Raw genomic sequence first — 71,852 nt, 5'->3', positions numbered from 1 at the left:
CAATTATGCAGAAATTTTAAAATATAGGTGGAATTCCCCTTTAAATGACAGTATTTATGGTAACACTATCTGATAACAATCACAAATGAATGAAGTGGAATATAATGTAGTAAAGAAGTCCTGCTGGCTCTCTAAATGTTAAAATAATGATGGAAGACTTTACGAAGCTGTTAAATCAATACTATTTACACAATGTAGCTTTAGTCAAAAACTGCATAGACTTAAAAGGAACACAACACAATTTAATGTAAGTGTATTAAAAAAATACACATATGAAATATATATATATACTTTTCTTGAGATTAGTGAAAATTAACATAGATCAAATTGTGAAATCAGTTTTTTGCCACTTTAGATCAACATCACTTTAGTTAAGGTTGAATTAACCCTTTGTTCACAGTATTAAACTAAAACTAATCAAAGCCTCTGCGATGGACTGGCGACCTGTCCAGGGTGCCCGATGACCGCTGGGATAGGTTCCAGCACCCCCCCACGACCCTGAGGGAGAAGTGGCTTAGAAAATGGATGGATAATCAAAGTCCACATTTACACTGCTCCAGAATAAAAATCACCCTGTGAAAGAAAAGTTTTTTGACAAAATGTATGAAAATGAAAGCGTAACATGCTGACATGTTAGACTGCAGAATAAAAGTCTTTCTTGTTAAAGGTTGCTGTGGTAACAGCACTATTATAACTACCCAGTGATGGACAAAGTACACAAATCATGTAGTTGAGTTAAAGTAGAGACACCCAAGGTAAAATATTACTCCAGTAAAAGTAGAAGATCCTCCCTTTAGACCTCCACTTGAGCCTTCAGCTGTACTTAAGTATCAAAAGTAAAAGTACTAAAAGAGTAATTAACTTAATGCAACTTAGTTCCAAGTTTAAGTTGAATAAAAACTGGCTTTAAACTCAGGATCACAGATGAGCTCCTTTACTATGTTGATCTGTAGGCGTCTGTTCATAAACATAAACCAGCCCAAACTCATTTACTATAAAATGAAATGGTGTTTGTAGAAATTCAGAAAAAAGCCGCGTCAGTCTCGACTGCATATGTGGACATATTTCTATATTGAGCTCTATTTACACAAAGTTAGGTTAGTTCATCATTTATGTTGAACAGACTCTCCCAAAGTTTTACGCTGCTGCGCTGACGTTGAACCGCGTGCTGCACTGGGTCGGTATGACCAACAGGTCAAAACCAGCTCTAAACAAAGTGACCGCTGGGCCCTGATTGGTGCTCTGGCTTTGCGCTTCTTTCGTTTTGACATGTGACGTTTTTATACACACAGAAACCAAAAGGAACGACAGATTTCTCAAAATGTAGGAGGAAAAAGTCAGGTATCCATCCATCCATCCATCCATCCATTAATCCATTATCTTCCGCTTCTCCGGGGTTCGGGTCACGGGGCAGCATCCTAAGCAATGAGGCCCAGACCTCCTTTTCCCCAGCCACTTCAAATAGCTCCCTGGGGGGATTCCGAGGCACTCCCAGGCCAGCTAAGTAAGTAAAGTAAGTAAACATTTATTTATATACCACTTTTCTAAGCACAGCTACAAAGTGCTTCACAAACAACAAGTACTAAAAATAGAATGATAAAACAAAACAGATACATATAACTATAAAAACAGTACAGCTACATTCATAAACAACATAAAACTGACATAAAACCATAAAAACAATGCAGCACTATCCAATAAATAACAAAAGCATCACCTGTGACCAAAAGCTAATGAATAGAGATGCGTTTTGAGTCTTCCTTTAAAAATGTCTTTTGATTCAGCTAGTCTAACATCCAAAGGCAGAGCATTCCACAACTTGGGGGCACACACAGAAAAAGCACAATCTCCCTTACGTTTCCGTGTTGTCCTAGGGACCACTAAGAGCCCCTGACTAGATGACCTTAGTGATCTGGTACTAGGATACGGTGATAATAATTCTGAAATATATTTTGGCACATCACCGTGCACCGCCTGGTATGTTAAAACCAAAATTTTGAACTGAATTCTAAAAACAACAGGCAACCAATGCAGAGATGCCAGTACAGGGGTAATATGCTCCCTTCTTTTAGTCCCGGTAAGTACCCGGGCAGCTGCATTCTGAACCAGCTGCAGCCGTGCCATTGCCCCTTGACTAAGACATGTAAATAGTGCATTGCAATAATCAAGTCGTGATGATACAAAAGCATGAATGATCTTCTCTGTGTCCTGGAAGGAGAGCATTTTCTTGATTTTGGCAATATTTCTCAATTGAAAACAACAGTGCAACATAGTTAGGCCAGCGTGTCCTGGGTCTTCCCCGGGGTCTCCTCCTGGGTGGAGGCGTACAGGAGGCATCCTAACCAGATGCCCGAACCACCTCAGCTGGCTCCTCTTGACATGGAGAAGCAGCGGCTCTACTCTGAGTCCCTCCCGGATGACCGAACTTCTCATCCTATCTCTAAGGGAGATATTAGACTCTGAAATGTGGTGGAGTGAAAGGAAAAAGTCCAGAATGGAGAAACTTCAGTACAGATACACCAAAAAATACTTAAGTACAGAAACCAATTACATTTACTCAGTTACTCAGTTACTGTCCACCACTGTAACTGTCTGTGTTCTTGATTAAATATACAGTTGTGTAAGTTGGGCCTACTGAGTATCACTTCCTGAGGAATCAGAGAACTGAGTAACTAAGCTGTGGAGTAGACATCCTGATGAGGAGAGTCTGATGGTATAAGCATGATGTTCTTTCCTTTTTTTACTTTTTTTTGCTACCACCAAAAAAAATCTTTCTTTTTCTTCTGCTGATATTGACCCATTTTGATATCTAGTACTGGATCAGTGCCATCTCGTCTGCTAATTCAGTTTAATAAGGGATGAAACACTGAGGAATGTGATCAGAAAGAACAAAAATGCTGTAAGACTTTTAGACCTTGAGTAAAAACCCCAAGTTACAACTACAGTAAAAACTAAGGCAGCTGCTCAGTGTGGTCAGTAAGGTGTGAACCGCTCTGAAGAGTGTTTACTTCCTGTTACACTGAGCATGCTCACTGCACTCTTAATGTAACCAGCAAAATGAAGACCCAACCAATCAGCCAGTAACACTGATGCTGTTCTTCAACGACATTGATTTGATCACACCTTTCAGTTTCATGACATTTCACAGCGTAAACTGTACTTTAAATGCTCCTTGCTGCTTTCTACACATCAGTCTGGTGTGGGTTTCTAATGTATCGGACATAAAAGCACAACAAACATCCTAAAAGGCTTCATTTGATGCTGATAGTGCTGATTGCTTAGAAGAGCATCTCCTTAACTGAAGACACGAAGAGGCTGAAGACGAGGAGGATCTTCATTCTGAGTTCAGGTTCACAGACTGATACCAGCTCTACTCCACTCTACTCATCATAGATCAGATATTCATGAGAGATAGGTGTCCTTGCATGAATCATGTCTGACTCTGACTCTGCCTTGTCTTCAAGTGCATCTTAAAGAGATCATGCCCACTTCCCTTACTGACCACGGCAAAGAGAAAGCTGCAGACCTCTCAGTAAGAGGATGTGTGACATATGCACATTTTGCCATCTGGTGGCTGAAGGAGGAAGTGTACAACAGAATGAATAAGTGATTTTCTCTGTAGTCTGTATTTAATGATAAAACTGTGATAAACCGTCTACAGAAGGCTGTGAATATAATGTTTTGCACTGAACTGGAAAGGCAACCACAATATGATCTGAAGTGCTCAATACTGCCATCAAAAACACTGTAAATACAACACGTACAAGAGGAAATGAGAAAACACACAGCAATAACATGATATCTAACACAGGGTGCAACTTTTATTGACTCTTTTTAAGAAATATTGTACAATAAGCTTTTATGGATTTGGTTCAGCACTACAGTCACATACTAAAACTATAAACAGCTTTACAGAATATATTACAGCAATGAACATTGAAGATCACAAATTAGAAAACAAGTTGTAATACAATATATATTTAACCAGACCAGACAAAACACTGAAAATGACCTGCAGGCTCTCAATAGGCTAAATATAGATAATCTAATAAAAAAAGTCACATTTTAAGAAACAATTGAATGTCTTGAACAGAATATAAAACACAGACACATAGTTTTACACTTATTATCAATCCAAACAAAGTAGAGAGGTTACATCTCACCTGTGGACATTAAATCATTTTTCAGAGTCCAATATCAACTTAATGTAAATCAAATTTCAGATTGACCATATTTCCCATAACAATGAGTGCATATATTCACACAGCTCCAGAGTTAAAGATCTGGGTATGAACAGGAACATTTACAGTTTTATTAGTAGAAAAATGGTAAAAATAACAACTTGCTACTCTAGTCACTTCCACCAACATGTTGGACAGAATCGAAGTCATGAACTTCTGCTCTTCTGAGCTGCTTCTTCTGCGTCTGATAGAGCCGCCGATCCCCATCAGAGCTGATATTCAGAATAAAACTGGCCAATCAGCAGCCACAGATATGAATAACATATAGAACCATAATCGTCAGTGTTTGTGTTTGGATGTGTGAAAATATAAATCTCATTAAAAGCTGAATTAGCTGAATCAGGGCTCCTGGATTTCAGCCTGTGCACTAAATCACTCCTGGACATGTGGAGTAGACGTCCTTATCAAAAGAGCTAGATGGTTACTGAGTGTGAGAATAAACAGGGTCTGAAAACCCATAGGGGCTTACGGGTTACAGGTCATTGTCATATATGTGTTGAGAAGAATCGGAGGGGTTTGTAGGTGAACTGAGAGAAGAGTAGACTGTGGAAACTCTAGCCTCTGAGTCAGGAAGATTTCCTGTCTCTTCCATATTAGAATAGACAGCAACGGGATCCTGAAAGCAGAGATAATAAATATATAAACTGTTAGAACAATTATGACTAACATTTTACAGCAGTGGTTCTCAAACCCTGGTCCCCCAGAGATCAATGACTGGTTTAAGAGCTACTGCTTTTTCCTTAACCATCTGAGGTGCACAAACTCAGCTATGTGTCAAATTTGATATTTGCATATCAGTTTCTTTGTTTTTTTTTGATAATACAGCAGAGAAATACAGTTTAAACATTTCCTGAATCTGTAGAGTCGCCCTTTCCATTCCATCTTATCGCAAGAACGTATGTGACTGACATCCGGAGTTATGAGCCTATGAAGAGGGACTGAGATACCCATCATCTTCCTCTCACCAAATTTGTGTGAAATTGATCAGTGGACACTCAGAAAATCACTAAGGACTGACCATCACGCCGGAAACCCTTCACTCTTCATTCAGTCCACATCAAAGACACGTGTGAAATGGTGTGCAGAGAGTTTACAGCTGTTGAAGTTGCTGCAATGATTTTGGAAAGTAGTGATGAAGATAACAGAGCATTTTGATGTGAAACATATGAGGATCATATGAAGAGCCTTTAAAGGAGAATTTATGAACATATGCAAATTCAAGAGAATGACCTAAGAGGATTGATTAATTCTTAACTTTTTATTAACTAAGTGGCACACATTACCATCATACTTCTTAAATAATTTTTTGCTGCAATGAACTACTTTATTGATGTAGTGGCCACCTTGAACCACTGCTGTAAACGCATCTCTAAAGTTTCCAGCAGTAATTTTCTGCTAAATAAAGCTTAACTAGTTAATATGTTCTGACTAAATCTATTTAATTTACTTTATTATATTTAATACTTATTATAGTGATTACATACCAGTTTATTCCCAAATTAATAATTGAAAAAATAAACAGGTAACATTCAACCTAACCCATGTCTTTAAGCTATTTAAGATAATCAAGAAAATACCTCTTTTTTGGAGGAAGTTGCAGCCCATGAGAGTTTTTTTTTTCCTTTTATAAATAAGTATTAAAGGCATGATTGTTGCTCAGTCTGGTTTTCTGAAACAACATGGCGAGAGGTTTGATTACCTCAGATTGCAGAAGTCTTTCTTTTGATTAGATACAGCGTTTAAAATTACCATGATATATTAATGGACAGAAAACAGCTGGTTTAGACAAACATGTTCTTAACTGATTTACCTCTTACTTGACAAACCAGAGTGTAAATGAGGAGCTGTCTGAACATAATGTGCAATATGGTGTCCCACAAGGCTCTGTTTTAGGGCCCTTTGCTTACAGCCCCTAGGACACATAATCTAGACATAATCAGACATAATGGAGGATTCTGTTAATGACATAAGAGTCTAGATAATCAGGAACCTCCGCCTGCTAAATTCTTATACAACCAAATATGCTGTAGGGTCCTAAGTCTGCTCAAAATAAGGTTGAAGATTTCATACATTGACCTCCTGCTATGACATATAAAATAATGAAAGTTGTGTTTCTACTTAAAAAATATCACTTCACAATTTTTTTTTTTTGTGAAAATGATGCAGGCTTATGTTTCAGTTATTGAGGAATCATTAAATATTTCCCTGGTGGATATGTTTTCTAATAACGGTCTGCTTTGAAACAGTGATGACTCACCATGTAGTTGTTTGAGGTACCTCCGAGGGGTCGGGTTAAGGTTGAGGCTGGATCTGAGGAGAAAGAATTCCATTATATCAAATCAGTCAAAAATTAAGAATAGAAAAAATATATATTTTCAATATTTAAGATCTGTAAGATAATTTGAAACAGACTGTGGGATTGACCTGAGTATGAATAGAGACTACTCTTACTCCAGCTCTCCTGACACATTTTCATTTATAGCCAGCATAGGGCAGCATCTGGCCATCATTGTAAGTCCACTGAGGCTTTTTTTTTCTTTAAGTTTGTATTGATGAAATTCTCTTCACTAAAATAATGTCTTACAAACATAAGACCAAGAACATAATCGGCGATGATGAATCAGTCCAACATCACAGTACAGGCCCTGCCTTCATGAAGCACTGTATCTTATTGTAACAGGCATCAAAAGAAGCCCATGGGTCTGATCTGAGAACAGATTTTAATGAACAAAGGGCAAAAACAGGTGTTGAACACTAAACTACCAGGGGAGATCACCATCAGTCACAGACCTCCTGCAACTGGTGATTACCCCTCACACTCAAACAACCCCACATCCTGAGGCAGCAACACACCTGAAACATATCGCTGTTGTCGGAAGAAAACCTCATATCTCCAAAATAGTAACTTTACAGGAGAAGGAAAAAACCTACTTTACTTTTAATGGAAGTCAATGGAAACAGGCATCTTTCCAAGCAATTTTGGGCCATTACTTTTGGTCCATTCATCATAAAATTTACAGACAATGTAAAGACCAACTTGCATTTTCAAATTATATTTAAAACTGAAAAATGTAAAAAATGGAGATACAAGTTTTTCTTCCGACAGCAGCAATATATACACACCTTTATTGAAAGAAGAACATTAACAACACAAAACAGTACATTTTTAACTGGGGTGTGCACCTCCCAAGAGCCTTTTCTCTGCATGCTTGCTCCTGGTTGGCTGCTCACCCTGTGGCTATTGTCACACTGCCCTCTTCTTAAGGTGTCCCAACACAGTCTGACCAAAGTCCCTGGGGTAGCAGCAGGGGCTTCACAATGTCCATTGTCTTATTCCACATAAATGCCATGAGCCATGGGCTTCTCTTCCACGTATGCAGCCAGTCCTCTCTTGGGGTCGTGTCCTTGCCACAGCAGTTTTAACACACTTACTTGCTCTGACCTTAGTAAACTGCCGAACTAAAGCTCTCTGGGTGTTCTGTCCATTGAGGCACCAAAGTAGAGGGGCAAGAGAGCTCTCTGTCCTCAGGTCCGCTGCTCCGGGGCAGCAGCTGTGCTTTTCTTGGCTCAGATGCCCGAGGCTGGCAGAGAGCCTTTTTCTTTCCCCCCAGGTCCACCTGGCTACCTTCCAGCCCATGACAGCAGCCAGGCTTCCCAGCCAGATTCCATTTCTCTGGTGGCTTAGGTTTGTGGCATTGCTTGGTGCTCTAGCTGGGTTCTGCTGCCACACACCGTCTTCTCTTTATGGGGCTACAGCAGGGCTATGCTGCTGCTTGCTGGTTCCTAACTGGCAGACTCCACCAGTCTAAGCCATTTTGCTATCGGCTTCTTTCTTGTCAGGCTCTCTTCTTCTTCTTCTTCTTCTTCTTCTTCTTTGTTGCTATTTCTTTTTGAGTTCAAGTTAGTGCAGTTCCTCTTCTGGACACTGGAGGGCGGCATCTCACTTCTGATCACCAATGTAACAGTAATCCAAAGAAGATTCAACTGAAGCCACGGTTCTAATCTGAGAACAGTTTTTTAATGAGCAACAGGTATAAACAGGCACATACTTCACACAGAACTCCCAGGGGAGGTCAACAGCAGTTACAGACATCCTTCTACCGGTGATCCTCCCCATCACACACATACAACCCCACACCACGACACCATAACACACCTGAAACAACACAAAATAGTACCTTCCAAACTGGGGAGCAGACCTCCCATGAGCCTCTTCTCTACATGTCAGCTCCTGGTTGGCTGTGTGCCCCATGGCCTTTGCCAAAATATTATAATAACTTTGTTCATTGTAGTATCATGTGTGTGCATGTGTTTGTATGTGTTAATACCTTGTGGTCTTTTTCGTACAGCGAGAATGAAGAACATGAGTCCAATCAGAAACACCACCAGAATCACAGACACAACAGTGATCACAGAGGAAATTGTTGATGCTGGTGATGGAGGAACAGAGTCATAATTAAAAGAAAAACAAATAATAACCTAATAATTTAACATAGATCAAGCTAACAATATAGGATTATCTGCATATGGTGTGTACTTTGTATTTTTTTACATTGTGTGTTAGACCATAAAGCTGAGGAGGTTTTAATGTCAGTAAACTAATGTGTTGATGACTGAGCTAGAATATCTGCGTTTAAAATGAAATGATTATCTGTGTGTTGTACCTTCTGATGAATGTGCCTCCACTGATGAGTTGCCAGTGGATATCGATGTTGGAGATGCGGTTGTTTTTGTGCTTTGTGGGATTGTGCTTGATGGTGAAGAAGATGATGCTATTGTTGATGGAGGTTCTTGTTCTGGTAATGGAAATCATGGCATTTTCATTTGTATTTAAAGGAACAATAAGATATTTTAGGTATTAGTTGACCCAAAACTGCAGTATCAGAATTTGCAAAAAAAAAAAAAAAAGATTTTAATGTGTAGGTGTTTGAGCAGATGGCCAGTAGATGGAGCTAAACCTAAGCAAGCAACATGATGCTTGGGACAAGCAGTAAGCATGCAGACTGCACCCAATCAAAGTAAAGTTTGTTTTTAGCCTAGACTTAAACACTGAGGCTGTGTCTGAGTCCTGAACACTGACTGGGAGCAAAGGCTTCTACAAAGCCTGCCAGATGGGAGGAGGGTAAAAAGTCCATGGTAAGGATGAGAAACATCCTTGTTGATGTCCCTCACCCTGCCCAGGCAGCGCTTATGGTAAGTGTTCTTAATGGAGGGTAATTGGGCACCTGTGATGCATTGGGCAGATTTCACCACCTGCGGGAATGCTTTGCGGTCAGATGAGGAGCAGCTTCCGAACCACACTGAGATGCAGTTTGTGAGTTTGCTCTCAATGGTACAGCAATAAAAGTCCCGGGACACAGGTGAGCTTTCTTGAGGCCCCGTAGGAAGTAAAGATGCTTTTACACCTTTTTGACCATGATAGAGGAGTTTACAGACCAGGTGAGATCATCTGAGATGTGGATACGAAGAAACGAAGCCAGTCATACGCTCTACCTCAGCTCCAGATCTTCACAGATCTTCTTGTGGGTTTCACATGTTTGACGACCGGGGTGTACTTGGGGAGCAGGACCAAAGAAAGATAGTCAGGCTGTCCCAGGTGAGGGAGGGATGTGGAGCAGAGCAGTGAGTAATAACATTGACAGAGTCCATGCACCATGCTTTGTTTACATAAAAGCTGCAGCTGACCTGTCAGCTCGGAAGAGATTGCCCCACTGAGTGTTCCATCATGCTGTTAGAAACATCGCTGCTTAGCCATATTTCCAAAAAACTGCAGTCCATAAGCCTTCTTGTGTGAAGGTCCAGATCTTTAATTCATCCAGCTTGCTTGGCAGAGATATTGGTGAGGAAGATGCTCGTAGCAGCTCGACGCCTGTGCCAGTCAGTATGAATGGCTCGTTTGGTCTCTGTTTCCTGGTCAACTCTGGGGGCAGCTGATTGAAGTCGAATGGAAAGTCCAAAATGATTTGTGCAGTGAAGATCAACATCAAACAGTGTCTGTCTTTTGTATTTGGAGTTTGCACGAGTGAGTCGAGTGAAGACGCAGGAGATTGTAAGGTAACTAAACACTATATCACTAAGTGAGACACTGAGTCTTGTGATGTGCATGCACTGCCATCTCACTTCCTCAATTAAGCACTGCTAATATTCAGATGAGATACATCACATGGATCACAGCAGGGATGCATCAACATTTCAGCCATTCAGACATTAGAGCAACATTGCCCTACTTAAGGTTAAATCAACTGTTCAGTCATAGTTTAAAGCCCTGAAATGGGCAGGGCCCACCAGCAGGCCCAAAGTGTTATTACACACCTCTATTACCCAAGAATACCCGTTTGCACTGAACTCCCTGTAATTACTGAATAATAAGCCTTAGTATGTAATAAGCCTGGAATTTTAAGGAATGAAAAGAAACCACCAGCATTGTGATATTTTACAGCTCCAAAATGATTTACACATGAAGTTATTCAGCCAGTATGGTTTGTTTGTGACAGAGACCACTAATTTTACCAAAATACAATATTTAAAAGAGCAATAGTATAAATATAAGTACTAATAGGCATCGTTCGAGTAATTTCCAGTACAGATCTTCCTCTGTTAAACTCTTCTTATATTCATATGAGATGTTTCACACGGATCAAAGCAAGGATGCATTGACATTTTAGCCGCTAGAACATTAAATCTGCAAGCAATGTTGTATCGGTTCCCTTTGAAGTACAGACTGCCCTTGGCTGGACTCCAGGCTCTCACTGACAGGACCTTAATAAAGCTGCACAAATAATAGTTCAAAATGAGATCTACTGACCAGTAACTCTGAGGTTGATCTGTGTGATATAGGCCTTGTATCCATGGTCAGATGTCCAGTCTGATTCAGCTCCACACCAGTATTCACCAGAGTCTCCCTCAGTCAGACAGTTGATGACCACAGTGAAGATCTGCTTTCCATCATCATGTAGATACAGTTTCCCCTCATTTCTCCATCTTCTGCTCTCATTAACAGATGTTTCATAACTACAGTTAACAATGCCCACTCTCCTACAGAGAAACTTGGGGTCACTGCTGTGGGATTGTGGGTATTTACAGCTGATGTTCACATTTCCTCCTACATGGCCAGTCACACTGATGCTCTTCTCATAGGACAGATCTGTGAATCATAAACAATCAGATAAAACCATTTACTATAATCTCCAGAGCACAGTGCGGTCCTGTCAAATGATGACAAGTCTGTAATTGAAGGGAAAAAGTACACATTTTGCTGGATTAATTAAGTGTTTGAACTGAAAAAGCAGTGAAGTCAATCAGAAATCAGTCATTGAGAATCTTGTTGTAATTTGGTTTCTCTTTAATAAAGAAATCTTGGTCAGACATGAGAAATTACACCCAGTTTCATGGCTGAGCAGGACCAGACAGGAAACCTAAAGACAGAAACCCCACGATAACACTCATATAATAAGTAAGCATGTTCTTATTGGTACTGTCCAGAAAATCCTATTTACATTACAGCTCCTGACGTTTGGACATTCACCGTCACTATAACAGATGTTAATGATGCAGGACATTGAACAGGTTTAGTGGTAGGAGAGACTTACCTTCCTCTACCTTCAGTTCCACTGGTGTGTAGACATCAATGCCAGATTTCCAAACTCCACACTTGTACATTCCAGAATCCTCTACAGTGAGCTCCCTGATCATCACCCAGAACTGTGAAGCTCTGGTGTTGTCAAACAGTGAGAATCTTCCACTGTTTATCCACTCATTTTTAGCGTCTGTCCAAATTGGCTTTGTCATGCAGGGCCATGGACCCGTACAGAGGTACTTTGGGTTTGATGTGTATCCTGTGTTGTATGTACACTTGACGAGGACTCCTCCTCCTGAATATCCCATCACTCTCTCTGATTCTCCTCCACCTACTAAAAGAGGACAAATGTCCATCTGAGTAAAGGCTTCATTTGACGCTGCTGATAGTGCTGATTATTTAGAAGAGCATCTCCTTACCTGAAATCAGGAAGAGGGTGAAGATGAGGAGGGTCTTCATTCTGAGTTCAGATATTGGAGCTCCTGAATAGTGCAGTCTGTCTCTGACTCTGTGTGGCTGTACTGAAGCTGCAGCCTGGTGCTAACCAGAAGTGGATGACATGCTCACTTCCCCTTGTTGACCTGAGCGAAAATAAGCTATGAACGTCTCAGCAAAACGAGGTGTGAAAGATATATAAAAATAGAGATATAAGCTGTAGAATGAACAGTGGGCTAAACTAGTCTTGTAGAAGCTTCCTGGCATTTAATAATTTGTTTATGTATTTATTGTTCGTTTGACCTCTTAAATTGTATAAAACACTTGATATGCCACTTCATCTAATTCTAGTCTATTGCTCTGCTGTCTCTGTGAGTATTAGCTGTGTTGGTGAGTGACTAAGTGGTACGTTTATTACTTTCAGTGTACCAGTGTCTGGGCCTTTACCACTTACTACCTTCAGTCTACCAGTGTCTGGGCCTTTACCACTTACTACTTTCAGTCTACCAGAGTCTGGGCCTTACCACTTACTACTTTCAGTCTACCAGAGTCTGGGCCTTACCACTTACTACTTTCAGTCTACCAGAGTCTGGGCCTTACCACTTACTACTTTCAGTCTACCAGAGTCTTAGTCCACAACTAACACATCAGATCCAGTCTAACAAAACCTGAACGCACAGCTAGCCAGATTCACTCTACCAGAGTCTAAACTTTCAAGTACTTGAGAGTGTGTAATATGTAGAGGTTTTTCCTCCAAGAGCAGCTCCATAGACTTTCACAATTCACCAAGATCCCTGTTTCTGTAGCTATATCTCATCAGTTGCATTTGCATTGAATATAGCAAAGAGTGTTTTTGAATGCATTTACTCAGTTACACACATTGGCTCTAGATGGCAGTAGAGGCCTTCTGACAAAGAGCAGTGCAGAATCAATGACAAGAATATGAATATTCAAAGTGGGGTCATACATATTCGTTCACTAACAGCTAATTTGAAGTTCTTGCAAACAAAGTAACTTAGCTGGAGAGATTCATAAACACCAGTGAAGTTCAAATGTGTGGTACACAGCAGTGACGTATGCAGAAATAGTTTTAGCTGAAAAAGTGGGCAAACTTAAATAGATAATTATCTAGTTATAGACTATGGCTGACAGCAGTGGAGTCATCACTCTATATATTAACATTTTTGCCCTATAGTCACATAGAACAGCAAGACTGTATACAACCCACGTGTCAAACACAGGGCCCACGGGCCAAGTCCGGCCTATAACACAATCCTATTCAGTCCACAAACAGTTCCCAGCATGCCCTGCAACATAACTTGTGCTCCCACTCCCTCCACAACAACGATCTATGGGACTGCACCACAAAAACAAAACAGATGCCAGGAATCTATTTCAAGTGCAGTTTTACAAAGACCTAGGGCATATTGGAGACATTTAAAGAGGTTTATCAGTTTAGCAGCTAATGTACTTTATTGTTGTATACAAAACTATTTATTTTTATTTTAAATTATATTTTAATCATTTAAGTGTTCAGTGTTTATTATTTGCTTGTGTAGTTTTGACATTTTGAGCATTTGACATTAATCAAAGCATTTAGCAAAGACGGCTCCACTGATACGTGATGTTGGACTCTTGCTAAAATGATCAGCTGATTTGACCTGAATGTTCAGATGTGAGTGCAGTGTGAGTGAGTCAATCACATACATTAGTGAGAAGATAGATTTCACTCGGCCTCAGCAGACCAATAGTGATGGACCACTACTGCCATCTATTGGCTGAAAATGAACATTCACCATGGACAGCTAGAGTAAGAACAGACTGCAGACACATCCATATGTCAATCTCACATCCTACTCATGTTACAATCTTATAAACATTAAATATCGAAAAATACATTTTAGAATACTTAATGTATGACTGATTTCATGTTTTTGGTGTTTCTCCTCACGTCCGGCTTCAACCCAAAGCCAACTAATTAATGAATCATCATAACTGAAATATTAGCATACTTCATTTGCACAAAAACATGACAGGACAAAAACAAACAACTACAAAACAAACATTAATTTCGTATTGTACGTGTTGCACTAGATGTAGTGAGTTATTAAATTATTATTACTATTATTATTATTATTATTAATAGTAGTAGTAGTAGTAGTATTGCTAGGTGGTGGTAGTAGTTGTAGTAATAGTAGTAGTAGTAGTAGTGCCCTCTTTTACCCTGTTCTTCAGTGGTCAGGACCTCCACAGGGCCACCACAAAGCAGGTACTATTTGGGTGGTGGATCATTCTCAGCACTGCAGTGACACTGACATGGTGGTGGTGGTGTTAGTGTGTGTTGTGCTGGTCTGAGTGGATCAGACACAGCAGTGCTGCTGGTGTTTTAAACACCTCACTGTCACTAACAGCATCCTATGACCACTGACGAGGGACTAGAGGATGAGCAACACAAACTGTGCAGCAGCAGATGAGCTATCGTCTCTGACTTTACATCTACAAGGTGGACTCACAAGGTAGTAGTGTCTAATAGACTGGTGAACACAAAAGTGTAATGTATTATTTAATGTAAGTAGAACCAACATAAGCTACTAAGTTAGCACACTTTAAGAACAACTCGACCACTTAAGGCTCTTATTTTAACAATCACATCAGAGAGAAAAGACAATTAAGTTGTCAGTTGCAGTTATTTATCTGACAGTTAATCGTCAGCAAACATTTTATGAAAACCCTACCACTAACCAATCAGATTCAATCTGCCACAGTCTGGGCCTTACCATTTACCAACAATATTTAGTCTACCAAAGCCTGACTTCATTGGCTAACCAATCAGATCCAGTCTAACAAAACCTGAGACCAATCTGATTCAGTCTACAGGAGTCTGGACTTTACCACTTACTACTTTCAGTCTACCAGTGTCTGGGCCTTACCACTTACTACTTTCAGTCTACCAGTGTCTGGGCCTTACCACTTACTACTTTCAGTCTACCAGAGTCTGGGCCTTACCACTTACTACCTTCAGTGTACCAGAGTCTGGGCCTTACCACTTACTACCTTCAGTCTACCAGAGTCTGGGCCTTACCACTTACTACCTTCAGTCTACCAAAGTCTGGGCCTTACCACTTACTACCTTCAGTCTACTAGAGTCTGGGCCTTACTGCTTACTATCTTCAGTCTAACAGAGTCTGGGCCTTACAACTTACTACATTCAGTCTACCAAAGTCTGGGCCTTACCACTTACTACTTTCAGTCTACCAGAGTCTGGGCCTTACCACTTACTACTTTCAGTCTACCAGTGTCTGGGCCTTACCACTTACTACTTTCAGTCTACCAGAGTCTGGGCCTTACCACTTACTACCTTCAGTGTACCAGAGTCTGGGCCTTACCACTTACTACCTTCAGTCTACCAGAGTCTGGGCCTTACCACTTACTACCTTCAGTCTACCAAAGTCTGGGCCTTACCACTTACTACCTTCAGTCTACTAGAGTCTGGGCCTTACTGCTTACTATCTTCAGTCTAACAGAGTCTGGGCCTTACAACTTACTACATTCAGTCTACCAAAGTCTGGGCCTTACCACTTACTACTTTCAGTCTACCAGTGTCTGGGCCTTACCACTTACTACTTTCAGTGTACCAGAGTCTGGGCCTTACCACTTACTACCTTCAGTCTACTAGAGTCTGGGCCTTACTGCTTACTATCTTCAGTCTAACAGAGTCTGGGCCTTACAACTTACTACATTCAGTCTACCAAAGTCTGGGCCTTACCACTTACTACTTTCAGTCTACCAGAGTCTGGGCCTTACCACTTACTACCTTCAGTCTACCAGAGTCTGGGACTTACCACTTACTACTTTCAGTGTACCAGAGTCTGGGCCTTACCACTTACTACCTTCAGTCTACCAGAGTCTGGGCCTTATCACTTACTACCTTCAGTCTACCAGAACCTGGTCCTTTCCACTTACTACCTTCAGTCTACCAGTGTCTGGGCCTTACCACTTACTATCTTCAGTCTACCAGAGTCTGGGCCTTACCACTTACTACATTCAGTCTACCAAAGTCTGGGCCTTACCACTTACTACCTTCAGTCTACCAGAGTCTGGGACTTACCACTTACTACCTTCAGTGTACCAGTGCCTGGGCCTTACCACTTACTACTTTCAGTGTACCAGAGTCTGGGCCGTACCACTTACTACCTTCAGTCTACAAGAGTCTGGGCCTTACCACTTACTACTTTCAGTCTACCAGAACCTGGGCCTTACCACTTACTACCTTCAGTCTACCAGAACCTGGTCCTTTCCACTTACTACCTTCAGTCTACCAGAGTCTGGGCCTTACCACTTACTACCTTCAGTCTACCAGAACCTGGTCCTTTCCACTTACTACCTTCAGTCTACCAGAGTCTGGGCCTTACCACTTACTACCTTCAGTCTACCAGAACCTGGGCCTTACCACTTACTACTTTCAGTCTACCAGAACCTGGTCCTTTCCACTTACTACCTTCAGTCTACCAGAATCTGGGCCTTACCACTTACTACCTTCAGTCTACCAGAGTCTAAATCCACATCTAGCACATTCTATCCAAACATGCACATCTCCTCTGTACTTCGGCCCATGCTTAGCATTATTGATAAGATTTAGTGTTAGTGTTTCAAAATATATGACCTTGTCAGATGATATTTAAGTGTGCATTAATAAAGTCAGTGAATCTGTGCTTCGTAAGTGCTACTGCTGATTGTTAAAAAAGAATGTGTTAAAAAGCTGATCTAGCTTGTCTTGTTCTGTTTTCTCTCTCTTTTTTTTGGGAAGGCCCATGACTGGAAAAAAAAATGAATTTCCCTTTTTTTTAATAGAAGAGTTTAATGTAGTACAAAAACTACATATTGTTCATTCGAGAGTCCAAAGGAGATATGGAAACTAAGCCTGTTTTAATCCAAACAGCACACACACACATACACACACACACACATGCACACACACACACACACACACACATGCATATATACATATGTGTTTGTGTGTGTGTGTGTGTGTGTGTGTGTATGTGTGTGTGTGGTGTGGGTGTATGTGCTTTGTTTGTTTGTATTAAAATTCCACAATTTTCATTTCAGAGAAATGTTCCTTAATATAATTAATTGCGAAGAATTTGGATCTTCCACCATCTACAGTATGAAATATTATTAAAGGATTCAGAGAATCTGGAGAAATCCCTGTATGCGAGGGACAAGCCCAATGGTCAATATTGGATGCTTGAGATCTTCCAGCCCTCTGGAGCCACTGCATTAAAAACAGGCATGTTTCTGTACTGAAAATCACTGCATGGGCTCAGGAACATCTCCAGAGGTCCTTGCCTGTGAATACAGTTTGCCATGCAATCCACAAATGCAAGTTAAAGTTGTATCATGCAGAAAAGGAGCCACATGTTATCATGATTCAGAAACACCACCGTCTTTTCTGGGCCAAAGATCATTTAAAACGCTCTGAGGCAAAATGGAAAACTGTTCTGTGGTGAAATGAATCAAAATTTTAAAATATTTCAGAAACCATGGATGCATGTCTTGCTGACGCAAGACAAGAGGGACCATCCAGTTTGTTATCAGCGCACAGTTTATATATTATATATATATATACACACACACACACACACTCTCACCGGCCACTTTATTAGGTACGCTTGTTCAGTTGCTTGTTAACACAAATAGCTAATCAGCCAATCACATGGCTGCAACTCAATGCATTTAGGCATGTAGAGGTGGTCAAGACAACTTGCTGAAGTGCAGACCGAGCATCAGAACGGGGAAGAAAGGGGATTTCAGGGGCTTTGAACGTGGCGTGGTTGTTGGTGCCAGACGGGCTGGTCTGAGTATTTCAGAAACTGCTGATCTGCTGGGATTTTCACACACAACCATCTCTAGGGTTTACAGAGAACGGTCCGAAAAAGAGGAAATATCCAGTGAGCGGTCAGTTGTGTGGACGAAAACGCCTTGTTGATGTGTGAGGTCAGAGGAGTAGCAAGGTGTACCGAATAAAGTATTTATGTACATGATGACAAAACTTGATCAAATGCTGCTTTACAATTTTCAAAAGAAATTTGCTGCAGAAAACAAAGGCTTCAAATTGTTATGAAGCAACTTCATGTTTTTATTCATTGGCCTTTAGCTTGTTGCATTGTGTACCCAGGTGATCAGTCATGGGTAGGTCTGGTTAAGCCTCGGTCTACCCATTTGATCAATGGACCGCATAATCAAAGGAGAAAAATATTTTTATTAAGCTGCATTCTTAATACTATAAAATTTGATTTATTTTTCCCAGCATTACTCCGGAATGTGCAAATTATAGTCCAATCAACCAGTCTCATTCTCCACTTTACTTTTGAAACCCCACAATCACTGCTTAATAACTGTTACTATCCGGCAGTGCCTTAAGCCTTCAGTTGTTCATCAATATGTGTTTCAATTTGAAGCATCAGATGTGGTCAGAAGATGTCTTTGGGGATGTGTAAAACTGAGATCCTGTCCCCAGTCAGTGATGAACAGTGTCTATTAAGAGGTATGACTTCAATTTTGGCTGTAAATGTCAAAACGTGGTCAAAAGATGAGAAAAAACCAACCTCAACAATAACACCATCTTCTGCTAAGATTTCAGTAGTCTGTTGCGATAAGGGAACAGCAATTTACGTGAAAACTTTCTGAGCAGGATGAAGTTTGAATTGTTGAATTGAAGCTTGCTATTTGAATTTTCTCTTTTACATTAAATGGTGCATCCATTACATGCTGGTGCCTTTGGTCATCAGAATTCAGTTGCTGCAGCAGAATGGAGAATTTGCTGGCATTCATATACAACTGCAGCATTGTTTAATGTGGGAACAGAAAATTTGAAAAGGGCAGTTCTATATTAAATACAGGAATTTGTAGCTTTCCATGTTCCATGTTGTAGCATTCCATGTTTTACTGGAAGCTTGTGACCTTATAGGGGTTTATAGCAATAGCCACGTTTATGCACAGCCTGATCATCTGTTAATAACCAGACTTATGGCTCAATCAGAATAGTATACACTTCAATTGGAATAGACTAGTCCATTTGAGGTCATTCCAAATGCAATTTCCATCCAACTGAACGAGGTGGGTAACATAAACTGAATGTGAAATATTTCAAATATAACAATATTATTTCCAGTTGTTTCTGATATTTGAGTGGTTAGAGGTGGGGACAAGACTCTAGTAGACTGAACTGTGTTGGATAACAGTATGACTCAGGCTTTAGTAGACTGATTTAATTAGATAATAGTCAGGGCTGCCAGGATCATTACATTTTAATAGTCATAGAAAAAAAAAATACAAGTAACAATTTAATCATATCTTCTTGCTCCAAGGTTTGGGTACCACTGCCCTGCACTGTTGTATGCATGAAAAGTCACTTGTCACACAAATAGCTCAGTTTTTGAAACAATCAGAGCTATTTTTATTTTATTTATTTTACATTTGTCTGTCTCTAGCTTTTTTGTGTGTTTCCTCCCTTGACCACATGGGGCGCACTCCTAAAGGGAGTATAAATATAAAGGGTCACTAAACCACCATGTCAAGGGATGTTCAGTGCTCTCTCTCCTCTGATATGACCTGGAAGCTGTCCAGATCAAGCCGGCACTCTTCACTTCAGTCTGCTTCGCTTCGCCTTCATTGTTAAAACTGTGACTGTATATTAGACTTGTAGGGGACTAGTGCTGTTTTGTTTTGGTTTATTGTTTATCCAGGTTTATTATAGGGAGCTGTTTCTTGTATTTTTAGGTTAATTAGTTTTTAGTAATCATTAGTAGTTTTGTTTGTTATTTTGGCAAACGCTTGTCCCTGAAGCCATCACCCCTGTTTGGTTTAGCCTCTTTAAGTCAACAGCACTGGAGGCGGTCGTTGTTAACCTTCAAACCTTCAAACCTCGACCGATCCGGTATGGCAATCATATTTGTGATCCGCATGATAGTTTTGCCACAAGTTTTACGCCGGATGCCCTTCCTGACGCAACCCTCACCATTTATCCTGGCTTGGGACCGGCACCAGAAGTACACAAAGTACTCCCCCAATGGCTGGTTTGGTTTAGCCTCTTTAAGTGACACTTTTTAATTCCACTAACGGGGAAATTTCACCTCCGCACTAATCTGTGAAGTGAAACACCGCGTTCACTCACTAGGAGCACACACACACTAGGGACAGTGAGCACACTTGCCTGGAGCAGTGGGCAGCCCTATCCACAGTGCCTGGGGAGCAATTGGGGGTTAGGTGTCTTGCTCAAGGACACCTCAGTCATGAACTGTCGGTGCTGGGGATCAAACTAGCAACCTTCCAGTCACAGGGCCAGTTCCCTAACCTCCAGCCCACACCTGCCCCAAGTTGGCCTCTTGCCAACTTGCACAATTTAAGGAAGTCTAATAAACCTGTAGTTGTCTGGTTTCAACAAGTAGACAAACATTACTTGTGCTGTCCTCTAAACATTTTTGAGCACCTTGTTAGAAGGTTTTTGTTTTACGAGTCTCACAATGTGTCTGTATGGATGCATGTATTGCTTTCTTTATTAACATTTATTTGCTTTACCACACCAAATTCTCATTCTGATTACTCAGCAGATATGAATTAAATAAATCACTTTTTGAGACAGGATACATGTGCAAGGAAAAAGGTCTTTAATATAGACAAAGGGAAATACAAGTCCAATAACACAACCCAAACAATAGTCAGAAATGTTCAAGAAGTCAGTAATACAGGCAGACAGGCTATCAAAGACAATAATGTAGACAGGTGTAGAACATGAGCAGTAGGCAGGCGAGGCAGAGCACTGGAGCTTGGGGGAAAGGCAATGGTAGGTGTCAATAATTGACATTTAATGACTGTGGAAAGTTGTTGAAGTCAGCCTAAAACAGTGAGAGATTTCTTGATAAAACTGAAAGAAGTCGTATAACTGAGAATAAAGCACACTAAAATAGGGTGAGCATGCACTGCTGTGAGTCACTCTGTAAAGCCTAAAATAATCATTCAATCAAAAAAATCAGAGGCACCGGGATGGATTTGGTGGACCATGTCATATGTCATGACTTATTAATGTCACACAAACAAGCTCAGAAAGATAGTTTGACTTGATGTTTAGGTCTTAAATGCAAAATCAACATTATACTCATAGAAATATGATGACGATAGTAGATAATTCACTCAAATACTGGAAAACTCGTCCTTCACCACGTTTTGACTGCGTTCTTTTACGAATACTATTTCAATGCACTCGCAAAAGCTGCTTGTGGGGGTCCAAAGCACAACCCATGTTGATAATTATTCTTCCACATGTTGCATGCGATTACATATTTCCATCACAGAAGTCTCCAAATCTCCAAATTCTATATAGGATTGCTTTAAATAATTGCCACCATCTCAAATAATTGCGATCATTTAAAATAAGTGCAATAATTATGTAATAATTATGAAAGGCCTAGTTAGTAGTAGGGATCAGACTATAGTAAACTGAATCTGATTGGTTAGTTGTTCAGGATTTGGTAGATTTTATTGGTTGTTGTTTGGGTTGAGTCTTTTAAACAGAATCAGATTGGTTTGGTAGTTGTTGGGGTTTAGTTTCTGGTAGACTGAATCTGATTGGGTGGTGTTGGGGTTTAGTGTCTGGTGGAATGGATTGGATTGGTTGTTATGGGGTTTAGGCTTCGGTAGATTGAATCTGATTGGGTGGTGTTGGGGTTTAGACTCTGGTAGACTAAATCTGATTGGGTGGTGTTGGGGTTTAGACTCTGGTAGACTGAATCTGATTGGGTGTTGTTGGGGTTTAGACTCTGGTAGACTGAATCTGATTGGGTGTTTTTGGGGTTTAGACTCTGGTAGACTGAATCTGATTGGGTGGTGTTGGGGTTTAGAGTCAGGTAGACTGAATCTGATGGGTTGGGTTTGGGATTTAGGCCCTGGTGAACTGCATATTGTTTGCTGGTGGTTTCTCTTGGTTTAAGCTTAAACCAAGCTGGATCATGTTCAGAATTTCCATTAGTCTGAAACAAGCAAAAAAAGTCAAATGAATGTAATAAATATATCAAATAGGATCATAGCTGTTATGTAGGTTTGTACCCACCTCTCTGGAAGGTCTTGTCACTATTCCTGAACCTGTTGGCAAACAAGCAGGGGAAGAGAAAATAAACATAGTGCTGTTGAAGTACATGGGCAGTGACACTTTTTTGTTTTGGCTTCACACTGCACAGGTTTGAATGACCTTATTATCAACCCCTCTAAACTAGTGTACAGTGTTCTTATGCACAAATAATTGAGACATGAATGTGCTTTATCCACAGTCTCAAGATTATGGCTTCTGTAATTTGTGCTAACCACCAGATGTCACTATGCTCTCCAAAGCTTTGAATTCTTTTGTAGCCCAATCAGATACAAGCCTGGAACACTTCACAAGGCTTTGTCAGCCTCACTGTCATTAAAACAAGGCGTAGGATTGCAGGATATATCTGAACAAGTCTTTGGAATGAGTATGATCATATATTCCATTCAAATAGGTGCAGATGCAAGCCAGAGACTCAGTATTGAGGAGATCACAATCTCTGTAGGCATGGCTGCAGATGTAATGAGCAAACTGTGTATTAACTAGAATAATCATGCAATTTATTTTTCCAACCCAACAAGAATCCACACTGAGTGTGAGCAAAGGCAGATGTGACATCATGTGGTTTACCTTTGACTTTTATTTTGCAGTAAATTGCTGTAATCACAGCAGCAGTTATCAAGACTAAACCAGCACCGATAGCGGCGTACACAGCCAGGCCTGCAACACACACATGAATAACCACAGATCAAAATATCTTCATAGTGTTGGTGTAAATGTTGTTATGGAGTGCAGTGGATCAGAGGGAGAATCACCTATTGAAGATGCAGGAGATGTTGATGGACCCAGATGATGTGGCCATGTGGGTTGACCAGCTTGGCTTCCTGCATATAAATGTTAGCCAATAAATTTGAATGAAGATGCAATTCTGTCCCCATCCTGACCATCCCTGTCATCTATGACACCATTCCCACATGATTCACCTCATTCCCACCTTGTCTGCAATACTGTGCCTACATCATCCCACAAATCCCCAACCTTATTCCCTCTACTTCCCCTGTACATTGAAATATGTCAAATTGTACCACACACTCACCTAAACTGATAGTTTCAGCTAGTTTAAAACAGTCCAAAATGAGTATGATCTCATTATACCTCTTTCACATGTTTTCACTCTCAATGTGGTTTATCTTTCCTTCAAATCATCCCATATTATCATCTATGTTCCCATATATATGACTCATCTTTGAGCAAACAGGCTCATCCTGCTGTCAAGTTCAGCTTATGGTTGAGGTTTACTGCACAGACAAATGTAAACGTGACCTTTTTAAAGTTGCTTTTGAGGAGAAAACAACATTTAGTCTCAGCTATAAGTTGTCGCTCATCTAACCACATTTGAAGCTTAACATTCAAAATGTTGGCAGAAGAACTAAAACCTTAACGTAATTCCTGTTTATATTCCCATTTCCATGAACTCTCTAGTCCAGAGTACAATTACGAGGACAAAGCCCGCTTCACACATACACAGCATCTTGTTTTCTGGATTTTGGTGCCCATGTCGGAGCTTCACACAGCGTACATGCGTAGCACGGCGGTGCATCCCAGAGGCAGTATTTGAATATAATTGAATTAGAAAAGATGAGAAACTAATTTTTCTGCATGTTGCATAAACTAAGCAAAATAGACTGTGAAAAACAGAAAAATATGTATAAAACCTTAACAAAAACGCATTCTTTAACTTACAAATAAAGTAGAAGTTAAACATTTTGTACTGCATATACAGTATATAGATTTCCTAGTAGGGCTACTGAGCAGCAATCAGCCAGTTACAATCAAAAGAAGTGAAAAATGTGTTGTGCTCTTTTAGGAATTATACAACCCCATTCCACAAAGGTTGGGATTATTCTCCGAATCTTCTAATGCTATTATGTACTGTAGATGATGAAAAGCAAAAGTTCTTTGCTACTGTATGTTGAGAAGTGTTATTCTTGAACTGTTGCAATATTTGATGGTGCAGTCTTTCACAGAGTGGTGAACTCCTCCTCACCTTTACTTCTGAAAGACTCAGCATCTCTGAGGTGCTCATTTTATATCCAATCCTGTTAGTGACCATGTTGCCAATTAACCACCAGGTGTTTCTTTAGCATTACACAACTTTAGCACGCTTTTGTTGCCCCCATCCCAACTTTTTTGGAATGTATTGTTGGCATCAAATTCAAAATGGGTATATATTTTTCAAAAAACAAGAAAATCCCCCAGTTTCAACATTTGATTTGTTGTCGTTGTACTATTTCCAATGCGCTATTCCGTTTAAATGATTTGCAGATCATTGCGTTTTGTTTTTCTAATGTGTTCTCTGTACATGTGAAATCATCTATGGACGGTTGGAGCTTTCAGTGGGCCTTTCAGCCTTCCTAGCTCACATCCTTGGGCTAAAGACTGACTTGTTGTCAATGTTTGGAAAGTGCCATCTGCTGTGAGCTCTGCCTTCATGAGACCTTGGATTGGTTTATAACAAAGCCTGTGGTCCCCACATTGATACCATGGCTGTCTCTACGCATTCTTGCTTCTTCCATAAGAAAGAAGCACACAGATAACACCATGGCATCACACAGCATGAGTGAGTGCCATTTCAGGGTGGATATTTTTACAATATTGGATCAGAGTTTGGTATTCTTTCCAAAAATTTGGCTGATATTGGCCCAATATGAAATAATATCTCTGCTTCATAAGTGACTTTAGTATTATTTTCTGAACAATATCTATAAGCGATTAAACATTTATTTGTGAGAGTTTGTCCATTCACTCTTGTTGCAGCTGATGCTAATGATGCTAAAAGTTTAGCATAATAAACAGGTGCAGTGGTGAGAGGTACTCACCTCCGTTTACATTCAGCTCCACTGGTGTGTAGACGTCAAAGTCCAAAAATATATCAATTCCACAGTGGTACGTTCCGGAGTCTTCCACAGTGAGCTCAGTGATATTCACCATGAACGCTGCAGCTCTGGTGTCGTCAAACATTGAGAATCTTCCTCTGTTTATCCACTCATTTTTAACTCCTGTCCTGATTAGGTCAGTACAGTTTGACCATGGACCCTTACAGAGATATTTTGGGCTTACTGTGAAGTTTGTCTTATATGCGCAGTTGATGAGGACTCCTCCTCCTGAATATCCTGTCACTGTCTCTGATTCTCCTCCACCTACTAAAAGAGGACAAATGTCCATCTGAGTAAAGGCTTCATTTGACGCTGCTGATAGTGCAGATTATATAGAAGAGCATCTCCTTACCTGAAATCAGGAAGAGGGTGAAGATGAGGAGGGTCTTCATTCTGAGTTCAGGCTTGCAGATCAAAACCAATTTACCAGAAATGTCTTGTATATCAGAGATACTGAAACTTACACCCCACCTCCTTTTAACGTCTTTCAGAAACTTTGCCATGCCCACTTCCCTTTTTGACCCTGAGGGTGAGCTGCGAACTTCTCGGAAAGAAGTTGTGAAATGTGTGAAATATGAACAAGGTTTAATAGTAAATAGAAAGTGGATAAACTGTGTGGTTGAATAGTATTGCCTTTTTGGTTATTTATTAATGTATGTATTTACAGACTTTAACCAGTTGCAGTGTGCATTGTAGAACATGGTTTTGGCGGGCCACTATTACAATATTTTATTGGCAACACTTTATTTGAAGTGGTTCTTTGATGATTGGTAATCCTTTAACAGATTATCATCTACACATCAACAACATATCAGTGAAGTTGCAGTAGTGAAGCATCTGAATACACTGAAGTACATATCTTGTAGATGTTCTGTTGATACATTACTTACATTAAGTAGATGTTTTGTTAATTTGTTACCTCCTTTAAACAAAGCCTAACCTGACCAACCTTACCCAACACCCAAGCTTCACCCTGGGCCTAATCCTAACCATAAGGTTAACCTCAACCCAAAGCCTAATCCTAACCTTAACCTCAACCCAAAACATACAGCTAACCTTGGCCCTAATCCTAGCCCTAACTTTAACCTCAACCCAAATCCTAACACTAACATTGGCCCTAATCCTAGCCCTAACCTCAACCTCAACCCAAAACCTAATTCTAACCCACATCCTGACCCTAACCTTAACCCAAAACCTAATCCTAACCCTAACCATAACCTCAACCCAAAACCTGACACTAAGCTTGGCCCTAATCCTAAACCTAAACTCAACACAAAACCTAATCCCAACCTTAACCTTAACCTCAACCTAAAATTAATATTGGTCCTAATCCTAACCTTAGTCTCATCCTAAAACCTTATCCCAACCCTAACCTTAACCTCAATCTCAACCAAAAACTAACCTCGGCCCTAATCCTAACCCTAATATTAACCAAATCCCCAAACCTAATCCCAACCCTAACCTTAACCTCAATCCAAAACCTAATATTAACCTTGGCCCTATTCTTAATCCTAATATTAAACCTCATCCCAAAACCTAATCCCAACCCTAACCAATAACCTCAACCCAAAACCTAAAAATAACCTTGCCCCTAATCCTAACCCTAATCTTAACCTCAATCCAAAACCTAATCCTAACCCTAAACTTAACTCAAAGCCTAACCTAACTCTCATCTGTTTTTAACATGTTACCGAGAGTCTGTTGAGTGTCTGTTTAAATTGGACCACTCAAAATAAAGTGCCGCTATTTTGCACGACTGTTTTATTTACTTTACTTTCCAGCACTGTATTTATAGTTCTATTAGAGACTGACGTGTATGTATGTGATGATGTTATACTGTAGATCCTGTACTGATCTGTACCAGAAGACCTCTGCTGCCATCTAGAGTACAAGATGACTTGTAGGACTGAACACTCCATATAATCATACATTTCCACTCTCACAAGCTGCTCAGTATCATATGTTCTTTTGTAAGCTAAATAAATTCTGTTGCATATTTATCACATTGCATGAGCTTTTTTAAGAAGAGTGCAATTACAATAAAAATCAAAAAGGATCTAACTGCAATACAACGCAGCAAGGAAGATTGCAGGTGATGTACATGTTATTTATAGGAAATATAGACAGTGAACACAACACATTCAGACCCCTTAACTTTTTTGCACACTTTGTGTTGTGATTTTAATTCTGATAAAGTAAAACTGTTCGCAATCGAACAGATTGCAAAGAAATCAGAAGTACTCAGACAGTTGCTGAGACACTAAACATTTCCACAGGTGGATACTCTTTGCTTTAATTATCCTTGACATGTGTGTAAAACTCAGCTGGAGTCCACCTGTTGCAATTTGAATTGGTCAGACTTAGTTTGTCAAAGGACATACTTGGGCCTATAAGTTTAAAATGCATTGTCAGGACAAAAACCAAGCCATAAGTCCGTGTAACTGTCTGTGGATCTCCGCAATCAAATGGTGGCAAGGCGTAGATCCCAGCAAGAATCTTTGCATGTTCCCAGAACCACATTGACCTCAGTAATTTAAAGGAAGCTTAACACAACACACAACCTTGAACCTTCCTAGTTGGCCCTTCAGCCAACCTGGGCAACCAGGCAAGAATGGCCTTGGTCAAGGATACAAGATAGAACCTAGTGGTCTTGCACATAGATGGGATAACCTGGCTAAACAGAAGCCACTGTTGCGAAAAAGGAATTTGTTAAACAGCATTTAATGGACATGAGGAAAAAGATTGTCTGGTCTAATAAGACGGCAGTTGAACTCTTTGGGCAGAACAGCAAGCACTATGTTAATACCGTGCCTACAGTGAAATATGGTGGTGGCAGCATCATGCTGTGGGGATGTTACTCAGTGGCAGGACCAAGGAGATGGATGAATAAAACCGAATACAGGAACGTCCTTAAAGAAAACCTCCTCCAGAGTGCATGCAAAATCAGACTGGGGTGACGGTTTATCTTTCAACATGATGGTGACCTGAAGCATGCAACCAAGTTTTTTTTAAAAGAAAATAAAAAATAGAAATTATTCACTAAAAATAGCCGAAAAATGAGGATGTATACATCCACTTAGAAAATCAACACACTGCAAAACACAGAAGTATGTATCAACATTTTAATCGCTGTACCAAGCTAAGCAAAGAGTTTGTGTCTTGTATATAGTTATGAAATTAGCCATTGCTTGCTGCATGAGGGAAGCATCAACTGAGTTAAGTTAGTTATCACCTACCATATAAATCAATACAAATTAAAGCAATACCGGGTTTCCAGAATAACGTATTCTTTGCCTAAAAGGGAACATTAAACAAAATCTGCTATTAATGGAAATAGATGAGAATAAAAGTGTAGCATGCTAATCTAGCTACTTCCTTTAATACTTGACTATAGCGTAGTTACAGGAGTTGTTGATGGTTGCCGTGGTAACAGCATCAGTAGAACTATTTGCTTTCTGGCTGAAATTCACTTTTGCATATGTTGGACCTTCAGCCGATTTTTCGGCTGAAGGCTGAGTGACATTACTTGAATCAAGGAGAAGTGTGGCTAACTCAGGTGTGGAGTAGATGACCTGATCAGGAGAGTTTGGTGGTGACTGAGCAGGAGAATAAACAGAATTTGAAAAATCACAGTGTGAAATGAACTGGACATTATCATAAACAGCATGCGAAGGTTCTGAGGGGTTTGTGGATAACTGGACATTATCATAAACAGTCTGAGAAGGTTCTGAGACGTTTGTAGGTAAATCAGCAGTAGTGTAGACTGTGGAAACTCCAACATCAGAACAGTTTCTGGTGTCTTTGATCTGGTCATAGTCAGCAGTGGGAACCTGAGAACAGAGATTAAACATACATGTTGTTAAAACTCCACTAGTGTTATGGGACGGCAGGGTGGCGGACCCAAGTGCAGAGAAGAAAACCTGTGAGAAAAGGGTCTTAATTTAATGAGGTGATGGACTGTGAACATGGTGATTGTGCATGTTGCAGTTCAGGCTCAGAGTCTAATGGACTGATTGGTCATCTGAGGAGTTATCACTGCACCACTGGGAAGCACAGGTGCAAATGGGAAAACACCTCAATGATTGAGAAATAAAAAAAAAAACAGCGGGAAAAAGGCAAACAAAGGGGACACTCAAAGCAGTTTTGCTCAAACAAAAGCTGACATAGAAAAACAGAAATAAAAAGTTAGAAAACAAAAGACAGGCCAGGCCTTTACAAGTAGCTCTCAGTGTGGACCTTCTAGGGGCTGCTTTACAAGGTGGTTCCTTAAATAACAAGTCTTTATTAACTAATCAATAAGACATCAAGTTTCACCAGCTTTTCAGTAATTACTCTCACCATAATCAACCAGTATTTTCATTCAGTCGGTGAGTTTCAACTAACTGAAGACCCACTTTTAAATGGTTATCTCCCCTTGGATGGTGTATAATGATTACATACACTGTTAGAAATAAGGATTCTGTGCAGGTACATTTTTTATGCGTTAAGGTACAAAGAATGGAAATGTACCATCAAAGGTTTAACAGTGGTTTTAAGGTCCAACTGCGAACCTTAAATAAGTTTTTCTTAGTGGAAATGTTTACAAACAGAGCAATAAAAAAGTCTGGGGATGGGACAGTGTGGAGTCAATATTATGCTACAATTATGTCCTCTGACCAAAGGTACTGAGATGTACCCTTGAGGGTACTATCCCAGTGACAAGAGCGTTACTGCCCCAGTGACACTTTACTAGTTTTTTCTGAGAGTGTACGTAGACATTTGTATCAAATGTGTACCCATAGCTCAGAGTCCTCATTTTTCCATTGAAAATGCTCAGTACATCTGAAAAAACCCTTTGTGTGATGCTACACAGCTTAGTTTTGTAATTCTTGATTAGGCTTGGACCTATCATGGTTCAATATGCTAAAATATGCTAATGAGGGGATTGCAGTATGATGGCAGGAAACATGTTTGCTGCAAATCTTACTTATTCGAAGTGTTTGTTAGCTAAAATTAAGATGCGTCAATTTTTTGTTCCACAGCTATTTAATAAACTGTCTGATACCTGGGAATCTCTTTTTATGGGAGGAGCCTGTAGCTTAGCTAATCATATTCCACTACTTTGTTAGCGCCAAAGGAGGCAAAGGGGGCAAATAAAAATGTTACTCATGCATATTAATGAATTGTTGAGGGTTAAGGTTTAGCTTGGCTCTTAGGCAATTTCTGGCAGTTTCCCAAACATAAGAGTAATACATCCATCCATCCATCCATCCATCCATCCATTATCTTCCGCTTCTCCGGGGTTCGGGTCGCGGGGGCAGCATCCTAAGCAATGAGGCCCAAACCTCCCTTTCCCCAGCCACTTCCACTAGCTCTCCAAGGGGGATTCCTAGGCGCTCCCAGGCCAGCTGGGCGATATAGTCATGCCAGCGTGTCCTGGGTCTTCCCCGGGGTCTCCTCCCAGGTGGACTTGCCTGTGACACCTCCCGAGGGAGGCGTCCAGGAGGCATCCTAACTAGATGCCCAAACCACCTCACCTGGCTCCTCTCGACGTGAAGAAGCAGCGGCTCTACTCCGAGTCCCTCCCGGATGACCGAACTTCTCACCCTATCTCTAAGGGAGAGTCCAGACACCCTGCGGAGGAAACTCATTTCGGCTGCTTGTATTCGCGATCTTATTCTTTCGGTCATTACCCAAAGCTCATGACCATAGGTGAGGGTGGGAACATAGATCGTCCAGTAAATCGAGAGCCTTGCCTTATGGCTCAGCTCTTTCTTTACCACAACAGACCGGTAAAGAGCCCGCATCACTGCTGACCCAGCACCAATCCGCCTGTCAATCTCCCGCTCCCTTGTTCCATAACTCGTGAACAAGACCCCGAGATACTTGAACTCCTCCACTTGAGGCAAGAGCCTATCCCTGACCCAGAGAGGGCTCTCCACCCTTTTCCGCCAGAGAACCATGGTCTCGGATTTGGAGGTACTGATTCTCATCCTGGCCGCTTCACACTCGGCTGCAAACCGATCCAGCGAAAGCTGCTCCTCCTGGATCCGAAGTTAAACTATAAGCCGGACTCTCTTCTCCAGTACCCTGCATAGACCTTACCAGGGAGGCTGAGGAGTGTGATTCCCCTGTAGTTGGAACACACCCTCCGGTCCCCTTTTTTAAAAAGAGGCACCACCACCCCAGTCTGCCAATCCAGTGGCACCGCCCCCGATGTCCACGCAATGTTGAAAAGGCGTCAGTAATGGACAAGCCTATTCCCATGTCCCCAGACTCTGCCTCCTCACCGGAGAACGTGTTGGTGGGATTGAGAAGGTCCTCAAAGTATTCCTTCCACCGCCCAATGACGTCTTCAGTCGAAGTCAGCAGCACACCATCTTCACTATATACAGTGCTAGTGGCACACTGCTTTCCCCTTCTGAGTCGCCTGACGGTTTGCCAGAATCTTTTCGGAGCCGACTTAATGTCACTTTCCAAGGCCTCAGCAAACTCCTCCCATACACGGGTTTTTGCCTTGGCGATGACTGAAGCCGCAGATCGCTTGGCCAACCCGGTAGGACTCCTTCTTCAGCTTGACGGCATCTCTCACCTGGGGTGTCCACCACCAGGTTCGAGGATTACCGCCCCGACAGGCACCAACTACCTTACGGCCACAGCTACGGTCAGCCGCTTCAACAATGGAGGAACGGAACATGGCCCATTCTGAGTCAATGTCCCCCACCTCCCCCGATATCTGGTCAAAGTTCTGACGGAGGTGTCAGTTGAAGATCAGTCTGACAGGTTCTTACTATACGTTTGGGCTTGCCTGGTCTGACCGGCATCTTCCCCCACCACCTGATCCAACTCACCACCAGGTGGTGATCAGTTGACAGCTCAGCTCCTCTCTTTACCCGAGTGTCCAAAACACATGGCCAGAAAAGAATACAGTCCAGCCCCTCTCAAGGAGATTGGACCCAGAGCCCAAGCTGTGTGTTGAGGTGAGCCCGACTATATCTAGCCAGTATCTCTCAACCTCACGCACCAACTCAGGCTCCTTCCCCGCCACTGAGGTAACGTTCCAAGTTCCAAAAGCCAGTTTCAGCAACCGAGGATCAGAACGCCAAGGCCCACGCCTTCGGACACTGCCCGATCCACAACGCACCGAACCCCTACTACTGCCCCTCCCATTGGTGGTGGGTCGATGGGAGGGAGAGTAATACATATAATCATTTATTATTCAATAGAGTTTATAGACAGGGTAGGTTTTTATTAAGGTTTAGGGTTAGTACTGTTAAAGCATTCGTATCAATAATTTCTTTCTTCTAACTTCTGTTTTTCATGTAATCACTAGTAGTTACTACTTGTAAAGAATAATATGATACATTGATACTAGTAGGTGAGTATAGAAAGTTTCAGTTAAAGAAACATAAAAATATAGTTAACACAGAGGGTGAGTATTGCTTAAAGAACCATACTGTACTACTGCTACTTCTACTACTAATACTACTACTAGTATTAGTAGTACTACTGCTACTATTGCTAATATTACTGCTACTACTACTTTTACTATTATTACTATTACTACTACTACTACTAATGTTAATAGTACTACTACAATACTACTACTATTTCTACAACTTCTACTACTACTAATGCTAATAGTACTACTACCAAATAATACTACTACTATTTCTACAATAACTACTACTACTGCTGCTGCTACTACTACTACTACTAATAATAATAATAATAATAATAATAATGATAAGTAATGGAGTTGGTCACTTGTGTTTAAAGTGAACAAAACAATTTGATCATGTCTGGTACAAAATATAAAATATGAATATAATGCTTTTTTTACTATTTCTTGTGCAATTCAGGTAGGCCAATATTTCACTTGATTCATTATTAAATATTTTATTTGGACCTGTTCTAATGAGAACCTGCTCAAAAATATGATTTTGCCTCACCTTATGGTTGTTTGAGAAATCTCTGAGGGGCTGGCTTTGGGTTGAGGCTGGATCTGAGGAGAAATAATTCCATAATATTAAATCAGTGATACATTACAAAATAAAAATGTGTTTTTTCACTATTAAATAATATATAAATATTACTTGAAAGATAAACAAGAAGTCTGACTGATTTGACAAAGTGTCTGTTGTAACTCCAGCTTGCCTGATTCCTGCTCATTTATATCCAGCAGAGGGCAGCACCGCTCCATCCCTGTTAGCCTACTGAGGCCTAGTGAACTCTTTCATCTCACTTATGAATGTGTGCACTCACTTACTGGAAATTTAACTTGGCTGAACATTCTGACACAAGGAACTGTCTTAAAACAATAATATGAATAATGCTGTAAATGCTTTGGTGAATTCAGTCCCCTGAATAAATGCACCTGTGTGTATTTGAGTGTGTATTCGTGTGTGCATAAGGTGAACAGAGGTAAGAATATGCATGTCTATTATTCCTTTATAATCTGTGAAATAGTTTAATATTGATTACTGCAGTTTTTCACTGTTGATCTGCTTCTGCTCAAGATGTTTGAATGTGTCTGTTCACACTGGCACAGGATAATAAAAGCATTCTTAATCACTATTTTTCACTTTAATTACCTTTAAAATCATTGGTGAAGTCTTAGATTTTGACAGTTCATTGTGGGCCAAATTCTTATTTCTTATTTTTGGTCATTATTTCCCCCCTTGTCCTTTTTTATGGACTGAAATATTGTGTGTCTTTGGTATTGGTGTATATGCCTGTGTATATGTGGGTGACTGTGCCTTGCCTTGAGTCTTGCTTCTCTTTCTAAGAATGACTATGAAGAATAACAGTCCAATCAGAAGCAGCAGCAGAATCACAGACACAACAACGATCACAGAGGAAGACGGAAGCCCTGGTAATAGAGAAACAGAATCATAATTCATAAATTAGTCACAAACAATAATCTACCCATTCCAGGGTGGATCATCGGGGTGCCACGGTATGTAAGAACCTGCAAGAGTATATGCAGATAGTGTGGCTTTAGAAGTTGAGGATGTAGTTGGTTCTGAGGTCAGTGAACTGGTGTGTTGATAACTGTGGTAGAACACCTGGATTTAAAGTAAATAGCTGATGTTTCAAATAAACACTAGTCTGTGTGCATAACATTATTACTGATTGAGGTGAACCAGGAGATGCAGTGTGTATGTATGTTGTACCTTTTGGTGCAATTGTCTCCGATGAGGACTTTCCAGAAGGTTTAGATGAAGATGTGTTTGATTTTGTGCTCTGTGGATTCCGGCTTGGTGGTGATGGAGGTGATAATATTGTTTCCTTTTCTGGTAATGAAGCTGAAGACATGTAAAGATTACACATTCTGAATTATTTCATGCTTGAGACAAGCAGGGGTAAAAATGCTCATGGCAAAATCTGTGACACCAGTATTTTGAGGGGAGGCACAACCAGCAAAACTTCCAGTTCTTTCTGGAATAAGCCATTTATAAGCCAAATTCATTATTGATTAGTAAATGGATATGTTGTAAGTGTATGGGAAATATCACTTATAAATATGAATACAGCAACAGCTGGATGAACTGTTATTTATAGTCAGTTGTACATGTTCAGTTTTTCATAGCTATCAATGGTCAATGTGTAGTTTAGGAAAGAAAAGTGTCAGCCAAAAAGGGATATATTTATACGTGTGTACTGATATCACAACCCTATTGCCTTGTAACTGCCACTTAAATACAGTGTAGATAATGCTGATTTCTGCTGAAGCAGTTTCTGACCAGTAGATGGAGCTGAAATGAAGTGAGCAGCAACACATCAGTGGTGTGAGATTATTTCACACTTGAGACAAACAGTATTTGAAGCCGAGGCATCACCAGAAAGGATTTCAGTGTATCACACGGAATTAAACATTAAAAGATAGGGCATGTCAAAGTGCACAAACAATAATGTAAATATTAGGCTGGATCAGAATCGAGAGATACTTTAGGACCAAGTATCATTCTCAGAAAGTGGTATCAGTGCACTGTATTTCTGTATCTGTGTCAGAATGCGTACTATTGTAAATACTTTAAAAGGTATGGTTTATGTGGGCTTTTCTCTCGCACTCATAAGCATTTTTGATTTCCAGATATTTGAAAGTTCCAGGTGTGTTTGCAAACGCTGAGCCAAGCAGATGAAAAGGATTGGAATTTCCAGATTTGCCTAAAAATGCCTAATACTTAAGAAATCCCCACAACTTCCCTCACTTCCTTAATTTAGAACTATTAATATTTCTTGAGTCACATGGAGCGAATTTGTGCTTATGTGAGTCATTTTCACTCTAGTGGTCACACTACTATTTTTCACACGATTATTTTTGTGCAGCCTTAAACAAGACCACAGATAAAGGAGGTCGCATACCAGGTGCACCATTACAATCGCACATCTTAACAATCTTCTGAGCTGCTACAGTTACAGCCATGTGATTCGGTCCTCTTTACAATTTATGATGAAAATTGGCTGGACTCCAGGCTCTCTGTAAATCTCCGTAAAAGGATCTTAAAATAGAACGTTCTGCATACAATACGTCAAAATGAGATTTACTCACCTGTAACTCTGAGGTTGATCTGGGTGATATAGACCTTGTATCCATGGTCAGATGTCCAGTCTGATTCAGCTCCACACCAGTATTCACCAGAGTCTCCCTCAGTCAGACTGTTGAAGCTCACAGTGAAGATCTGCCTTGCTCTGTTATCATGCAGAGAGAGTTTTTCCTCATTTATCCATTTTCTGCTCTCTTTAACTGATGTTTTATAAGTACAGCCAGCAGTGCCCACTCTCCTACAGAGGAACTTGGGGTCACTGCTGTGGGATTGTGAGTATTTGCAGCTGATGTTGACACTTCCTCCTACATGGCCAGTCACACCTACGCTCTTCTTATAGTCTTGATCTGTCAATCATAAACAATCAGATTAAATCAAAGGCATTACCTTTATAATGTCATAGAGTCCTTTCAGATAATCCCATAACTTATTAAATTTATGGAGCCACAACCACAAAGGCCACAACCCCCTCATTAGATGTATGTTAGATCAGCCTCCTGAAGATCAACAGGTAGTATTCCCATGTATAGTTGTGCATTACAGGCTCACATAACTATAGTCCATGTTGTAATCAATTTCCAAAGAGGCTGATCATGCCAGTACACAGACACTCAGTTCTGGAGACTACATAAGACCAAGCTCTGAGGACTGGGAGAAGTGAGGAAACTGCAAAGAACATCGTCAAGATCTCTCTATTCCTCAACCAACAGTTGTTACAAAAGTTTGAACAACCCTGGTTGATTTAGGTGTAAATGAGTTAACACATCCTCTACAGGAAACAACCTAAAATATATTTTTTGCAACTTTTAGTTGCTGAGTTCAACAAAAAATACAGCTTAAATTCAGCTAAATGTGCAGAAGTGTGTTCTGAGTGGAGGATGTGTTCACTTCTTTTTATTTATGCTCATGCAGACGACTTCTTAAACACACAATCTTGGTCAAATATGAGAAATGATACAAATGAATTTCCATGACAGAGATCAGACAAGCAGGACTGGAAAGGAATCTGTGAAGACCCCATCATAACACTGATATAATGAGTGGACAAGTTCTTAATAGAGCTACATTGAAAGGCACTTTGACATCACGGTCCCTAATATTTGATATTTATGGGAATTTGTTCATTCACCCTCACTGTAGCTGATGTTCATGATGGAGGAGGTTTAGAATAAAAAAGATGAACAGTGCTGGGAGAGACTCACCTTCCTCTACCTTCAGTTCCACTGGTGTGTAGACGTCAATGCCAAAATTTATTTCAACTCCACACTTGTACATTCCAGAATCCTCTACAGTGAGCTCCCTGATCATCACCCAGAACTGTGCAGCACTGGTGTCGTCAAACAGTGAGAATCTTCCACTGTTTATCCACTTATTTTTAGCGTCTGTCCAAATTGGCTTTGTCATGCAGGGCCATGAACCCGTACAGAGATATTTCTGGTTTGATGTGTATCCTCTGTCGTATTCACACTTGATGAGGACTCCTCCTCCTGAATATCCCGTCACGTCTATAGAGTCTTCTCCACCTACTAAAAGAGGACAAATGTCCATCTGAGTAAAGGCTTCATTTGACGCTGCTGATAGTGCAGATTATATAGAAGAGCATCTCCTTACCTGAAATCAGGAAGAGGGTGAAGATGAGGAGGGTCTTCATTCTGAGTTCAGCCTTTCGGATCCACACCAACTCCTGGAACTTACACCCTGTCTCTGTGTGACTGTTTCTAATACAGCATCTTAAACAGAAACTGAGGATGTGCTCACTTCCCCTTCTTATATTGAGAAAGAGAGAGCTGAGAACCTCCCTGCATGCGGATGTGTGAAACATGTTTGAGGAAAGTCACAACTGAAACACTTTCAAGTGCTTTCAAAGAGGCTCATCGCAGTGAATGTAAATGACAGGTGGTGTTGAGTTGTGTTGATGCACCACTGTGTTTGTTTTGTCAGGTTTTGGCCTGTTGCAGAGTGTCTATCAGTAGTTAACCTGATATATGGCCAGAGCCCACCGGCAGGCCCAAAGTTACAGTACACACTATAACCTATAACCTCAGAGTAGCTTAAGCCATTTTGCACTAAACTCCGTGTAGTTGATAATAATGAGACCTACTTTATATTAAGTGTCTCTCATAACTGTGTAGTTACACATGAATAACACATACAACAGTGTAAGTACTGATGACTTACTCAATGTTACAAACGGATTACAGAAGTACAGCCTATGTAATTACACATGTATAAACTTCAGTTTGCCTCATGTAATTACACAAGTGCATCTTTATGATACACTATAGATCAGATGATATCTTTATGATACACTAAAGATCAGATGATATCTTTATGATGCACTATAGATCAGATGATATCTTTATGATACGCTATAGATCAGATGATATCTTTATGATACACTACAGATCAGATGATATCTTTATGATGCACTATAGATCAGTTGATATCTTTATGATACGCTATAGATCAGATGATATCTTTATGATACACTACAGATCAGATGATATCTTTATGATACACTACAGATCAGATGATATCTTTATGATACACTACAGATCAGATGATATCTTTATGATGCACTACAGATCAGATGATATCTTTATGATGCACTACAGATCAGATGATATCTTTATGATACACCATAGATCAGATGATATCTTTATGATACACTACAGATCAGATGATATCTTTATGATGCACTATAGATCAGATGATATCTTTATGATGCACTATAGATCAGATGATATCTTTATGATACACTATAGATCAGATGATATCTTTATGATACACTACAGATCAGATGATATCTTTATGATGCACTATAGATCAGATGATATCTTTATGATACACTATAGATCAGATGATATCTTTATGATACACCATAGATCAGATGATATCTTTATGATACACTACAGATCAGATGATATCTTTATGATGCACTATAGATCAGATGATATCTTTATGATACACTATAGATCAGATGATATCTTTATGATACACTACAGATCAGATGATATCTTTATGATGCACTATAGATCAGATGATATCTTTATGATACACTATAGATCAGATGATATCTTTATGATACACCATAGATCAGATGATATCTTTATGATACGCTATAGATCAGATGATATCTTTATGATGCACTATAGATCAGATGATATCTTTATGATACACTACAGATCAGATGATATCTTTATGATACACTACAGATCAGATGATATCTTTATGATGCACTATAGATCAGATGATATCTTTATGATACACTACAGATCAGATGATATCTTTATGATGCACTATAGATCAGATGATATCTTTATGATACACTATAGATCAGATGATATCTTTATGATGCACTATAGATCAGATGATATCTTTACGATACACTACAGATCAGATGATATCTTTATGATGCACTACAGATCAGATGATATCTTTATGATACACTACAGATCAGATGATATCTTTATGATGCACTACAGATCAGATGATATCTTTATGATGCACTATAGATCAGATGATATCTTTATGATGCACTATAGATCAGATGATATCTTTATGATACACTACAGATCAGATGATATCTTTATGATACACTATATATCAGATGATATCTTTATGATACAATACAGATCAGATGATATCTTTATGATACACTATAGATCAGATGATATCTTTATGATGCACTACAGATCAGATGATATCTTTATGATACACTACAGATCAGATGATATCTTTATGATGCACTACAGATCAGATGATATCTTTATGATGCACTATAGATCAGATGATATCTTTATGATACACTACAGATCAGATGATATCTTTATGATACACTATATATCAGATGATATCTTTATGATACAATACAGATCAGATGATATCTTTATGATACACTATAGATCAGATGATATCTTTATGATGCACTATAGATCAGATGATATCTTTATGATACACTATAGATCAGATGATATCTTTATGATGCACTATAGATCAGATGATATCTTTATGATACACTATAGATCAGATGATATCTTTATGATGCACTATAGATCAGATGATATCTTTATGATACACTAAACATCAGATGATATCTTTATGATACAATACAGATCAGAATTGCATGATTACTGTGACGTAACTGTAACAAGGTGACCTAATCATGTCACATTGATTAATACCATTCTGTGATGACACTGTACCTTTATAACAAATACACAGGACCTTTCCTGTAATGTAGTGTTATAGTTACACTTTAAGTGGGCAGTTCCTGTGGAGTTATTATAGAGGTGATAATGGAGTGGTAATGTAGTAACGGAACATATTAATAAGGGGTACATTTTAAGATAAGATACATCTGCTGTTCTGTCTCATTACAGACTGGTTTACTGGTCAAGACCGGTCAATACTGGTCAAGACCGTATTATGTGACTAACAAAACAACAGTAGATTTACACACCGGCAACAACCTCAGGAATGGTTAGACATGCGGTGGAGAAATACTAGGGGGTTACGATCTGTATATACTATAAGGGGCATCGAACTACCATCAAGGTAAACCTTAAAGTGTTTCAGTGCAAGGGCTTCCTTCTCAATGGTACTGTAAGCTAGCTAATGCTTAACACATTTCCCTGAAAAGTAGGTGTTAAAAAAAGGGGGTCCTCTTGTAGGAGGACTGCACCAGCCCCAGGACCACTGGCATCTATTTCCAATTTAAATGGCTTATCAAAGTCAGGTTTGGCTAGAACAGGGGAGCTACTTAACAAAGCTTTCAAACGCAGACTGGCATGCAGGGGACCAAACAAAAGGACGGTTTTACAGAGGAGGTTGGTGAGTGGCAAAACAAGGTCGATCAACACAATCCTCCATTCGTGGTAGAGGAAAAGAATCCGGGACTGTAATGGCGTTTACTTTTATGTAATCAGTGCAAAACCTATATGTTGTGTCAGGTTTTGGGACCAGAAGACAAGGAGAACACCAGGAGCTGTTACTGGGAACTGCAAATCCGTTTTCTAGTAAGTACTCAGTCTCTTGCTGTAAGAGAGAACATTTACGTGGGCTAACGTGCTATGGGTGCTGCCTAATGGGTGGATGTCCGTTAACATCAATATCGTGCTGAAGGACAGAAGTTTGAGATGGAATGTCTGAAAATAGAGAGGGAAATCTATCAAATAGGGATTTAAGGTCAGACTGCGCAGCTAAGGGTAAATCAGACAGCTTCCCCGATACACTGTAATGCGTGAGAGTTAGAAAGGCGAGCGCAAGCGTGACCGTTTCTGCCCAGGTGAAGGTTCTCAGGTTCAGGTGCATATTCACTAACTGAAGCTGTTGCCAGTGGAACAGACGAGTGGGAAGGAGGCAGGGGAGGACTAGGGTTAGTCACATGTACATCTATAGAATGAGCGACATAGGGCTTTAACATGTTCACGTGAGTTTTGCAAAACTTACGGCGACGGTCAGGAGTTGCAAGAACATAGTTAGTGCTTGATACCTTCTCGGTTATTTCATAAGGACCACAGTAGCGTGTCTGTAAGGCAGAGCCAGTAACAGGTAGGCATAACAATGTTATTACACACTTCCTTTTACTGCTGGAAAAGACCAGAACTGTTGAGCTGTTGTTCCAGTCTGATCTCAAATTTTCATTTGTGTTATTACCCTTGTGTAATTACATGAGAGAGAATCGGCTGTTGCAACTAGTAAGATGCAGTTGTGTAATTACATGAGGCAAATCTGAAGTTGATACATGTGTGTAATTCCATAGGCTGTACTTCTGGAATCCATCTGCAACAGTCACTACATCATTAGTAGTTACATGGTTGTTGCATAAGTTGTTCACATGTAACTAAACAGTTATTAGAGACACTGAATATGAAGAGGGACCAACACTTCTATAACATAAGAAGAGCTCAGCCTGTTTGTGCTGTAATACCTTGTAGTCACTGAATAATAAGCCTTAATATGTACTGAGCCTGGGATTTTAAGGGGTTAGCATTACTGATGTGTGTGAGTGGGTCTATGCAAGCAGCCTATCAGTGAATGGATACATATTACTCCATATTTGCATGGTCATGTCATTGATTCTGTACTGTCTCAGAAGGCCTTTACTGCCATCTAGCGTACAGTGTGAGTAACTGAGGAACGAAGTTGCAGTATGACTGAACACCCTTTGCTATTTTCTCCATGTAGGAATATAAATGTGATACAGGTAAAGGGTTCAGAGCAGAGGATTTTGATGGTTTGTAAAGCTTTAGGGTGCTGCTCTGGGAGGAATCTGCATCTCATTTTATTTCTTGTGTTGTTTTCCATTTATAACATTACATGTATTTTCATGATGTGTTAGAATCTCAATTCTACAATATTTCTTACCTGAATGGTTCTTGGCTCGAAGACAATGTTCTAGAAAAAAACTAAGAGGTTTAAAGGCGACAGAATCTGATTGGTTAATGGTGGTGTCCAGACTCTGATAAACTGAATATGATTGGTTAATGGTGGTGTCCAGACTCTGATAAACTGAATATGATTGGTTAATGGTGGTGTCCAGACTCTGATAAACTGAATATGATTGGTTAATGGTGGTGTCCAGACTCTGATAAACTGAATATGATTGGTTAGTGGTGGTGTCCAGACTCTGATAAACTCAATATGATTGGTTAATGGTGATGTCCAGACTCTGATAAACTGAATCTGATTGGTTAGTGGTGGTGTCCAGACTCTGATAAACTGAATATGATTGGTTAGTGGTGGTGTCCAGACTCTGATAAACTGAATATGATTGGTTAATGGTGGTGTCCAGACTCTGATAAACTGAATATGATTGGTTAATGGTGGTGTCCAGACTCTGATAAACTGAATATGATTGGTTAATGGTGGCGTCCAGACTCAGATAAACTGAATCTGATTGGTTAATGGTGGCATCCAGACTCTGATAAACTGAATATGATTGGTTAATGGTGGTGTCCAGACTCTGATAAACTGAATATGATTGGTTAATGGTGGCGTCCAGACTCTGATAAACTGAATCTGATTGGTTAATGGTGGTGTCCAGACTCTGATAAACTGAATATGATTGGTTAATGGTGATGTCCAGACTCTGATAAACTGAATATGATTGGTTAATGGTGGTGTCCAGACTATGAGAAACTGAATATGATTGGTTAATGGTGGCATCCAGACTCTGATAAACTGAATATGATTGGTTAATGTTGGTGTCCAGACTCTGATAAACTGAATATGATTGGTTAATGGTGGTGTCCAGACTCTGATAAACTGAATATGATTGGTTAATGGTGGCGTCCAGACTCAGATAAACTGAATCTGATTGGTTAATGGTGGCATCCAGACTCTGATAAACTGAATATGATTGGTTAATGGTGGTGTCCAGACTCTGATAAACTGAATATGATTGGTTAATGGTGGTGTCCAGACTCTGATAAACTGAATATGATTGGTTAATGGTGGCGTCCAGACTCAGATAAACTGAATCTGATTGGTTAATGGTGGCATCCAGACTCTGATAAACTGAATATGATTGGTTAATGGTGGTGTCCAGACTCTGATAAACTGAATATGATTGGTTAATGGTGGCGTCCAGACTCTGATAAACTGAATCTGATTGGTTAATGGTGGTGTCCAGACTCTGATAAACTGAATATGATTGGTTAATGGTGATGTCCAGACTCTGATAAACTGAATATGATTGGTTAATGGTGGTGTCCAGACTATGAGAAACTGAATATGATTGGTTAATGGTGGCATCCAGACTCTGATAAACTGAATATGATTGGTTAATGGTGATGTCCAGACTCTGATAAACTGAATCTGATTGGTTAATGGTGGCATCCAGACTCTGATAAACTGAATATGATTGGTTAATGGTGGTGTCCAGACTCTGATAAACTGAATATGATTGGTTAATGGTGATGTCCAGACTCTGATAAACTGAATATGATTGGTTAATGGTGGTGTCCAGACTCTGATAAACTGAATATGATTGGTTAGTGGTGATGTCCAGACTCTGATAAACTGAATCTGATTGGTTAATGGTGGTGTCCAGACTCTGATAAACTGAATATGATTGGTTAATGGTGGTGTCCAGACTCTGATAAACTCAATATGATTGGTTAATGGTGATGTCCAGACTCTGATAAACTGAATCTGATTGGTTAGTGGTGGTGTCCAGACTCTGATAAACTGAATATGATTGGTTAGTGGTGGTGTCCAGACTCTGATAAACTGAATATGATTGGTTAATGGTGGTGTCCAGACTCTGATAAACTGAATATGATTGGTTAATGGTGGTGTCCAGACTCTGATAAACTGAATATGATTGGTTAATGGTGGTGTCCAGACTCTGATAAACTGAATATGATTGGTTAATGGTGGTGTCCAGACTCTGATAAACTGAATATGATTGGTTAGTGGTGGTGTCCAGACTCTGATAAACTCAATATGATTGGTTAATGGTGATGTCCAGACTCTGATAAACTGAATCTGATTGGTTAGTGGTGGTGTCCAGACTCTGATAAACTGAATATGATTGGTTAGTGGTGGTGTCCAGACTCTGATAAACTGAATATGATTGGTTAATGGTGGTGTCCAGACTCTGATAAACTGAATATGATTGGTTAATGGTGGTGTCCAGACTCTGATAAACTGAATCTGATTGGTTAATGGTGGCGTCCAGACTCAGATAAACTGAATCTGATTGGTTAATGGTGGCATCCAGACTCTGATAAACTGAATATGATTGGTTAATGGTGGTGTCCAGACTCTGATAAACTGAATATGATTGGTTAATGGTGGCGTCCAGACTCTGATAAACTGAATCTGATTGGTTAATGGTGGTGTCCAGACTCTGATAAACTGAATATGATTGGTTAATGGTGATGTCCAGACTCTGATAAACTGAATATGATTGGTTAATGGTGGCGTCCAGACTATGAGAAACTGAATATGATTGGTTAATGGTGGCATCCAGACTCTGATAAACTGAATATGATTGGTTAATGTTGGTGTCCAGACTCTGATAAACTGAATATGATTGGTTAATGGTGATGTCCAGACTCTGATAAACTGAATCTGATTGGTTAATGGTGGCATCCAGACTCTGATAAACTGAATATGATTGGTTAATGGTGGTGTCCAGACTCTGATAAACTGAATATGATTGGTTAATGGTGATGTCCAGACTATGATAAACTGAATATGATTGGTTAATGGTGGTGTCCAGACTCTGATAAACTGAATATGATTGGTTAGTGGTGATGTCCAGACTCTGATAAACTGAATCTGATTGGTTAATGGTGGTGTCCAGACTCTGATAAACTGAATATGATTGGTTAATGGTGGTGTCCAGACTCTGATAAACTGAATATGATTGGTTAGTGGTGGTGTCCAGACTCTGATAAACTAATATGATTGGTTAATGGTGGTGTCCAGACTCTGATAAACTGAATATGATTGGTTAATGGTGGTGTCCAGACTTTGATAAACTGAATATGATTGGTTAATGGTGGTGTCCAGACTCTGATAAATTGAATATGATTGGTTAATGGTGGTGTCCAGACTCTGATAAACTGAATATGATTGGTTAATGGTGGTGTCCAGACTCTGATAAACTGAATATTATTGGTTAATGGTGGTGTCCAGACTCTGATAAACTGAATATGATTGGTGAATGGTGGTGTCCAGACTCTGATAAACTGAATCTGATTGGTTAATGGTGGTGTCCAGACTCTGATAAATTGAATATGATTGGTTATTTGTGGTGTCCAGACTCTGATAAACTGAATATGATTGGTTAATGGTGGTGTCCAGACTCTGATAAACTGAATATGATTGGTTAATGGTGGTGTCCAGACTCTGATAAACCGAATATGATTGGTGAATGGTGGTGTCCAGACTCTGATAAACTGAATCTGATTGGTTAATGGTGGTGTCCAGACTCTGATAAACTGAATATGATTGGTGAATGGTGGCGTCCAGACTCTGATAAACTGAATATGATTGGTTAATGGTGATGTCCAGACTCTGATAAACTGAATATTATTGGTTAATGGTGGTGTCCAGACTCTGATAAACTGAATATGATTGGTGAATGGTGGTGTCCAGACTCTGATAAAATGAATATGATTGGTTAATGGTGGTGTCCAGACTCTGATAAACTGAATATGATTGGTTAATGGTGGTGTCCAGACTCTGATAAATTGAATATGATTGGTTAATGGTGGTGTCCAGACTCTGATAAACTGAATATGATTGGTGAATGGTGGTGTCCAGACTCTGATAAACTGAATCTGATTGGTTAATGGTGGTGTCCAGACTCTGATAAATTGAATATGATTGGTTATTTGTGGTGTCCAGACTCTGATAAACTGAATATGATTGGTTAATGGTGGTGTCCAGACTCTGATAAACTGAATATGATTGGTGAATGGTGGTGTCCAGACTCTGATAAACTGAATCTGATTGGTTAATGGTGGTGTCCAGACTCTGATAAATTGAATATGATTGGTTATTTGTGGTGTCCAGACTCTGATAAACTGAATCTGATTGGTTAATGGTGGTGTCCAGACTCTGATAAACTGAATATTATTGGTTAATGGTGGTGTCCAGACTCTGATAAACTGAATATGATTGGTTAATGGTGGTGTCCAGACTCTGATAAACTGAATCTGATTGGTTAATGGTGGTGTCCAGACTCTGATAAACTGAATATGATTGGTGAATGGTGGCGTCCAGACTCTGATAAACTGAATATGATTGGTTAATTGTGGCGTCCAGACTCTGATAAACTGAATATGATTGGTTAATTGTGGTGTCCAGACTCTGATAAACTGAATATTATTGGTTAATTGTGGTGTCCAGACTCTGATAAACTGAATATTATTGGTTAATGGTGGTGTCCAGACTCTGATAAACTGAATATGATTGGTGAATGGTGGTGTCCAGACTCTGATAAAATGAATATGATTGGTTAATGGTGGTGTCCAGACTCTGATAAACTGAATATGATTGGTTAATGGTGGTGTCCAGACTCTGATAAACTTACATTTACATTTATGGCATTTGGCAGACACTCTTATCCAGTGCGACTTACAGTTTGATCATTTTTTAAACAGGTAGGCGAAGGTGGTGTTAGGAGTCTTCCCCAAGGACGCTTATTGGTATAGTGTAGGGTGTTTACCCAGGTGGGGGATTGAACCCCAGTCTACAGCATAGAAGGCAGAGGTGTTACCCACTACACTAACCAACCATAAACTGAGTATGATTGGTTAATGGTGATGTCCAGACACTTGGTAGACTGAATCGGATACATTAGTGTTGGTGTCTAGACTCTAGTAGGCTGAATCTGATTGGTTGGTGGTGGCTGACAGAGTGATGGGTAAATTGTGGTGTCCAGACTCTGGTAGACTGAATCTGATTGGTTAGTGGTTGCTGGCAGAGTGATGGGATAAATTGTGTTGTCCAGACTCTGGTAGACTGAATCTAATTGGTCAGAACCTTTGCATCAGTGGTCACCAACTGTGGTCCTGGAGATCTCCCTCCCTTCATAATCTAGTTCCAACCACAATCTGCCTCAACTGCTCCAGATAATTAACTTCAGAAGTTCTTGATTGGTTGGATCTGGTGGAGGCTGCATGTTAGATGCCGGTTGAAACTAAACTCTGTAGGAAAGTAGTTCTCTAGGAGAGTTGTTGACCACTGCTTTAAATGATGTACAATGAGGCTGTCCAGTGTCCAAAGGCAGATGTTTTCAATCTAAAAATAAGGAGCACACTTGATCAATTGTTTGAAAGGACTCATTGGTTGGAACAAAAACCTGCAGCCACATTGGACTAAACTGGACAATAAACATAAGGATTTTTTTTCTAATTTGGTTCATAAGACTCATTCATTTTTTTTATCATTTTATTGTTATTTGTAAAAAAAATGTACAACCAGGTAACACAATTAATTAATACAAATGTGATATTCTCAATAAAATAATTCATCTTTTTATTTGATACATTAAATGGCTAAAAATATAGATTAATTTTCAGTTTGAGTAAATTGACATTGTTTGGATTTAATGCAAACATATATAACCTTAATAAATCACACTGCATTGCAGTCATATTTTAGTACACTATATGATATAAACACATGTATTCTTTATCCTTTAAAAGCACAGAAAAATTACTTGCAGGTTGTTAAAAATATATGTATTTTAGTAAGTATAGTGATATTAGTGAAATATGACAACTACTTAAACATGCTTAAGAAGAATTAATACAAAAGGTAAAAGCATTAAAACAGGTGTTGAATAAAAACACTGGCCATTTTTCTCTAACAGCTTTATATTCTACATATATTTAGCTTAAGAATTCCAAAGTGCATCCTCATATTTCACCTGTATTCATAGACTGACACTTCAGTTAAACTGTAGTGAGGTTCAAACTCAAGTTGGTAGACTGCATCTGATTGGTTTTTGGTGATGTCCAGACTCTGGTAGACTGAATCTGGTTGGTTATTGATGATGTCCAAACTCTGGTAGACGGAATCTGATTGGTTAGTGGTGGTGTCCAGACTTTGGTAAACTAAATCTGGTTGGTTAGTGGTGGTGTCCAAACTGTGGAGCACCTGTCCGGAATATCGCATCACTGTTTCTCCACCTATTGGGAAATGAAGAGCAGCAGCTGAGAATTCTACAGTTGTAAAATTTTGTGAGTGAGTTAGTGATGACACATTATTTCATTCTTCCATGGTTTCTGCACTGTGGATATTTCAGCACAGTCTTATATTATGAAACGGGTTTTACCTTTGGGTTTTATTTTGTAGTAGAATGCTGTAACCAGACCAATGGTTAACAACACAATCCCAACACTGATAGAGGAGTATATGGCAGGACCTGGGAGATACATAGGAACTAATATTAAGCCATATTTTGTATTATTTTCTCAATTTTGGTGTAAGAGTGTGCAGTGTAGTTGGTCAGAGGGAAACATACCTGTTGAGTTACTCTGTACAAGTTGTACGGCAGATGATTGAACTGGCCATGTTGAGGTTTGTACAAGGAAGACTTGCAGATATTTTTGGAAGACAATTCATTTGTTTGATAAAGAAATTAAAAGTTATGTCAGTGTTGATGAATCAGTAACTGGATGTTTGCACACACTTCTAAACCACACATGCTCACTACACTCTTCAGGGAATGAGCAAAGTTTGAAATAGACTGTGAAAACGGACACTGTGTTTAGATGAAGAGGCTCACCAGGTGATGGAGTGAAGGCAGGTGGCTCACTGACTGATGTCTGGTTTCTTGATATTGGTGATTCTAAAACATTTTCCAGTTTTAAAAAATGAATCTAAAAAATACTTTGCTGCAGCTTGCATTGCTTTGGTTTTCAAGGCATACTGGATATTAATGTTGAAAAGCAATATGCAAACATGCTCAACTTGTTTTGAAATGTTAATGATATTATTACATCTGTTCTGACAATAATGTTAGTAATTAATTCAGCACAATATCTACTCACCAGTAACTCTGAGGTTCATCTGGGTGATATAGGCCTTGTATCCATGGTCAGATGTCCAGTCTGATTCAGCTCCACACCAGTATTCACCAGAGTCTCCCTCAGTCAGACGGTTGATGATCACAGTGAAGATCTGCCTTGCTCTGTCATCATGCAGAGAGAACTTTCCCTCATTTATCCATCTTCTGCTCTGTTTAACTGATGTTTTATAATTACAGCCAGCAGTGTCCATCATTCTACAGAGGAACTTGGGGTCACTGCTGTGGGATTGTGGGTATTTGCAGCTGATGTTGACACTTCCCCCTACATGGCCAGTCACACTGATGCTCTTCTCGTAGTCTTGATCTGTCAATCATAAACAATCAGATTAAATCAATTGCATTACCTTTATAATGTAATAGAGTCCTGTCAGATCATATAATCCCATAACTTATTACATTTATGGAGCGTGGAAATAATTCAGAATCAGTCATTGACAATCTGAGAATTCTGTTTCTCTAATAAAATGCCAATGATTTAGTCTGACTGAGATGTTTGAGTTTGAGTTTGTATTGATCCACAAATTAACTCTACATTACGACTCCTTTCTGGGCACGTTTGGTCATTTCACTAAAGGCCACAACCCCCTCACTAGATGTATGTTAGACCAGCCTCCTGATCTAACAGGACTGGAGCAGGACTGGAAAGGAATCTGTGAAGACAGAGACCCCATCATAACACTGATATAATGAGTGGACAAGTTCTTAATAGAGCTACATTGAAAGGCACTTTGACATCACGGTCCCTAATATTTGATATTTATGGGAATTTGTTCATTCACCCTCACTGTAGCTGATGTTAATGATGGAGGAGGTTTAGAATAAAAAAGATGAACAGTGCTGGGAGAGACTCACCTTCCTCTACCTTCAGTTTCACTGGTGTGTAGAAGTCAAAGGCAGATTTATCAACTCCACAGTGGTACGTTCCAGAATCCTCTACAGTGAGCTCCCTGATCACCACCCAGAACTGTGCAGCACTGGTGTCGTCAAACAGTGAGAATCTTCCTCTGTTTATCCACTTATTTTTAACTCCGGTCTTGATCTGGTCAGCACAGGTTGACCATGGACCCTTACAGAGATATTTCTGGTTTGATGTGTATCCTCTGTCGTATTCACACTTGATGAGGACTCCTCCTCCTGAATATCCCGTCACGTCTATAGAGTCTTCTCCACCTACTAAAAGAGGACAAACGTCCATCTGAGTAAAGGCTTCATTTGACGCTGCTGATAGTGCAGATTATATAGAAGAGCATCTCCTTACCTGAAATCAGGAAGAGGGTGAAGATGAGGAGGGTCTTCATTCTGAGTTCAGCCTTTCGGATCCACACCAACTCCTGGAACTTACACCCTGTCTCTGTGTGACTGTTTCTAATACAGCATCTTAAACAGAAACTGAGGACGTGCTCACTTCCCCTTCTTATATTGAGAAAGAGAGAGCTGAGAACCTCCCTGCATGCGGATGTGTGAAACATGTTTGAGGAAAGTCACAACTGAAACACTTTCAAGTGCTTTCAAAGAGGCTCATCGCAGTGAATGTAAATGACAGGTGGTGTTGAGTTGTGTTGATGCACCACTGTGTTTGTTTTGTCAGGTTTTGGCCTGTTGCAGAGTGTCTATCAGTAGTTAACCTGATATATGGCCAGAGCCCACCGGCAGGCCCAAAGTTACAGTACACACTATAACCTATAACCTCAGAGTAGCTTAAGCCATTTTGCACTGAACTCTATGTAGTTGATAATAATGAGACCTACTTTATATTAAGTGTCTCTCATAACTGTGTAGTTACACATGAATAACACATACAACAGTGTAAGTACTGATGACTTACTCAGTGTTACAAACGGATTACAGACGTACAGCCTATGTAATTACACATGTATAAACTTCAGTTTGCCTCATGTAATTACACAAGTGTATCTTTATGATACACTAAAGATCAGATGATATCTTTATGATACACTAAAGATCAGATGATATCTTTATGATGCACTATAGATCAGATGATATCTTTATGATACACTATAGATCAGATGATATCTTTATGATGCACTATAGATCAGATGATATCTTTATGATACACTAAAGATCAGATGATATCTTTATGATGCACTATAGATCAGATGATATCTTTATGATACACTAAAGATCAGATGATATCTTTATGATGCACTATAGATCAGATGATATTTTTATGATGCACTATAGATCAGATGATATCTTTATGATGCACTATAGATCAGATGATATCTTTATGATACACTAAACATCAGATGATATCTTTATGATACACTACAGATCAGAATTGCATGATTACTGTGATGTAACTGTAACAAGGTGACCTAATCATGTCACATTGATTAATACCATTCTGTGATGACACTGTACCTTTATAACAAATACACAGGAGCTTTCCTGTAATGTATTGTTATAGTTACAATTTAAGTGGGCAGTTCCTGTGGAGTTATTATAGAGGTGATAATGGAGTGGTAATGTAGTAACGGAACATATTAATAAAGAGTACATTTTAAGATAAGATACATCTGCTGTTCTGTCTCATTACAGACTGGTTTAAAGCTGAAACTGGTTACAGTGTCACAGCACTAGAGACAGTAATGCTAGATTAATGTTAGGAAAGCTGGAAGACACAGTGTAAATAATGTCTTAATATACTGTTACGGGCGGCACAGTGGCGTGGTGGGTAGCGCTGTTGCCTCACAGCAAGGAGGGCCTGGGTTCGAATCATTGGCCGGGCGACCAGGGTCCTCTCTGTGTGGAGTTTGCATGTTTCCTCCGGGTTCTCCGGTTTCCTCCCACAGTCCAAAGACATGCAGTCAGGCCAATTGGACATGCTAAATTGCCCCTAGGTGTGAGTGTGTGAGTGACTGTCTGTGTCTGTCTGTCTGCCCTGCGATGGACTGGCGACCTGTCCAGGGTGTATCCTGCCTTTCGCCCGAAGACTGCTGGGATAGGCTCCAGCACCCCCCGCGACCCTGACGGAGAAGCGGCTTAGAAAATGGATGGATGGATGGATGGATGGATATATTGTTACGACCCGGTCTAGGTCAGGCAGTAACAATGTGAAGAGAGTGAGAAGTGGTGAGGTGAGCGGGGAATGAAACACCAAACGTAATTATTAAGATCAAGACCGTATTATGTGACTCACAGAACAACAGTAGATTTACACCCACAGGAATGGCCCAGGCCAGAAAACAAACAAACCCACACTAACTGTACAACACAAACTACCTTCCCTACAGTCAAACAAAAAGAAACAAAAGACAGTGTTCAACCTCCAGCGCTCACTAACCAAACACACAGACACAACCCGCTCCCAAACAAAACGGCAGCCACTCCCTACAGCCGGTTCACATTGACTACACATAAACATACAGGTTACATGGGTCAGGCCAAATCGTAGTCGAGTCGAAACAAGCAAGACAGGCAATGAAAGCGAAATACACACAAAAGCAAGGGGAAACAATGAAGAAGTCTCCTGGAGTCTCAGCCATGGGATGGACCAGCAGCTGGGTCCGGTAGCGGCAAGGGTGAAGTCATGGGTTGGATTCTGGAATGAGTGCACAAAAAACACAAACCACGCAAAACACAAGGCATAACACTCCCCCCCATAAGTGTGAACCCATTCACACAAGAAACAAAACCTTATCATCTAGAGAGCGTGTCTGCGATTATATCGTCAGTCCCCTTCTTGTGAATGACAGTGAGATTAAAGCCTTGGAGTAGTAGAGACCAGCGCATTAGATGATGATTGGTGTTAGACATGCGGTGGAGAAATACTAGGGGGTTACGATCTGTATATACTATAAGGGGCATCAAACTACCATCAAGGTAAACCTTAAAGTGTTGCAGTGCAAGGAGGAGTGCAAGGGCTTCCTTCTCAATGGTACTGTAAGCTAGCTGATGCTTAACACATTTCCTTGAAAAGTTAAAAAAGGGGGTCCTCTTGTAGGAGGAGTGCACCAGCCCCAGGACCACTGGCATCTATTTCCAATTTAAAGGGCTTATCAAAGTCAGGTGTGGCTAGAACAGGGGAGCTACTTAACAAAGCTTTCAAACGCAGACTGGCATGCAGGGGACCAAACAAAAGGACGTTTTTACAGAGGAGGTTGGTGAGTGGCAAAACAAGGTCAGAAAAATTCTTGCAAAAGCAACGATAGTAACCAGCCATACCTAAGAAACGTTTAAGCTCACGTTGTGTTTGCGGAGTGGAGAAAGAGCTAATGGCTTGTACTTTGGCATCTAAGGGCCGCACCATGCCGTTACCAACAACTCTACTAAGGTAGGTGAGCACACCTTTTCCAAACTCACATTTTTCTAGGTTAAGCACAAGGTAGGCATCTCGTAATCTGGTAAATTCTGTTTCCTGCAGCTGCATATGGTGTTCCCAGGTGTCCAAATAAACAACAATGTCATCAAGGTAGGCATCACAATTTGGCACGTCTCCTAGAACAGTAGTCATGAGGCGTTGGAAAGTAGCTGGGGCATTTTGTAAACCGAAAGCCATGACGGTATACTGCAGAAATGTATCTGGGGTAGCAAATGCAGAGATGTCAGAGGCACGAGAGGTTAGAGGAACCTGCCAATAGCCTTTCAGTAGATCTAATTTGGTCACAAATTTGGCAGAGCCAACTCGATCAACACAATCCTCCATTCGTGGTAGAGGAAAAGAATCCGGGACTGTAATGGCGTTTACTTTTACGTAATCAGTGCAAAACCTATATGTTGTGTCAGGTTTTGGGACCAGAAGACAAGGAGAACACCATGGGCTGTTACTGGGAACTGCAAATCCGTTTTCTAGTAAGTACTCAGTCTCTTGCTTTAAGAGAGAACGTTTACGTGGGCTAACGTTTGTGGTGGAAAATCGTGACAAAAAAATGAATTTGAGCCTCTGAGTCTTTATCAAAGTGAGTAACAAGTTTATTAAAAAGCGAACATGACAAAAAATGGATTCTCTCTCCCTTTCCTATATCTTTCATAGCTGTGTGTTGTGCTTCTTATACCCTTCTGTCATTCCCCCGCCCTTACGTTCCTTTCATGGCAGTAAGCATTAGTCAGCATTATTCTCAATTGTACACCATTCTCTTACATGTTTATCTTATACGACCTGTTTACTGCGAACAGACAGCGAGAACATCCAGATCCGACCCGTAGCCTTGTGGCTAGGCGCTACGGTTCTCACGCTGCCTCTTATCTTCACACTCTCTTTCTGTTCTCATAGCGAGGTCACTTCCACTTATCTCATGACAAAATCCCTCATGACACAAAAAATCCCGCTACCTCTCAGACACTGTGACATTTAGAATCATCCTTAAGCATAATTGCTCAAAAGGCGTATTTCAACACAATTAAATACATTTCCACAACATTTCCCCCCTTTGATTCTAAATTAACCTCTAAACTTTACTTTCCCTCATTAAACAATTGTTGCAAGTTCAAAGAATCGATCTTCTGAAGGGTGATTATCATCATGCTCAATGTCCACTGTAACATTTGATGTTGAGCAGTAAAGGAGTGGGCAATCATGTCAGAGATACAATTATAGATGCAGGGAACAATACATATCACAAGAAGTAGCACACATATAACTGGTATTAACATAATAACAATCCAGTGTCCCCATGGGCCCATCAGAGAGGTCACCCAGCTAAACCAGGAGTCATCTGCAATCGGTGGAAGCTGAATGCTAGCTCACATGTGAGCAATGAGATCAGACATATTTCTGTAATAATCTGGGAGTGAGAAACAACATGAAATGTTCAATACCTTACAGATCCCTCCTTCCTTAGCCAGTAAGAGGTCAAGAGCCATTCTGTTCTGCAACACGGCTTGTATAATTGCAGCCATCTCAGTATTCACTAAGGTGAGAGCTTTCTCTGTTTCATTGAGTAAGACTAGTATCTGCCATGCCAGGCCATTTATCTTATTCAAGGCTGCTGCTGTGCCTCCCCCCAAGAACACAGACCACCCCACAGCTGTCCCTGGGGAGGTCCAGGGATCAGCGAGGGTGTATCCATTGTAAGTTGGGGCACCTCGCCTAGTCCTAACGGGCTTATGGAGCACAGCTAAATTGGGAACTACTATGGCGGGAGTACAGCACCCTCTCCAGTTATACCGCGATGCAATTGGGAACCCAGTGTAGGCCGATTGACCACAGACCCAGCTTACCGGACACAAGGTTTGGGTGTACATGAGTAGGGTGCAGTTAGTAGACTGGAAATAATGGGTGATGTTGCCAGTAGAGACAGAACAATTAGTATTTTCTGGATTTAGGGCAGTAAAATTGACTCAGCACTGGGTGTGACCTAAGATGGGGGCATCTGGGACACCTACTGAACACAAGCACATGGTAGCATTATAAGTGGGTATTGCAGAAAAAGATATGTTTCGAAACATAGGTGAATACCTGGGACCATTCGTTTCACAATCATTGGGTCTAGGTGCGATAGCTTGGGTGCTATAGGTAGCCCATACAGGCATCTGCCCAGTCAGTAAATATTCTTGGGAAACATTCAACATGAACCCCGCCCCCGTGTTCAGTCCACAGTCTGACATGTTCTGGATCAGTGGAGCAGCCGTAGCATTGTCTAGTGGTGTGGGAACCCATGGGACAGTAAACTTGTGGCATACTAAACAATGTCTGTCGGGGTCCACAACATTAGCTGCCACAACAGACATCATGTAGGCTCTGTTACCTCCACACTGTTTCTCAGTGGTCTCCCAGGCTCCTGCCAGGACGAGGTAAAAGCAACAGTGTGATGTACATCATGTTGAAGTCGTTTCCTCAGGTGTCGTTGGAGCCCTCTTAAAGTGAGTGTGATGTACCCACGTTCCTCGACCTTCCACCTTGACTGCAGTGTGGGTGACCAGAAGCACTTGGTGAGGTCCCCTCCACTTGGGCTGGTTCCACCTCCGCCTCCTCAGGTCCCGGATCAGCACCCAATCACCCGGCTTGTAGTTGTGGAAGGGCTGGTCAGCTGCTTGAGGTAGTACTGCTTTCACCTGCTTAGACACAGACAGAAGCGTCTCATAAAGTGAGACGCAGTAGGTCGTGAGAGAGTGGTCAAGCAACTGTTATCGAGTGGGGATGGACCTATTCCCGTGTTGGGAATGCACTTAGGCTGTTCTCATTTGTGGTCTGGTCCTACTCTGCCAAAGGACCAGAGGGAGACATTTGATCCAATTAAGGCCTGTTTGTTGTGACATTTTTGGAAGACCATTTTTGATGGTCCCATTAGCCCTCTCTACTGCCCCGGCGCTGACGGGGTGGTAGCTGCAATGTTTTCTCATATCCTAGATTCCTAGATACTTGGTCAGGCTATTCAAGCCTGTGTATACAAAGGGTTTACCATTATCACTTGAAACATGTTGTGGCAGGCCCCACCTGATAATTATTTCCTTGAGGAATGCTTTGGCCACTGCTTTGCCATCCTGGGTACCTGTGGGAAAAGCTTCTGAACATGCATACACAGACCAGGAGGAACCTTTTCCCTTCTGCTGGAATTAATTCAACAAAATCAATTTGCCAATGTTGAAATGGTTCCATTGCTCGGGGGTGTCCCACAGCTTGTTGTGTTAAGGGTTGTGTGTGCCTATGCGTGTTTTGCGCACATATGAGGCATGTTGAGCAAAAATTTTGGGTGACTGTTGAGAGTCCTGGTGCATACCAGTGTTTAGCTATGGTTCCCAATATCCCCCCTTTGTTCATGTGGCTCCGCCCATGAACAATAGCAATCAACCTTCATGTATGGTTTGGGAAGGCATGGCCTATTGGTTGTTGTGTGTACCCATACATTGTTTTGTTTTGTACACCCTGATTTTGCCCACTGAGCTTTTTCAACTGGTGTGGCAGTAGCTTGAATATCTGAGAGGGTTGGTTTCTCCTGCTCGGTGGTGTACACTTGGGCGGCGGAGATCGGTGTGTTATGTGCAGTGTGTTTCGCTACCCTATCAACAAAGGAATTGCCCTTGCTAACAGGGTCAGCAGTGGAAGTTCTCTGGACAGCAGTGCTACTGACAAGACAGAAGCATGGGTATATATGTCATGTACTACACACACACACATGAAGGATTTTATTTTCCCTGCAGTGTGTGTGTGTGTGTGTGTGTGTGAGTGCATTTTACTACTGCAATCTGTGATGGCAGCAGTAAGGCTGCTAATAACTCATTGATGAGATGATGGTGTTCTATTTTGGTTCCTGAAATTGTCAGGAGGGTAAACGTATATGCTTTCCCTTCGAAAGAGAACGCAAACCAGAGTCTGCTATCTGGATGTACCGGTACACTAAAGAATGCATTTGCTAGGTCCACTATTGTGTAGTGGGTGTGGTCAGTGGGTGTTCTTACTGGTGAGTCTGGGCACGGAACTATTACCCCTGCCTCACGCCAGGCGTGAAATACTGGCCTAATGCCCTCAATGGCTTCTGGTTTCAAGGGGTATTGGGCTTGTCTGAACCTATAAGCTGATTTTGGTGTGATATTACTCTTTCTTTAAATTTATTCAAATATTTCACACTAAACTACCATTTGATGTGTTTTTTTCTTTTGCTGAGGAAGAGTTCATTTGCTGGAAATCCGAAATATTTGATCCAAAGGGGACATACATTACACTATCAGTACCATAATCCTGGCTCATTTGCTAAAAAGAGCTGCAGTATGGACTTTAGGGTTAAACTTTAACTCCTTAACTAATTGGGAATTAAATTAATTAAACTAAATTAAAACAATTAAACTAACAGCTAATTGGGATCCCATTTTGTTCTCTCAATTAATTTGGCGACTCAGAGAAATTTGGCCCCAACAACCAAGTCTCACCTCCCTTTATCCCTACTTAATACTCAATCAGCACCCTGTACTATTGATATTACTTATGCACTCCTCTCCACGGTCCAGACCTATTGCTCTAAAGATACGTCTATCAATAGAGGCCTCGCTCTGACCAGGCTAGTCTTTTCTTATTGCGCCGTCGAGCGTCCTGCCCCGACTGCCACGCAATGTGTTACACCGTCATGCAACTAAACTCGTCCAGGGCGGAGTGCTTAAGGTGAGGTGGAGGGGAATAAATTAACCTACTGTTATTTTCAAAATAACTAACCTGTCACCCCCGCGGTACTAGCCCTTGTTCTGTGGGACTTCCTCGTCTCGGGTTCGGTCTCAGCCGGAGAGCGTCCTCGGTGTGCGTTTAGCTGTCCCCCCTCCGTCGCAACTCCGGACTCATCCTGTTCGTGATGCCCGCCCTTACGTTCCTTTCATGGCAGTAAGCATTAGTCAGCATTATTCTCAATTGTACACCATTCTCTTACATGTTTATCTTATACGACCTGTTTACTGCGAACAGACAGCGAGAACATCCAGATCCGACCCGTAGCCTTGTGGCTAGGCGCTACGGCTCTCTCGCTGCCTCTTATCTTCACACTCTCTTTCTGTTCTCATAGCGAGGTCACTTCCTCTTATCTCCTGAGACACAAAAAATCCCGCCACCTCTCGGCCACGATCACATTTAGAATCATCCTTAAGCATAATAGCTCAGAAGGCGTATTTCAACACAATTAAATACATTTCCACGACACGTGCTATGGGTGCTGCCTAATGGGTGGATGTCCATTAACATCAATATCGTGCTGAAGGACAGAAGTTTGAGATGGAATGTCTGAAAATAGAGAGGGAAATCTATCAAATAGGGATTTAAGGTCAGACTGCGCAGCTAAGGGTAAATCAGACAGCTTCCCCGATACACTGTAATGCGTGAGAGTTAGAAAGGCGAGCGCAAGGGTGACCGTTTCTGCCCAGGTGAAGGTTCTCAGGTTCAGGTGCATATTCACTAGCTGAAGCTGTTGCCAGTGGAACAGACGAGTGGGAAGGAGGCAGGGGAGGACTAGGGTTAGTCACATGTACATCTATAGAATGAGCGACATAGGGCTTTAACATGTTCACGTGAGTTTTGCAAAACTTACGGCGACGGTCAGGAGTTGCAAGAACATAGTTAGTGCTTGATACCTTCTCGGTTATTTCATAAGGACCACAGTAGCGTGTCTGTAAGGCAGAGCCAGTAACAGGTAGGCATAACAATGTTATTACACACTTCCTTTTACTGCTGGAAAAGACCAGAACACAGCTGTTGTTCCAGTCTGATCTCAAATTTTCATTTGTGTTATTACCCTTGTGTAATTACATGAGAGAGAATCGGCTGTTGCAACTAGTAAGATGCAGTTGTGTAATTACATGAGGCAAATCTGAAGTTGATACATGTGTGTAATTCCATAGGCTGTACTTCTGGAATCCATCTGCAACAGTCACTACATCATTAGTAGTTACACGGTTGTTGCATAAGTTGTTCACATGTAACTAAACAGTTATTAGAGACACTGAATATGAAGAGGGACCAACACTTCTATAACATAAGAAGAGCTCAGCCTGTTTGTGCTGTAATACCTTGTAGTCACTGAATAATAAGCCTTAATATGTACTGAGCCTGGGATTTTAAGGGGTTAGCATTACTGATGTGTGTGAGTGGGTCTATGCAAGCAGCCTATCAGTGAATGGATACATATTACTCCATATTTGCATGGTCATGTCATTGATTCTGTACTGTCTCAGAAGGCCTTTACTGCCATCTAGCGTACAGTGTGAGTAACTGAGGAACGAAGTTGCAGTATGACTGAACACCCTTTGCTATTTTCTCCATGTAGGAATATAAATGTGATATAGGTAAAGGGTTCAGAGCAGAGGATTTTGATGGTTTGTAAAACTTTAGGGTGCTGCTCTGGGAGGAATCTGCATCTCATTTTATTTCTTGTGTTGTTTTCCATTTATAACATTACATGTATTTTCATGATGTGTTAGAATCTCAATTCTACATTTCTTACCTTCAAGCTATACTGAAAAGGGCACTTCCACGTTTTAGTGGACGCGCTGTACTGTACATTGGGGCGTTCTGTATCTGCCCAATCTTTGGCCCTGGCCACCTGTAAGGCCCATGGACTGACGTCTTTCCATGGGATGGTGTATCTAACTCTGGCCAGGGAAATGTGGGGGTAAGAATTTCCCACTGTGAACAAAGCATCTTGTTTGGTTAACGAGGCTATGGCAGCTGCTTTTTCTACATCCCATATTAATGCTGTGGTTGACAATGGCTCAGTACCATGACTAAAAAAAGGATTGCTCATATTCATGATCAGGCCCCTTGCTAATATGAGAAGTGCAGTGCAAATTTGTTTGTTTCCATTTCAATGGCTCAGGCACCTTTTTCTTCACTTCAGACAGGAAATGTCTGACTGTCTCACTTTGTTCTTCTACGCAACGCCACATGTACCCCGGGGCCCCAGGTGCCACTTGCACCATATTTGGCACGGCAAAATCTATAGCTAATCCCTCAGGAGAGCTAATCAAAATGCACCCTAGTTTGCACATTAAATCTCGCGCAAGGAGATTCACTGGACAAAGTGAAGATACTAGAAAACAGTGAGAAAATCTTGCATCATTTACTAAACATTGGAGGGGCACACACACCTTTTCTCTAACAACTTCTCCCACCCCTATCAATGCCCGTGACTGACCCTTCTGAGTTTCACATTGGAGGTCGGTTGACCTAATTACGGAATAGCCTGCCCCACTATCAACCATAAACTCTAAATCTTTCCCTTCCACAGTTACTGTTATTTTAGGCATTGTCAATGGGCATGTTGTAAGTTGTTGTGTTAAGGTGAAGTAGGGAGAAGAAGATGGCACTTCCCTTTTTCGTTGAATCAGTGGGGAAGAAGATGGCACTTCCCTTTTTCGTTGAATCAGTGGGTCCCCTCTCACCGTCCTGCCCCTCCGCCGCTCATCACCCATCATGCTGGTTCACCACAACAATGGACCCTTGGTTCTGTTGTGAGCAGTCCCTGGCAAAATGTTCATATTTCCCGCAGGTGTAACACCTGTTAGTCCAGTCCTCATCGCCATCCTCCTCATAGTGCTGTTGTTGATTTGGCTGAAAAGCTGGTCCGTTTTCCTGCGAATCCTCTTCCTCTGCTTCGCTCGAAACTTCTTCCTTGCCTGGGAGTTGAGGAGATTTTCATGGCTCTTGGCATGGTTTTCGATGACGCTGAGGGGTTGTCGCGCATAGCCCACACACTGCTGCTTGATCGCATTCGACAGTTCAGGTTTCAGCCCCAACAGGAAGCTATTGCGTACATATGCTTCCCATGGCTGCACCTGATCAGCATGGCTTGATCCAGTGTGTCCGCCAACTTGTGCTGGATCTGGCAGGGTTGAGGCAGCCTCCAGTAGATCCTTGTCTGTCCAGTGTCGATGTACTAGCATCGCCCCTTCGGGTCCAGATACTTCCACCATTCGGAAGGTTCCAGCTGGAAATGCACTTGGGCCTGGATCGGATCCACGTCGGGTGCGGTGCTTTGCCGGGTCCTGGCTCTGGGTGTGGGAGGACACAGGTGACCCAAACGTGGTCTTCAGTTCCCTCTGAGCTTGTTGGAGCTGCTCCTCTTGGCTAGGTTCCTCCGCTGCCGCTGCTGCCTCCTCCGCTGTCTCCTCTCCTCGTGGTGCTCTTCTTCATGGTCGGGCGGCGTCGAGGTCAGGATCGGCTGTGACTGAGACACACTGAGACATAGGTTTAGTTTTACCCCCCTCCCTCTCTTTCTGCCTCCATTCGGCCTCTTCCAGCCCAAACCCTGCTGCTCTAACCATATTCTTTTTATGCTTTTTACAGTGTTTGATTACTGCCCGTGGACATCCCACGGGCGGTGATATTACTCTTTCTTTAAATTTATTCAAATATTTCACACTAAACTACCATTTGATGTGTTTTTTTCTTTTGCTGAGGAAGAGTTCATTTGCTGGAAATCCGAAATATTTGATCCAAAGGGGACATATATTACACTGTCAGTACCATAATCCTGGCTCATTTGCTAAAAAGAGCTGCAGTATGAACCTTACGGTTAAACTTTAACTCCTTAACTAATTGGGAATTAAATTAATTAAACTCAATTAAAACAATTAAACTAACAGCTAATTGGGATCCCATTTTGTTCTCTCACTTGATTTGGTGACTCAGAGAAATTTGGCCCCAACAACCAAGTCTCACCTCCCTTTATCCCTACTTAATACTCAATCAGCACCCTGTACTATTGATATTACTTATGCACTCCTCCCCACGGTCCGGACCTATTGCTCTAAAGATACGTCTATCAATAGAGGCCTCGCTCTGACCAGGCTAGTCTTTTCTTATTGCGCCGTCGAGCGTCCTGCCCCGACTGCCACGCAATGTGTTACACCGTCATGCAACTAAACTCGTCCAGGGCGGAGTGCTTAAGGTGAGGTGGAGGGGAATAAATTAACCTACTGTTATTTTCAAAATAACTAACCTGTCACCCCCGCGGTACTAGCCCTTGTTCTGTGGGACTTCCTCGTCTCGGGTTCGGTCTCAGCCGGAGAGCGTCCTCGGTGTGCGTTTAGCTGTCCCCCCTCCGTCGCAACTCCGGACTCATCCTGTTCGTGATGCCCGCCCTTACGTTCCTTTCATGGCAGTAAGCATTAGTCAGCATTATTCTCAATTGTACACCATTCTCTTACATGTTTATCTTATACGACCTGTTTACTGCAAACAGCCAGCGAGAACATCCAGATCCGACCCGTAGCCTTGTGGCTAGGTGCTACGGCTCTCTCGCTGCCTCTTATATTCACACTCTCTTTCTGTTCTCATAGCGAGGTCACTTCCTCTTATCTCCTGAGACACAAAAAATCCCGCCACCTCTCGGCCACGATCACATTTAGAATCATCCTTAAGCATAATAGCTCAGAAGGCGTATTTCAACACAATTAAATACATTTCCACGACACGTGCTATGGGTGCTGCCTAATGGGTGGATGTCCATTAACATCAATATCGTGCTGAAGGACAGAAGTTTGAGATGGAATGTCTGAAAATAGAGAGGGAAATCTATCAAATAGGGATTTAAGGTCAGACTGCGCAGCTAAGGGTAAATCAGACAGCTTCCCCGATACACTGTAATGCGTGAGAGTTAGAAAGGCGAGCGCAAGCGTGACCGTTTCTGCCCAGGTGAAGGTTCTCAGGTTCAGGTGCATATTCACTAACTGAAGCTGTTGCCAGTGGAACAGACGAGTGGGAAGGAGGCAGGGGAGGACTAGGGTTAGTCACATGTACATCTATAGAATGAGCGACATAGGGCTTTAACATGTTCACGTGAGTTTTGCAAAACTTACGGCGACGGTCAGGAGTTGCAAGAACATAGTTAGTGCTTGATACCTTCTCGGTTATTTCATAAGGACCACAGTAGCGTGTCTGTAAGGCAGAGCCAGTAACAGGTAGGCATAACAATGTTATTACACACTTCCTTTTACTGCTGGAAAAGACCAGAACACAGCTGTTGTTCCAGTCTGATCTCAAATTTTCATTTGTGTTATTACCCTTGTGTAATTACATGAGAGAGAATCATCTGTTGCAACTAGTAAGATGCAGTTGTGTAATTACATGAGGCAAATCTGAAGTTGATACATGTGTGTAATTCCATAGGCTGTACTTCTGGAATCCATCTGCAACAGTCACTACATCATTAGTAGTTACACGGTTGTTGCATAAGTTGTTCACATGTAACTAAACAGTTATTAGAGACACTGAATATGAAGAGGGACCAACACTTCTATAACATAAGAAGAGCTCAGCCTGTTTGTGCTGTAATACCTTGTAGTCACTGAATAATAAGCCTTAATATGTACTGAGCCTGGGATTTTAAGGGGTTAGCATTACTGATGTGTGTGAGTGGGTCTATGCAAGCAGCCTATCAGTGAATGGATACATATTACTCCATATTTGCATGGTCATGTCATTGATTCTGTACTGTCTCAGAAGGCCTTTACTGCCATCTAGCGTACAGTGTGAGTAACTGAGGAACGAAGTTGCAGTATGACTGAACACCCTTTGCTATTTTCTCCATGTAGGAATATAAATGTGATATAGGTAAAGGGTTCAGAGCAGAGGATTTTGATGGTTTGTAAAACTTTAGGGTGCTGCTCTGGGAGGAATCTGCATCTCATTTTATTTCTTGTGTTGTTTTCCATTTATAACATTACATGTATTGCATTAATATGTTAGAATCTAAATTCTACAATATTTCTTACCTGAATGGTTCTTGGCTCGAAGACAATGTTCTAGAAAAAACTAAGAGGTTTAAAGGCGATAGAATATGATTGGTTAATGGTGGTGTCCAGACTCTGATAAACTGAATATGATTGGTTAATGGTGGTGTCCAGACTCTGATAAACTGAATATGATTGGTTAATGGTGGTGTCCAGACTCTGAAAACTGAATATGATTGGTTAATGGTGATGTCCAGACTCTGATAAACTGAATCTGATTGGTTAATGGTGGTGTCCAGACTCTGATAAACTGAATATGATTGGTTAATGTTGGTGTCCAGACTCTGATAAACTGAATATGGTTGGTTAGTGGTGATGTCCAGACTCTGATAAACTGAATATGATTGGTTAATGGTGGTGTCCAGACTCTGAAAACTGAATATGATTGGTTAATGGTGATGTCCAGACTCTGATAAACTGAATCTGATTGGTTAATGGTGGTGTCCAGACTCTTATAAACTGAATATGATTGGTTAATGGTGGCGTCCAGACTCTGATAAACTGAATATGATTGGTTAATGGTGGCATCCAGACTCTGATAAACTGAATATGATTGGTTAATGGTGGCATCCAGACTCTGATAAACTGAATATGATTGGTTAATGGTGGTGTCCAGACTCTGATAAACTGAATATGATTGGTTAATGGTGGCATCCAGACTCTGATAAACTGAATATGATTGGTTAATGGTGGCATCCAGACTCTGATAAACTGAATATGATTGGTTAATGGTGGCATCCAGACTCTGATAAACTGAATATGATTGGTTAATGGTGGTGTCCAGACTCTGATAAACTGAATATGATTGGTTAATGGTGGCATCCAGACTCTGATAAACTTACATTTTTACATTTACATTTATGGCATTTGGCAGACGCTCTTATCCAGAGCGACTTACAGTTTGATCATTTTTTAAACAGGTAGGCGAAGGTGGTGTTAGGAGTCTTGCCCAAGGACGCTTATTGATATAGTGTAGGGTGTTTACCCAGGTGGGGGATTGAACCCCAGTCTACAGCATAGAAGGCAGAGGTGTTACCCACTACACTAACCAACCATAAACTGAGTATGATTGGTTAATGGTGGTGTCCAGACTCTTGGTAGACTGAATCGGATACATTAGTGTTGGTGTCTAGACTCTAGTAGGCTGAATCTGATTGGTTAGTGGTGGCTGACAGACTGAGGGATAAATTGTGGTCTCCAGACTCTGGTAGACTGAATCTGATTGGTTGGTGGTGGCTGACAGACTGAGGGATAAATTGTGGCGTCCAGACTCTGGTAGACTGAATCTGATTGGTTAGTGGTTGCTGGCAGAGTGATGGGATAAATTGTGGTGTCCAGATTATGGTAGACTGAATCTAACTGGTCAGAACCTTTGCATCAGTGGTCACCAACTGTGGTCCTGGAGATCTCCCTCCCTTCATAATCTAGTTCCAACCACAATCTGCCTCAACTGCTCCAGATGATTAACTTCAGAAGTTCTTGATTGGTTGGATCTGGTGGAGGCAGCATGTTAGATACCTGTTGAAACTAAACTCTGTAGGAAAGTAGTTCTCTAGGAGAGTTGTTGACCACTGCTTTAAATGATGTACAATGAGGCTGTCCAGTGTCCAAAGGCAGATGTTTTCAATCTAAAAATAAGGAGCACACTTGATCAATTGTTTGAAAGGACTCATTGGTTGGAACAAAAACCTGCAGCCACATTGGACTAAACTGGACAATAAACATAAGGATTTTTTTTCAGACTTGCACATCTAATTTGGTTCATAAGACTCATCCATTTTTTTTTTTTCATTTTATTGTTATTTGTAAAAAATTGTACAATCAGGTAACAATTAATTAATACAAATGTGATACTCTCAATAAAATAATTCATCTTCTTATTTGACACATTAAATGGCTAAACATATAGATTAAGTTTCAGTTTGAGTAAATTGACATTGTTTGGATTTAATGCAAACATAGATAACCTTAATAAATCACACTGCATTGCAGTCATATTTTAGTACACTATATGATATAAACACATGTATTCTTTATCCTTTAAAAGCACAGAAAAATTACTTGCAGGTTGTTAAAAATATATGTATTTTAGTAAGTATAGTGATATTAGTAAAATATGACAATTACTTAAACATGCTTAAGAAGAATTAATACAAAAGGTAAAAGCATTAAAACAGGTGTTGAATAAAAAACACTGGCCATTTTTCTCTAACAGCTTCATATTCTGCATATATTTATCTTAAGAATTCCAAAGTTCATCCTCATATTTCACCTTTATTCATAGACTGACACTTCAGTTAAACTGTAGTGAGGTTCAAACTCAAGTTGGTAGACTGCATCCGATTGGTGGGTTCAGACTCTTGTAGTTGATTAATTGGTTAATGGAGGGGTCTAGTAGACTGCATCTGATTGGCTTCTAATGGACTTTGGACTATGCTAGAATGCATTAGAGTACACCCCACCAGCACATTGAATCTCACGAATTAGACACAGAGTTGGACTGGTTAATGGTGGGTTCAGACTCTGGTAGACTGAATCTGATTGGTTTGTGGTGGTGTTCAAGCTCTGGTAGACTGAATCTGATTGGTCAGTGGTGGTATCCAAACTCTGGTAGACTGAATCTGATTGGTCAGTGGTGGGATCCAAACTCTGGTAGACTGAATCTGATTGGTTATTGGTGATGTCCACACTCTGGTAGACTGAATTTGATTGGTCAGTGGTGTTATCCAAACTCTGGTAGACAGAATCTGATTGGTTAGTGGTGGTGTCCAGACTTTGGTAGACTAAATCTGGTTGGTTAGTGGTGGTGTCCAGACTTTGGTAAACTAAATCTGGTTGGTTAGTGGTGGTGTCCAAACTGTGGAGCACCTGTCCGGAATATCGCATCACTGTTTCTCCACCTATTGGGAAATGAAGAGCAGCAGCTGAGAATTCTACAGTTGTAAAATTTTGTGAGTGAGTTAGTGATGACACATTATTTCATTCTTCCATGGTTTCTGCACTGTGGATATTTCAGCACAGTCTTATATTATGAAACGGGTTTTACCTTTGGGTTTTATTTTGTAGTAGAATGCTGTAACCAGACCAATGGTTAACAACACAATCCCAACACTGATAGAGGAGTATATGGCAGGACCTGGGAGATACATAGGAACTAATATTAAGCCATATTTTGTATTATTTTCTCAATTTTGGTGTAAGAGTGTGCAGTGTAGTTGGTCAGAGGGAAACATACCTGTTGAGTTACTCTGTACAAGTTGTACGGCAGATGATTGAACTGGCCATGTTGAGGTTTGTACAAGGAAGACTTGCAGATATTTTTGGAAGACAATTCATTTGTTTCATAAAGAAATTAAAAGTTATGTCAGTGTTGATGAATCAGTAACTGGATGTTTGCACACACTTCTAAACCACACATGCTCACTACACTCTTCAGGGAATGAGCAAAGTTTGAAATAGACTGTGAAAACGGACACTGTGTTTAGATGAAGAGGCTCACCAGGTGATGGAGTGAAGGCAGGTGGCTCACTGACTGATGTCTGGTTTCTTGATATTGGAGATTCTAAAACATTTTCCAGTTTGAAAAAATTAATCTCAGAAAAAGTACTCTGGGCTTTTGATAGCTTGCCTTACTGTACTAACACATCAGGCAGCAGGACGTATTGGACATGAGCTTTGAAAAGCAAATGTATCATGCGTGATGTGTTGCAATCTAAATGAATTAAAAATGATAATGCTCTTATTGTCTCTATACTGTAAACATATTCAAAGGAAAAGGTCTGAAAGTTCAGCATAGTATCTACTCACCCGTAACTGTGAGGTTGATCTGTGTGATATAGACCTTGTATCCATGGTCAGCTGTCCAGTCTGATTCAACTCCACACCAGTATTCACCAGAGTCTCCCTCAGTCAGACTGCTGAAGCTCACAGTGAAGATCTGCTTTGCTCTGTCATCATACAGAGAGAACTTTCCCTGCTTTATCCATCTTCTGCTCTGTTTACCTGATGTTTTATAGTTACAGTCAGCAGTGCCCACTCTCCTACAGAGAAACTTTGGGTCAATCCTGTGGGATTTTGGGTATTTGCAGCTGATGTTGACACGTCCTCCTACATCGCCAGTCACACTGATGCTCTTCTTGTAGTCTTGATCTGTCGATCAAAAATTGCATTACCTCCCAAAGCAAAATGATTCTTCATATAATTCTGTCATCAGTTCAGTGAATATAGTAATTAATTCAGAATTCAAAATTCTGACATGCCGTTCAACATGAGCACAATCGGAGCAACCTGGAGCAGCGAATTTATTCATAAATCAGGGAAACTTCCTCTTTAGTTTTCTTAAGGTCTGACAGATCAAGATAGGATTTCTGACAAATTCGTATTTAGAATCATGTCGTAAATGTAATTACTCTGATATTAATAAAAAAATGTAAAAAAATTGTACCAGTTAGGAAATCTTAACTTACTTAATTGAAGTTGACCATTGTCATGTTTGTTACCTAGCAACCCACCCTATGCGGACAGCTGAAATGTAAACATGCAATCAAAAATAATCGAGATTGTTAGGCAGGCCACTAATGCTAGCTACCTTTACTGATGTAAAAAAAGTTCAAATAAAATGAAAGCGCGATTTGTCTCATTTATCATTATTCTAACCTAACATTGTTCTTCCTAATAAACTGAAAAGACGTTCAGCGCCATCTCCTCATTAATCACGCACATCAGTGTAATATTTTATCTGATAAGTTTTATTAAGGTTTGCACAGCCGTGTGCCATGTTGCCTGACACCAAGAAGGGTCTGGGTTTGATTCCCCAGTCGGGTGACCAGGGTCCTTTCTATGTGGAGTTTGCGTGCCCCCCCCCCCCCCGTGTCTGGTTTCCTCCAGGTGCTCTGGTTATCTCTCACAGGCCAAAGACATGGAGCCAGGTGAATTGAAGATGTATGTGTGTGTGTGTGTGTGTCTTTCCTGCAATGGACTGGCAATCTGTCTGACAAACTCCTGTGTGGCGAGCACCCTCCCACCCCCCTCAACACACCGAAAAGGGTAAATCAGTTTAATGAGTTTTCATCACTGTTAACACAGAAAGGCAATAAAAGCGGATGGAGGAGATCATGTCAGTGAAGTCAAAGCACCATTTTGAATGTAGATAAACGTAACATCATTATTCTAGTTATAGTGAACTGAGCTGCCTGTCACTGCATAAAACAACACAAAAAGAAAAAGAGAAGTAAAGACATCTCTAGGGTTTATTTTAATGTTAGGACTATTTAAGAGATTTAGGACTTAGGATGGTAGGATTGTAGCGTTTTCTTAATCTGGACTTCAGATAAGATTATGGAGTTAAGAACTGTTGTTCTATAATAGCTTCTGTCTTAAATTCAGTCTTAACTGAAGTTGTCATGGTGACTAAGCAGGTAAGACTTTAGAGTTAAGATGTGTCTTTAGTATAGCCATAGATCAACATTAATTCTTATTTTAACCTATAAAATGTGCTACCTCTAATTCTAATGAGCCATCTATATCTTAAACTGTTATGTGTTCATAAGACCACAAATAGAATATAGATATTTCATATGGTCAAAAATGTAATAGACACAAACAGGGTAAGTTGTTGGAATTGTAAGCTCAAATAATCAAGAGAAATTTTAAAAAAGCAGGACAAATACAAAAACACCCTGTTTACAACAGTAAACAACAGAAACTCAGTGTTGCATTTTTACACAAGAGCATAAACACACACACTAGATTGACCTGACGATTTTATGAGGTGTACTACAACATTTTAGAGATACCAGCAAGAACCAGCGTCACTCACGGCACAATGTTAGATAGAGATGTTTGGGACAGTAGAGAGGTGAGAGTGGTGGGAAAAAACTCACCTTCCTTTACGTTCAGTTTCACTGCTGTGTAGACATCTAGCTGAAATCCTACGTCAACTGCACACTGGTACGTTCCAGAATCCTCTACAGTGAGCTCTGTGATCACCACCCAGAACTGTGCAGCTCTGGTGTCGTCAAACAGTGAGAATCTTCCACTGTTTATCCACGCATTCTTAAGTCCTGTCTTGATCTGGTCAGCACAGTTTGACCATGGACCCTTACAGAAGTATTTTGGGTTTGATGTGTATTGTGTCTCATATCTACACTTGATGAGGACTCCTCCTCCTGAATATCCCATCACTCTCCCTGATTCTCCTCCACCTACTAAAAGAGGACAAACGTCCATCTGAGTAAAGGCTTCATTTGACGCTGCTGATAGTGCTGATTATATAGAAGACCATCTTCTTACCTGAAGTCAGGAAGAGGGTGAAGATGAGGAGGACCTTCATTCTGAGTTGAGACAGACGTCAGTGCTCCTTACAAATATACTCTATATACTCTCTCTCTCTCTCTATATATATATATATATATATATATATATATATATATGTTTGTTGTATCTGTGTGCCTTTAGAGTGCTGTGGCTTCAACTGTGACTTAACTCGAGAGTGATGACATGCTCACTTCCCTTTTCAACCTGAAGAGTGCTGCAAACATGTGGGTGTGTGAAAGGTGCCCAAAGTTTCAAAATGCTTTAAAATATATTCAATGTTTGATTTAACATCCAGTGAAGTCCAGCTTCAGTCAGCATGAAACAGCTGCCATTGCACTTGAGTTGGCTCCCCTACCCAGCCTGCAATACCCATTGCAGATCGTACAAACCTGCCATGGTTTGTTTGCAGAAATGATAATATCCAAGTTCCTTTTTCAAAAGGTCTTCAGTGTTTACTGTGTAGCTCTTCGTACGTTTTTCATAGATATACCACCATGTACAAAAGTTGGAATTGAAATAGATTTTTTTCCCATTGGAAATAATGTAATACAGAGAACTGGCCTGAGCATGGCATATATCTGCAAATGTTTGGGCTTCATTTATTTTAACATCTTGGGAAACATGAATAAAAAATAGCAGTTACACAGGTCACACTTTCTCATTTCCTTTCTCAATTTGTGAGATTCAACAAATAAACAGTAATTGTGCATTAAAATGGGTAAATGTGTGTTCTCTGTAACAGATGTTTTTAACTTAATGTCAATTACAAGATCAGTAAAACTTGCAGTTTGACCCAGGAGATCCAAATATTTACATACAACTTTACCTTCTGCCCTTAGTGCTCCTCTACTGCCATCTACTGTACAAGCTGAGTAACTGGATAACAGCAAGAAAAGAGACTTCACTGTTTTCCCCATAAAGGGACACAAGCTGAGTTAAATAGATAGAGGGTTTTGATGGATTCCATTACTTTATGATACTGCTGTGATGTTCTCAGATGCTCAGACTCTTGT

General features: G+C 40.6%; 5 protein-coding genes across 5 annotated transcripts; all 5 read right to left on the bottom strand.

Annotated features, from left to right (window-relative positions):
• Positions 1–4,018: 4,018 nt before the first annotated feature.
• Positions 4,019–12,312, bottom strand: LOC108411741 (polymeric immunoglobulin receptor-like). Its single transcript, XM_017683467.2, has 7 exons — positions 12,237–12,312; positions 11,831–12,151; positions 11,047–11,385; positions 8,906–9,037; positions 8,570–8,671; positions 6,499–6,551; positions 4,019–4,857 (listed from the first exon to the last, which is right to left on the bottom strand). The coding sequence occupies exons 1-7, from the start codon at positions 12,274–12,276 to the stop codon at positions 4,714–4,716; spliced, it is 1,131 nt and encodes a 376-aa protein (XP_017538956.1). The 5' UTR covers positions 12,277–12,312; the 3' UTR covers positions 4,019–4,713.
• Positions 12,313–20,898: 8,586 nt separating this feature from the next.
• On the bottom strand, positions 20,899–25,706 carry LOC108411730. Its single transcript, XM_017683450.2, has 6 exons — positions 25,625–25,706; positions 25,216–25,539; positions 23,152–23,220; positions 22,967–23,056; positions 22,361–22,392; positions 20,899–22,280 (listed from the first exon to the last, which is right to left on the bottom strand). The coding sequence occupies exons 1-6, from the start codon at positions 25,662–25,664 to the stop codon at positions 21,897–21,899; spliced, it is 939 nt and encodes a 312-aa protein (XP_017538939.2). The 5' UTR covers positions 25,665–25,706; the 3' UTR covers positions 20,899–21,896.
• A 2,674-nt stretch (positions 25,707–28,380) lies between these two features.
• Positions 28,381–37,525, bottom strand: LOC108411736 (CMRF35-like molecule 8). The gene is made up of 7 exons (XM_017683458.2): positions 37,413–37,525; positions 37,004–37,327; positions 35,807–36,148; positions 34,428–34,559; positions 34,016–34,123; positions 33,204–33,256; positions 28,381–29,102 (listed from the first exon to the last, which is right to left on the bottom strand). Exons 1-7 carry the CDS (start codon positions 37,450–37,452, stop codon positions 28,650–28,652), a joined length of 1,452 nt encoding a protein of 483 aa, XP_017538947.1. The 5' UTR covers positions 37,453–37,525; the 3' UTR covers positions 28,381–28,649.
• Positions 37,526–47,870: 10,345 nt separating this feature from the next.
• Positions 47,871–50,730, bottom strand: LOC108411739 (polymeric immunoglobulin receptor-like). Its single transcript, XM_017683466.2, has 7 exons — positions 50,618–50,730; positions 50,212–50,532; positions 49,322–49,663; positions 49,057–49,119; positions 48,793–48,864; positions 48,604–48,693; positions 47,871–48,457 (listed from the first exon to the last, which is right to left on the bottom strand). Exons 1-7 carry the CDS (start codon positions 50,655–50,657, stop codon positions 48,192–48,194), a joined length of 1,194 nt encoding a protein of 397 aa, XP_017538955.2. The 5' UTR covers positions 50,658–50,730; the 3' UTR covers positions 47,871–48,191.
• Positions 50,731–61,820: 11,090 nt separating this feature from the next.
• On the bottom strand, positions 61,821–70,855 carry LOC108418365 (polymeric immunoglobulin receptor-like). The gene is made up of 9 exons (XM_037543337.1): positions 70,816–70,855; positions 70,407–70,727; positions 68,332–68,673; positions 68,024–68,086; positions 67,760–67,831; positions 67,571–67,660; positions 67,005–67,424; positions 63,464–63,534; positions 61,821–61,958 (listed from the first exon to the last, which is right to left on the bottom strand). The coding sequence occupies exons 1-9, from the start codon at positions 70,853–70,855 to the stop codon at positions 61,821–61,823; spliced, it is 1,557 nt and encodes a 518-aa protein (XP_037399234.1).
• Positions 70,856–71,852: the final 997 nt, after the last annotated feature.

Source organism: Pygocentrus nattereri, chromosome 12 (assembly GCF_015220715.1).
Source record: "Pygocentrus nattereri isolate fPygNat1 chromosome 12, fPygNat1.pri, whole genome shotgun sequence".
NCBI classification, from domain to species: Eukaryota; Metazoa; Chordata; class Actinopteri; order Characiformes; family Serrasalmidae; genus Pygocentrus; species Pygocentrus nattereri.
The sequence above is the reverse complement of the archived record's forward strand: the minus strand, read 5'-3'. Positions and strand labels throughout refer to the sequence as shown.

Coding starts and splice junctions, on each gene's coding strand:
- LOC108411741 (XM_017683467.2), bottom strand. CDS start 12,276: ATGAAGACCCTCCTCATCTTCACCCTCTTCCTGATTTCAG. Junction 12,152..12,236: donor CACCCTCTTCCTGATTTCAG/GTAAGGAGATGC, acceptor GTCCTCTTTTAG/TAGGTGGAGGAGAATCAGAG. Junction 6,552..8,569: donor TGTACGAAAAAGACCACAAG/GTATTAACACAT, acceptor CTTTCTCCTCAG/ATCCAGCCTCAACCTTAACC.
- LOC108411730 (XM_017683450.2), bottom strand. CDS start 25,664: ATGAAGACCCTCCTCATCTTCACCCTCTTCCTGATTTCAG. Junction 25,540..25,624: donor CACCCTCTTCCTGATTTCAG/GTAAGGAGATGC, acceptor GTCCTCTTTTAG/TAGGTGGAGGAGAATCAGAG. Junction 23,057..23,151: donor ATCTCCTGCATCTTCAATAG/GTGATTCTCCCT, acceptor TGTGTGTTGCAG/GCCTGGCTGTGTACGCCGCT.
- LOC108411736 (XM_017683458.2), bottom strand. CDS start 37,452: ATGAAGACCCTCCTCATCTTCACCCTCTTCCTGATTTCAG. Junction 33,257..34,015: donor AAAGAGAAGCAAGACTCAAG/GCAAGGCACAGT, acceptor ATTTCTCCTCAG/ATCCAGCCTCAACCCAAAGC. Junction 29,103..33,203: donor ATTTCTCAAACAACCATAAG/GTGAGGCAAAAT, acceptor CTCTGTTCTCAG/GTTCCCACTGCTGACTATGA.
- LOC108411739 (XM_017683466.2), bottom strand. CDS start 50,657: ATGAAGACCCTCCTCATCTTCACCCTCTTCCTGATTTCAG. Junction 50,533..50,617: donor CACCCTCTTCCTGATTTCAG/GTAAGGAGATGC, acceptor GTCCTCTTTTAG/TAGGTGGAGAAGACTCTATA. Junction 48,865..49,056: donor TGCCTTCACTCCATCACCTG/GTGAGCCTCTTC, acceptor AATATCTGCAAG/TCTTCCTTGTACAAACCTCA.
- LOC108418365 (XM_037543337.1), bottom strand. CDS start 70,855: ATGAAGGTCCTCCTCATCTTCACCCTCTTCCTGACTTCAG. Junction 68,674..70,406: donor GAAACTGAACGTAAAGGAAG/GTGAGTTTTTTC, acceptor TTTGATCGACAG/ATCAAGACTACAAGAAGAGC. Junction 63,535..67,004: donor TCCAACTCTGTGTCTAATTC/GTGAGATTCAAT, acceptor CTCATTCTATAG/ATGTACATGTGACTAACCCT.